Raw genomic sequence first — 60,622 nt, forward strand, 5'->3', positions numbered from 1 at the left:
AAACTGCCTGATACAGTATAATGTTTATGGACATACTTACATTTTTAGGACTTGATTATAGATTTGCTTTGCTTATAACATTATACTTTGTTGTCCCAGGAATCAGTACACCAATAATCAGATCCTCTAATAAATAGATCACATAAAAATTTGTTGTTAAAAAATAAAAATAAAAACATGTTTAAAATGAACGTACTTACATTCTGGTAATGATTATAGAGTTGCTACGCTTTCTAAATCTTTAATAACGACAGGTACAGGAATCACCATGGAAAGTTTGAAATCGAAAGGACAATTTTAACATGCCTAAATTAACGACGGATGGACCGACCCTAATTATAGAAAACCTTCGCTTTTAAAAAGCTTTCTTTGACCAAATGCATGGTTTCTATGGAAAATGTTTTGGTGTTGTTTATAAAATTAATATTTTCTTATAAATTTTTAATAACATTTTTAGTATAGAACAAGTTTTTGTTTGTAAAACTAAGAATTTTCAATATAACATTTAAAAAATCAAAATATTAAAACAATGAAATTAAAACTGTTTTTTCTTCTGTTTTGCTTTGTAAATGCTGAGATAACTCCAGGTGAAAGATAAAACTAAATTTAAATTCAATTGTTATTTAACTTTTTTGTTACAAAGCTTAAAGTTTCTGTTGCAATTTTCAAAAGCAAAACTTTTCAATAATTGGGGTCGGTCCGTCCGACCGTAGCGGTTTGCTATTTTTGTTAATTTTGAAATGTTAGATTTTCCTACCGATTTCAAACTTTGCACGATGATTCCTTTAACAGTTAGGTACGATTTAGAAAGCGTAGCAAATCGTTACCAGAAAGTATGTGCGTTCATTTAAAACATGATGATTTTTAGCTTTTTTAGACCACTACTTTTTTATCATATAATTATCCTATCATTTGATATTTGGAATACTTACATATTCCTAGAACAACATAAGTACAAAGTTATAAGCGAAACTTCTCTATAATCAAGTACTAAAAATGTTAGTATGACCTCAAACAATATCCTGTCTTTAAACAGTTTTGTAACAAATTTGTTTAGACTTTCTACTTTTATATTCAGTTCTGATACTACACATTTGTTAATGTTCGTTTGTCCTACCATTCAAAAGCATCGCTTTTATTGATGTTACAATCTTTGTTAAACTTTTTTTTTGTTAAAATATTTTTTTTTTATAAAAAGGAGTTATGACAAGTTTTAAATCCTGGCCTGGCGTAGTTAACATTGGAAAATTAAAGGTATTTTCTATGTTTTTTTTTATATTTTTATTAGCGAAGCTACTCTTTAATTCACTTCGTATGTCCGTCAGTCCGTTACGCTAAGGAGGAAACGTGATTTTCTCGGCTCCTATTCAAGATAGACAGCTGAAATTTTTAGTGAAGATTCCTATGAAATATGCCCATCTATTCTATAAATTGGTTTGTTGATTTGTCTGTTATTTGGGGTGCTAGATCGATTCCTAGATTTTCAAGTTTTCGTGATTTTCTCAATTATTATCCAAGATAGAAGGCTGAAACTGTCAGGGATTGAATATGCTTATGTTCTACATATTTTCATCAAGTTTCATTAAGATTATTATTATTATTTGATTCTTTATTTGCCTTTATCATTTACATACAAAGATTACATTAAAAGTACAACAATATTAATTTAAAACTCATTTAAAATATTCAAGTTGGGTAAAAATTGTTTATGTACACATATATAAAAGAATATCATTTCAAAATTACATTGGTTAAATAAAAAAGATTTTTTTACAATCTGTGACATTCCCTTCGTTCAGTCATATTTTAATTCCTCAGATTATAATGGATCACATTTAAGGTGTGATTGGCAGACTGAATAAAGAAAGGAGGGGCAGGGACAGTTTTATTAAGAGCAGAATGCTCTAAAACTGTTAAGTACAAGGGTCGCCAGAGGATGAATTAAGGATAATTTTCGACTGGTCCCTTACCTTATTATTGCCCCTATAACTCAAGTCACAGATCCTGGGCAGGGACAGTTTTATTAAGAGCAGAATGCTCTAACATTGTTAGGTACAAGGGTCGCCAGAGGATAATTTTCGACTGGTCCCTTACCTTGGTATTGCCCCTATAACTCAAGTCACAGATCCTGTGGTATTCCCCTAGCCCAGTCATCAATAAAGCCTCCAAAAAAAAAAATAGTGTATCACATATAAGATGTGTTTAGCAGACTGAATTAAGATGAGAGGGGCAGGGACAGGTATTCTGATAATAGACAGCTCTGACCCTGTTAGGTTTAAGAGTCGCCAGAGGATCATTATCGACTGGTCCCTTACCTAGGTATTTACCCTGTATAGCATACTTGAGCTGACTAACCGACAGAGTAGAAATAAATTTTATCCAGGGTCAAATTGTATTGTTGTTAATTTTTCATATCCTAGCTTATAACTTTTATTTTTAAGCAAAAATTTCCTTTGAAAGGAAATGAATTCAAGTAGATTTGAATTTAATGGAAGCTTTTTTTTCAGTCTTGACTGAAAGATGAAAAATAACACAAGAATAATTTCGATATTCAATACAGTTATGAGGTTACTGGTGAGCGTTTTTGGAACTCCTACTAACAGCCAGCTTGACTCAAAATTATGTTCAATATTTTGTAGAAGGTTTGTGAAGTAGTTGGCAGTAATACTAGTGGTGACAGGACAGTCCAGATAAAAGTGCTGGGCAGTTTCTTTGGGTGCGGGTAGATTCCTGTCCAGTCTACAAAGTGTACATTCTGGAGACTCTGGCCTAAAATTAGCGATATTGGCATTAAAATAGTGAAAATTGTTTATTGATTTAAATGAGAAATCTCTTATGTTTATAGGAATAAAGGACAAATTCCAAACTTTTTGCCATTTACGCTCTCTCTCTATGTCAAATTCTCTGATTTTCGCCCAGTTATACCTATTTAAATAAGTCTTACACTTTTCTATCCTCTGTTCATCATTTGATAAGAAGTAACGAAAATGTTTTGACTTTACTTTTGGCTTTAAAAACAGGGAACTAATTTTAGTTTGGGGTTTTGAAAGTTTACACCTATATATAGCAATATTGTGCTGAACAAATCCCCTAAGTCTCAGATATTCCATGTAATTAAAATTGACCTTTGATTTGATGTTAAAGTTTCTATAATCTAGACATACATTATCAGTATTTAAAAGGTCTCCAAAGCAAATTAACTTAATATCATTTTCATAACGTAACCATGTTGTTTCTGTAAAAATAGCCCTGCTTACCATTTGTTTATCACTATTACAAAAATAATCATTTTTAAAAATTCTCATGTCTTTTATATTGTCATGTTTTAGCCAAAATGAATTTGAAAATATTGTATATGATTCAATAATTCTTGATAAAATGGGATTAATATTCTTATCTAATTTTTCATAAAAATAAAATGGATCATTTGCTTGGCATCTTGTATTTTTTAATTCTGAAGACCAAGTATCAACTATGGATAAAGATTTTTTATACATTAAAATATCTAGAGATCGTAAAAAATCTGTTACTTTTGGTATTCCTAAACCTCCATTTTCGGCACTTGAAAAGATTTTGGATTTAGCTATTGGTCTACTTTGACATAAGAAAGAAATAATAAGATTTTCAATTTGAGAAATTATTTCTTCAGATGGATAGACAACTGCCCCTACATAATTCAGTAAAGGTAACATGAATCCCTTTATAATAGCAATTTTACCAGGTGTAGTAAGGTAGAAAAGTGCCCAAAAATTTCTAATTTTTGACATTTTAGTAACAATTTTGTTCCAATTATATTGCATATTTAAAAGTTTTGAATCAAAATGTAAACCTAAAATATCAAATTCATCAACCACGTCAATTCTAATTACATCCAACTCCCGAAAAAAATCATTTGATGGCTTCCTACCTATTATACAAATTTTAGTTTTGTTAACATTTGTTCTTAAATTAGAAACTTGAGCAAAGAAAGTAAGAATTTGAAAAATAGTTTTCAAAGCAATGGCAGTTGGATTAAATGCAACATTGCAATCATCAGCAAATGCTGATTCAGGGTCAGGCTGTTTGTCAGTGTCAGTCAATTTAAAAGGTATAGCTCTTGGTATTACAATTTCATTGTTAATTGATAACATAAGTAATAATGGGGTTAAGGCAATTTTAAAAATGTTAGGACTTGGCCTATCACCTTGCATATAACCAACTTTCATGGGAAAGTTAGGTGTTATTCCAGTGTCAGTAAGAATGTGGGCAAATCTATCATTCATGCATGTTAAAATCATGTTTATCATATTAGGGCCAAAATTCATAAATTCTAATACATCTTTTAAATATTCATGTCCAATACAGTCAAAGGCTGAGTGAAAGTCAATTAAAGCAATTGCTAGAGACGAGTTAGAAGCTAAAGTTTTAGAAATTAGTTCATAAATTTGAATCAAATTTTCCTGAATAGTGTATTTAGAAGAATAGGCTTTTTGAGATCTGATATTTATTTTGTCAATTACTTTTTTTAACCTATTGTCAATAACCCCAGAGAAAATTTTGTACACAGTAGACAAACAAAAAATTGTCCTCCAAGATTTAATTTTTGAAAGGTCAGAATTTTTTTTGGCTATAAGTCTAATTTTACCACATCTTAGCATGCCTTTTAACTGTTTTTTATTAATCATTTCTTTAAAGCCTCGTAGTAAAGGTAAGCTTAAAATGTCCCAAAACTTAACCAACATTCTATAAGGAATACCATCTGGTCCTACACTAGAATTTAAATTGGCTGACTTAAGTGACTCTTTTATTTCATTAATAGAAATGTCTGCCTCTAATTTTTCTCTATCTGTGTTATTTAATTTATGTTCTAATATTTTTGGGTGATTTACATTATTGCCTAAAAAATCAACGAGAGAAGAGTTGGAAATAAAGGTTGTACCAAATTTATTTTTAAAGTGATTTGTTAAAAACTCATTTCTTTCTTTCTCGCATGTAAAAGATTCACCTAAGTCATTCTTAATTTGTGAGATAGAGTCAGCTTTTTTTGAGTTTTTTAGCAAACTACTAAATGCTTTTGAAGCCTTTTCTGCATATAAAATGTGGAAATACCCAGAAGTCTCTAACCTACGATAATTTTCTTCATCCTCCATTTTACATAGACTGTTTTCAATATCAATGATTTTCTTAAGTACAGTTTCATCTTTGACATTTCCACACTTCAACGCATTTAATGACTTAGACAAATCTTTTTGTATTTTTCTACTGCTCTTAAGAAAGTTTGATTGAAAGCTTATTATAGAATTTTTAATGCAATTTAACAATACTTCAAGGAAAGCATCATGACTAATATTTAAAGGCATTTCATACAAGTCATTTAAAGGGGGAAGTAAATCAAAGAGATAATTTATAGCCCTATCTTTTTGTTCAATCCAGAACAATACTAGTCTATCATTTTTAAAGTCTGTCAATTTTAGGTCATTCTTTAATCTAAATGCTAAACTTATCTGAGAAATGATGTCTCGTAGATGAAACTTGTTAGGAACTTCACAGTGTTGTAGAGCTATCTCGTAGACTTTGATTCTGACGTACTCACTCAATCCATCAATATCTAATAAAGAAGAATTTATTGTACATACACGTTTAGAAATATTTTCATATGTGTTGAAAAAAACTTGCTTGTGGTCAAAGATATACGCTTTAAATGGCTCATAATTGCATGAGTTAAAAATTGTTGAAAGCTGTGGACTGATAAGAACATGATCAATTCTACTTCTGTTTGTTTTAGTATTTGAAAAAGGAACATAACTAAATTCTAATTTAGTCGGATGAAGCAATCTAAATAAGTCCACACAAAAATTTTCTTCTATCCACAAAGAAAGTTCTTTACAATGTTCAAAATTTGGCAATGAATTTGTATTTATCAAGTCTAAGTGTTCGAGACCTTGTTCTGGTTGAATAGTTGTAGGTATTGCATTTAAATCCCCTGCAATTATGTAAAATGTATTTCCAATGCTCATTATTTTCTCCCTTAATTGTTTAAAGAAATTTTTGTTGTTATTTTGAATTGGCCCATAGCACGATATCAATGAAATTCTACATTCATTAATTTTTAAATCTAGAATCAAAATATTTTCATCAGTGGAACAAAAGCTTTTAATTATTTCATATTTTAGTGTTTGTTTGATTAAAATCGCTACACCCCTATCTGCCTTTGAACTATTGCAATAAGATATATAACTGCCAGCCATATTAAAACGTGCTTCTTTACTAAAAATACTTTCTTTATTATTTAATCTAATATCCTGAATGAACAGTATATCAGGTTTAGTTTTAATCATTGCGTTAATCTTAAGTTTAAACTTGTTTAATGATGCTTTACCTACATTGTAAGTGCTTATGTTGATTGAATTGCAATTAAGAGAACTAAAATTAATATCCTTAAGTAAAGAAACATCTTGTGTTGAATTAACATTTTGAATATAAATCTTTTCAACGAAACTTAAATTATTCATTAAACATAAATTTATAAATCTTAATAAAAGATGAGCAAGTAACTAAATAAAAATTAACTGAATTTAATCTGTTGTAGATAAGACTAAACCTTGTATAATTGTTAGAAGATGTTTCAAAATAGAGGTTTGAATACATATTAATTAGTAGGGGGGTAGAGAAAAAGAGGGGATAAATTGTTTGAAAAACAGTAATCTTTATTTTATTAGAACTTCTGTTCAATCTAACTAGAACTATGCAAACCATAGCAAAAACAAAAACATTCAATTGAAATAAAGGTATTTTTAAAGCTTGAAGTATTCAGAATAGCATGGCTGTTGCTTAAATTGTGAAACAAGTTTAGAATCTGCTGGTACTTTAATCATTAAGATTTGTATATTGATTGCGGTCTTAGATCGATTCCTAGATTTTTCGGATTTAAAGATTGCGTGATTTTAAAGGGTTCGTGATTTCCCTATCAATTAAGTTTAAAGATTATTGTATGACACTGCTCTATAGTATATTTTTTTCCCGATATCCATTATTAATTTTTGAGCTTCGCTACTTATTGATGTTGTTGCTATATTTTTTAACAATTTGTTTTGAATAATTTTTTTTTAATGCAACCAAAAGTTGTGTTATTTTTGAAAATAAAAATATTCTTTTTTCTATAAATATTTCTAACTTTCTGCCTTAAATAAGCTTATGTTTTTGCTCCTAGCTGGTGTAATTCAATATTGAAATTTTTTATATGAGGACTGTAAAAATTTCAACTTCATAAAATGTCATTTTAAGATGCATATAACTTTTTTTTGTTATTGAAGCTGGAAGTTTCAAATTTGGATATTTAAAAAGGTTTTAGATTTTCCATTAAATTTTCTTTATGATATATTTTTTTCTAAATACTTTTAGTAGGGAGGCTACTCTATAATTCCAGATGTCTGTCTATCCGTAAGACACAAAGTGGGGGAAACGTGATATCTAGGCTCCTATGTAAGATAGAAGGCTGAAACTTATTGTCATAATTCCCATTATAAATGTGAATAATTAACTACAAAGCATCCATGGTTGTAGGACTGCTTTTAAGCAGGTTTTTTGCTATTTTGCTATTTTTTTCACTAGCGGCTGCGCCCCTAGCATCTAGGGGTTCTGTATTTGAAGGGCAGAAAAATAGCCTAAAACCATACCCAGGCTTACTTATAAAAAATAGAATACCGTAAAACCACCTATGGACCAATAAGAAGTTTCACTGTAAAGGAGAACCATATCGGTTCAGCGGTTAGCAAGATCTTTCGCTACAGACAAAAATGCTTACTACTTTATATAATAGGATTGAAAATTTTTGTTATTTTTTTCACCAATTAATGTATTGTTAACTTTAACCAATAAGATATATAAGTTGGAAAGAATTTAAACGTTAGAGGGAGATTTAAAATCTGCATCAAATTTTAAAGATTTTTTTTATAAAATTCGTTTTTTTGTATAATTCTTTATCTAAAAGCGGAAATACGTTTGTGATTGGTGGATGGAAAACTATCTGCGCTCTGATTTGAGAAGCTTAAGTGTCGTACATCATTCAACCAATTAGAGCACAGGTAGTTTCCAATCTACCTATCCTATTGGTCAAAATTAATTAACTTAAATTGTATTTCCGGTTTTAGATAAAGAATTATACAAAAAACGAATTTTATAAAAAATCCCTTAAATTTGATGCAGATTTTAAATCTTCCTCTAACATTAAAATTCCTTCCAACTTATATATCTTATTAACCAATGCTCTTTAAACCTATTTTTCCGTATTTTTTTGCACATCGCTACTTATGGATAAAGTCATCCTTGTTCTTTTTAAGACTTATATCAACATTGGATTAACAGGACCTGATGGTAACAGTGTCTGTGGAAATATTTGTGCTGCAGGTGCAGGAGAAAGCCTAAAATGTCACGTGTGACGTCATAAAAATACGTCTAAAAAGGAAGGATGAGAGGAGAAGTAGGAAGGGAAACCCCCAAAAAAGAGATGGATTTTTATGGCGTCACACGTGACATTTTAGGCTTTCTCCAGGTTTATCATTAGAGGGTAAAACAATAGAGAGGGAAGGGGTTAAATAACTGTATGTCCCCACTCCGTCGACTCTGTGCCGAATTTCAATTGTGTCTTTGAAAAATTTCCAATAGCATCGTAAATATTGACACAGCCAAGTCGCTTCAAAAGAGTTGAAAGCAATTTGCTAGCAGACAAAAATGCAGGGGAAGAAATCACTCAAAAATCATCCACGCGACGTTAAAAAAATGAGAGAGAAGAGAGGGAGAAATGGGAAAGAAATCCCCCAAAAAGAGATGGATAATTCCTCGTTTTTATGACGTCATGTAACTGATTTTTGAGTGACTTTCTCCCTTTACACAAAAAAGGTCCCTAAAACAGAGGCCAGGTAGCGGTCTGGGTTATACATCTATACTTAATACATTTATTGGTTTATCTAAATCTAAATTATTTATTATTAAAAATTTAGTTGATATTTTTATAGTTAAACACACTGTTTTGATACTATTAAGATGATTTATTTAGATGTTATTTGTGGAGGTTATTATATGGATTCTACCGTTTGTACTAAAATACACAGGTAATTTTATAGAAATATTTTGAACTGTGAATTTTTAAAAAAATTATATGGATTAAAGGAAGCCTACAGGAAATACACCGCTCTAGCTGCTACAAGACTGCCACAGTTAGACCAAATACCCAGCTTATACCAATAACGAAATTAATTCGGAAAAAAATTACGAAACCAATACGTCTTTTTCAGCTGTTTCTGGTGGGCAACACATCGTAAAATTAAAGACCTCTCTATTTGCCCTCTAAATAATATTTTAGATTTATTTCGCTTGTTGGTTATACCTTACTCCTACCAAATATCCCAAATTTGAAGCCTTCAGCTTCAATAACAAAAATGACATTTTAGAACCCAGTATTAGTGTCGGACTGATTATGACGTAACAAAAAAAATTAGCCAATGAGAGGCTACTATGAATTTTACCATTGGTCAATAATGTCCTCTCATTGGCTATTTTTTTTTGTTACGTCATAATCAGTCCGACACTAATACTGGGTTCGACATTTTATGGAGTTCTAAAAAAAGTGAAATCGTCCCTAGAAAATAATTGCACCCCCTCCCCCGCCCTAAAAAAGAATTTTTAACTTAAATCATAATAGGGGAGGAAGTTTAACAGCTGCCCCCCCCCCACCCTTCCAACAATGCCTTAAGTGCCCCTGGAGGCTTCTATTGCTTGTATAAAACAGTATCCAGTTATCTGTTATAGAGATGACAAGAACACAGTTGTTGAAGATGAGTATGGCGTTGGCATCACATATTTTATCAAACACAGGTACATGGGTAAAAGTTGTTTATTGCATCGTATTATAGACAGCTTTCCGCGGATATTAAAATAATAAATTATATGATTAAAACCAGTTTAGTTAGCTTTAGGTGGCCAAAGGCCTGGGTTAACAAGAGTGGCATTAATTTTATGATTTCTATTTTATTATTCGTAACAAATTGTTTGTAATATTTTTTTAATACAAAAAGTCCTTGCCACTTATTTTTTAAATTTTATTTTTTAGATTATTGACATAAAAAATAACAGCTTTTCTGATAAATATCCGGTGGATTAGAACCGGTTATCATCCATACGAAAAAACTATGTCTAGCATCGTTTTATATCCAGTTTTCTACGAATATAGTACAATCAAAGCTGTTTATAATACGATGCGAGAAATAACTATTGTTATATTTTTAGTTTTAACCAACCAATCCCTGTGGTAGGCAGCAACATTGAGGCTACAACAACTTCAGCAAGTAACAATACTGAAGCATTTGAACCTGAAGTATCTGAAAATACATCAGAATCTACACCAGGAATGCAAAGATAAAAAAAATAAAACTAGCAAATCAAAAAAAACAAGGATGATAACATCCATTTATGCGAAGCTCTAAAATCAGAAGGATGGACAAACGAACATTAACTGTAAAGTGTCAGAACCTAAAATGCAGAAAATCAATTTAACAAAATTGCACAAAAACTTGTGGAAAATTACAGGAAACAGCGAAAAGATATATTTCATTTTTTAGGATTAATTATAGAGATGCTTGGCTTATAATATTGTACTTTTTTGTCCTTGGAATCATTATTACAAACATCAGATGGGCAGGTTAATTATATCATACAAAAAACATGTTTTAAATGGACAATTCTAACATGTTTGATCAACGAAAAGAGGTAACCGGTACGGACGGACAGACCGACCCTAATTATAAAAGCTTTGGTTTTAAAAATCTTTTGTCATAATGATATAAATTCTTTAATGCTAAAAATTGAGATGAATATGATATATTTACTTAATTTTATTTTAATAAAAAAAACTATTTAATAATAACTAGACAAATTTTGAGAATCGGACCATAAAATTGCAAAAATATGTAAAAAAAAAATAGAAAGCTAAATGTCCTTTCATCTATAGACACAAAAATCTCGTGGAATAACGGGAAATCAGAGAGAGACAGACAGATGGACGGATGGACGGATTTTTGGTTCTATAGAGTAGCTTTGCTTCTAAAAAATACTTTTTTTATCTTTACACCCTATTTAGCTGAAAGTGATACCAATACCAATGGCAACACCGGTGACAATACCGGTACCAATGCTAATGGTTAAATATGGCTTTGAAACCGATTAATATCCGCTGGACTCAGCCATACAAAAATCATGTCTAGCATCGTATTACAGATTATTTTCAACTAATACAAAAATAGAAATCATAAAATTAATAACTGTTTTGTTAGCCCTAGCCTTCGGCCCCTCGGGTCTAACAAAACTGACTGTAATCTTATATCTATAATTTAATGCGATTCGATAAATACATTTAAAATCTAAATACATTTTTCTTTTAAAAAAATATTAATTTTTGTATTTAATAGCAAAGCAACTCTATAATTCAAAATGTTTGTCCGTCTGTTCGTCAGTAAGTGAGACAAATTTTGGATGAAACGTAATATTCTCGTAATAGCCAATCGGACGACGTAAACCTGAGGTGGATTCTTGAAAAAAAATTAGGGTCTTTGCTCGCTTTTTAGGCAAAATTATTTTTGTGAAAAATCCTCCAAAATCGCATAAAAAATCTACAAAAATTAAATAAAATTATAAAAGGGATATTAACATAAGATTTTTTTTCATTTTTGTAGATTTTTTTGTGATTTTGGAGGATTTTTTTGCCTTAATTTTTAAAAAAAGAATCCACCTCTCTGGCTGATACTTCCACTTTCCTTGACATGGATTCTGAATCCAGACAGTAGAATCTCTCTTTACCGAGGAGTAGAGTGGACTCCTGGAGTTTGAATTTGATAGGACGGGGCTCTAGACGGCAAGAATATAGTCTACAAGAAATGTATGCAATAAAAGATCTTATTTTGCTGCATCTCTGAACCAAATCTTGATGAAATGATTTGCCTGATGTATATGCATAGCCAAACAAACCTACCTTTGATTGCACAGCTTTGTTTGGTAGTCTTAACTGCACATGGTAATGGGCCAAAACATTCCCCCTACTCTAACTATTTATGTCGCATACCTGACATAACAGCAGTAGGAACCTTGGGCCGAGATTCGAACCTTTCACCTTCCTGACAACAAGCAGATACGCTACGTGTTACGCAACATTCACAGGGACTCGATGGGACTGCCATTAACCCTAATCGTAGCTGTGTTGAGTGCCCTAGGAAAATGGGGATAGTTGTCACAGCTTTTGGCCTACCTATTGTATTGACGTCATAGTAGAGGGAAAGAGAAAGGGCAGGGAAAAAGAAACCCCCGAGAAAAGAGATGCGGTATAGGGTATATCCTGACGTCAATAGAATAGGTAGGCCAAAACCAGTGCATTTATCCCCATTTTGCTAGAGCACTTTAGACAGCGAAACCCTAATCTGTTCATTCCCCTTCTTAACTTATATTCTTTTCCTTTTTTCTTTTCTATTTCTTTTCCTCTTTCTGAACTAAAGATGTTGTGGGTCGACCTAGATATTACCAATCTTCCCATCTTAAGTAACATTAAAAGCCTCTAGTCAAAATTGTAACCTGTTCTAAAATGTCATATTATTTATTTATTTTTCTACTTTACACGTCCAAGGGTGTTTACCATCTTAAAACTTGAAAAGAAAATGGGGTTTATATTACCCCCCTCAAACCCTTGAAACCCATCATTCAACCCCCTCAAAATAAAAAGCTTGGACGTCCCTATTTCTATTTTCACAGACTATATTTATCAATCTCCCATTGTCCCCTCCCTAAATTCAACAACCCCCACGCAAAATGAAGGCAAAGGAAAAACAATCAAAAACTAAAAAAAGTCTTTTGCAAAAGTAACAGGACGTCTGTCTGTCTGAATTATGACTAACTGTTACAGAACTCATCATACAAAGCTTAAAATTGATAAGACGAGTTAACATGACTTAAAAAACGATTATAGCTAAAACCCAACCTGTATCAATGCTAAACCTACCTGACGGATGGATGGTCTTTAATGCTGGCTAGACAATTAATTACATGGAATTTTACTGGTCCTCAAAGTTTTACAAAGACGCATTATACTTTGTTGTCCCAAAAACTTTGGATAATTTTATAAAATTGATTGGTAAAAACTAAACAAACATTTTATATCTATGATTTAATATAAAGGGGTAGTCATGTTTATCATAATTGATGATGCATATTATTTTATTGTTCATTGTCCCTCTCCCTGAGTAAAGGTTCAGAGGGCATCAGAAAATTTGCCAAATTTATTTCCTTTTTTTCAACATGTTTACATTCTTACCATGGAGTAAGAATTGTAAGAGAGGTTGAAAGGTGTTCCCTTATCCAACATGTTTTTATTTGTGACATGGAGAAAAAACAAAGTATTTCCTTTTCAACATGTTTATGTAATTGCCATGGAGTTAGAATAGTAAGAGAAGTAAACATCTTGTATTAATTTTTCTCATTGAGTAAAAATTGTAAGAGTAGTTGAAAGGCATTCCCTTGTCTAGAATGTTTGTTTATATTTGTGCAATGGAATAAGTTTTTATGAGGAATATATGGAGTTTTCCTTTTCCAAAATGTTTACATTTCTACCATAGAACAAGAAATGTAAGAGGAGTTGAAAGGCCTTCCCTTGTTTATATTTGTGACATGGAGAAAGTATTTAGAGGAATGAAGTGTTTCCTTTTTCTCCACAATTCTACCATAGAGTAAGAATTATAAGAGTAATTAAAGTTGCACCTTGTGTATAATGTCATATTTGCGCCATAGAGTAAATATTTAAAGAGGAATAATATATTTCTTAAAAAAAACATTATAATATTTCTGCAATGGAGTGGAATTGTAAGAGGAGTAAATAAATTTAGAGAAGAATTAAACAAATTAAACATTTCTGCATTGAGTAGGCAATATAAGTTGGGTAACATTTTTTTAAAAATAGTTAACTTAAACTACAATATCACCTTCAATTGATACATAAGTTAAGAAAATTTTTGTCTATTATTTAAAGATATTAAAAATTTTTAGCCTCTTAATAATTTTCTCCATGCCAGTTATGTAAAAAGCAATGAACCACAATGACACTAGAAATTTGTTTAAGTATTCTGACAAACAAAATTACGCTATCTGCAAATAAAAAGTTAAGAAAAGATTGGACACTGATAGTTTGTTCAATCCAATTAAGATTTGATAAAAGTCCTCAAAGTTTTCAACAAATAAAAGTTTGTGATTATAACATTGTTTACTAGTTTCATTTACAGCCCATTGTCCTCTCCCTCTGTGTGTCTGAATTTCCTAAAAATGTACAAAAACCCGATGCTAATCTTGGTCATAATAATGTAGGTGTGTCTGAATTTATAAAATTTATACATAAAGTCTCGATCATCGATGGACAATCTCTTTATAGACCTAATAGTAACAAAGTATACGAACATTCAGACTACATTATTGGTAGAAAAGTGTACATATTATGGTGAAATGCTTCCTTATAATTAGGGTAGGTCCATTCCTCCGTAACGGTTAGCTATTTTCGTTATTAAGACATGTTAGAATTATCCTGTCGAATTAAACCTTTGCATTATGATTTCTATAACAGTTAGGTACAATTAAGAAAGCGTAGCAACTCTATAATCGTTACTAGAAAGTTCGTAAGTTCATTTAAAAACTTATTTTGACAACAATTTTTTATGATATAATTGTTAAAATTAATATTCTGCTAATTTTAGAGCTTACATGTTTTTTTAAAATCTAAACAAATTAATACGACAGCTATAAACAGTAAATTTCTTAGGATAAAGAAATTTCTTTTTAAATTGGACAGATTATTTTGTCTAAATTACCATCTAGGGAAATAAATCTATTAAATTTCATAACTTTAAATTATGTGAAATTAGCAATAGGAACATATTACCATATAAGCATATTTCATTATTTCATCCATCTATCTATCTATCTATCTATCTATCTATCTATCTATCTATCTATCTATCTATCTATCTATCTATCTATCTATCTATCTATCTATCTATCTATCTATCTATCTATCTATCTATCTATCTATCTATCTATCTATCTATCTATCTATCTATCTATCTATCTATCTATCTATCTATCTATCTATCTATCTATCTATCTATCTATCTATCTATCTATCTATCTATCTATCTATCTATCTATCTATCTATCTATCTATCTATCTATCTATCTATCTATCTATCTATCTATCTATCTATCTATCTATCTATCTATCTATCTATCTATCTATCTATCTATCTATCTATCTATCTATCTATCTATCTATCTATCTATCTATCTATCTATCTATCTATCTATCTATCTATCTATCTATCTATCTATCTATCTATCTATCTATCTATCTATCTATCTATCTATCTATCTATCTATCTATCTATCTATCTATCTATCTATCTATCTATCTATCTATCTACCCTATTATATAAAGAAGTAAGGTATTTTTTGTCTGAACCTTACACAGGTCCCATGATGGTTTTAGACTATTTTTCTGCCTATCTATGTCGTCATCTATTGATCTCAGGGAGGAAGGGGATATTGGGCTGTAAATTACATTGGTATCCAAACTTTATAACAACCCTATCTTATTCGTTGACTCAAAAACTTTCGGTTCTTTTACCGAACTTGTAATTGGTTATTTCAAAACTAGTAATATCCAAACCAATAATTTTATTCTACAGAGAAGTTTATCTGGTTTATCATAAATGGTTATGTATATCAATTTATCCACCATTGTCTTATCCCTTAAGTTCCCTGATTGATTTAGATTTAATTATGTGAAACAATAAGCTGATATAAATTATATACTTTGACTAGCGGCTACACTCCTAGTGGCCTCTAGGGACATTTTAGTTGAGGAGGGGAAAGTCTATCCCACCCCATCCCAAAAATTTTGTTCGTGAGAAAAATTTAAAATTTTTTAAGGGAGTCATTTTTTAGGGTGATTTCTCTTGGTATAGAGGTAGTATCCTCCCCCAAAATACTTATAAACCTTCCCAGTACCTGAGATGAGGTGCCTCACTGTAAAGGAGAACCATATCGGTTAGCATTTAGCGAGACCCTTACAAACAGACATACATCATTTACTTTTATATGAGCATTGTTTTTTGTTTTGTTTTGAGCCATCCAAATTGTGTAACTACACTTATTATTTTTTATCTTTTTTAGCCAACAGATCTATAGTATAGATGTATATACAGACAACTACCTCCCTTCATTTTTCAAAGACCTCTTTCGTCTGCTTCTAAATTATTTTCTGCTACTTGGCTGTGTTAATATAAGCGACACCATTGGTTGATTTTCAATGACCCAATAGAAAGGTTGCGCAAGGTGGTTGCGATGGGGATATACAGTTTTTTAACCATTTCTCCCTCTAGTGTTTTACTCTAATTATTATGTGATAGTGGTACATCTCCATAAAGACCAAGTTAAGACTTTTCAAGTCAAATGTTCTCTCTGTTTTGCTGTATGGGGCCGAAACTTGGTTCCTAAACACAGCAGTGGTCTCCAAGCTACAGACATATGTCAACAAATCTTAGGAGAATCCACAAGATCTTTTGGCCAAACAAGATCACAAATGCTGAGCTTTTAGAGCGCAGTGATATGTCAGACATCAAACTGACAATCAAACAGAGAAAATGGAGATGGTTGGGGCATACTCTAAGGAAAGGGCATGATGATTTAACCAATCAAGCCTTGACTTGGAACCCCTTCACGGGAAAGAGGAAACCAGGTATACCAAAAACAACCTGAAGGAGGGAATTCCTGGATGAACTGAGATATGAGAATCTATCATCTTTCAATGATGCCTCTACTGAGGCCCAATTCAAAGATAAATGGAGAACCATTGTGCGTGGCCTATGCTCCTGAAGAAGAGATAAATGGCGATGATGATGATGAATGTAATAGTGGTAACCAAAGTTTTATTAAGAGGTTCTTCAATGCATATTTTGGATCAAAAGCCTTTGAAAAACGTTGGGTACTTTTATCAAATAAAGACCCCCATCTTTTCAACCAATAGTTTTAATCCATATTATTGGGAATGTACAGTACAGTACAGTACATAATTCCTCGTCCACTGACTTATCCATTAGGGTTCCTGACAAATTTCTACAATGAAAAAACTTGAAATAAAATAATTTATTTTGTCTGTCCAGTCTGTAATGCTATGAAGGAAAATGTTGTTTACCTTTACACAGCTGCTATTTGAGGTAAAGGGCTGAATTTGTTTGTGATGATTCCCTTTAGAGATTATAATCAAGCTTTTTATAAGACCTTTAAAAATGACGTCATACTGGTCTACCATTGGTCAATTAAAATGTATACTGGCCTGTATATTGGTAATTTAGCCTGTGAATTGGCCTATCATTGTGTGACGTAATTTTTCTAAAGACACTCGTAAGAGCTTCAATTATATTTCATTAAAGCATAATTAGTCAGTCGATCTTTCGCTTATGCTATGAAAGGCATGAAATGTAGTTTTCTTGGATGGTATTAGAAATATGGACAACTTATTTTTGTGCTTATTCATGCGCTGTGCTACTTATGAATGTTTAAATCCTTGTTTTATTTTTGTTTTTAAGATTTTCTTAAATACTGTTTTGACCATAAAATTTTTTTTAATTGTCATATTTCTATATCATTTAAAAGAAATTATAATTGTAAAGTTTATTTATGAAAAATACATTGCATTAGAAACATTTAAAGCACAATTTTAATATAAAAAATTATAAATCACAAAAGTTTTCAATATAAGGAAGACAAAATTATTACAGTTTGTATGTATTTGGTAGAATACAAAGTATGAATATCAACTTAAAATTATTGCAAAAAAATCCGCAAGTTTTCTTTTTTATAAATCCGCCATTTTATAGGAATTTACAGCATTTTTTATTTAAATGGCACGATTTGACAATTTAGAATCATTTTTGTTGCAAAAATGCAATTAAAAAGTTTTAAAAGTTCGGCTGAAATATGCATGTTTAAAATGCCTTAATTTTAGCCAGGCATATTCCAGAAAGATCATAAAGTAAGGCAGGAAGGAGCGAAGCCACTCTGTTTAAGCCTCAGGAACGTCCTCATCCTCGGCGGGGATACCGCCATAGCGTCCAAACTCCTCGATGCCGTTGTCAACACAGTTCAACTTGACTCCCTAGATAATAATAATAATGGATATATGATACGTGGATATTGTGACAGGGGAATTTGGTCAGATTTTGGTAAATGCATTCCTACTTAAGGAACGTGATTTGGTAAAAGGGAGTGGAAGGAGGGTATCGTTATTTCAGTCAGCTGGGATCACTTTCTTAGAGCACATAAAGATCTGGTGCAACATCCAAGTAATTGATTGATGGGCCATCTAATGTTCTAAATTTATTAATATCTACCTTGAATAGAAGCCATGCTCCCATGGGATCCTCAGGGTTGCACCAGGCAGGAATTTCCTCTTCCTCTCCTTCGCCTCCAGCACCACCAGCGCCTCCAGCTCCTGCGGGAGGTGCAGCGGCCGCAGTTCCTAAATATTTAGTTTAAAAGTGATATTTTAGAACATTTTGCCTTTGATAAGTGGCACATTTTTAGTAAAATTTATTCATTTAATTTATATAAATTTCATCCATCCAAACTTTATAAACTAGTTCTGCCATTGGTTAGCTTAAAACTCACACCATGAAAATTAATAGAACATAACATTCGAATGACGTCCATGGGTAGGGGTAAATGGGTGTTTACCTCCCTCAAACGTTGGAACCCCTATTTTGTCCCTCTAGAAATTTTATGAATTACATTAGATTACCGCTCTTAAACTTTTGAAACCACTTATTTTACTACCCCTCCTCGGGAGAGGTCTTCCTGTGGCACGTCTAGCTTTTTATGTCTATCTTTCTATCTGTCCTACCCCTCCTGGGGAGAGCTCTTCTACAGGCACGTCCAGCCCTGTCTGTCTATCTACCTGTCTTTAATCTGTCTGGGTGTCTGTCTGCCTGTCCTACCTGTTCTACCCCTCCTGGGGAGGGCTCTTCCTCTAGCACGTCCTGCTCTGGCAGCTCTGAATCCTGGAAAGCAAAATTTTATATTAAATTTAATCCTTTTATAAAGATAACAGGATGTCTCTGTGTCTGTCTGTACCAAAGGATCTTTCTAATCGCTGAAACGATTTGGTTCATCTTTGAAGCTGCTCAAATGTACTTGGAAATTTTATAACTATTTTGTTGGAGGGTAACACCACCCTTCTAAGAGAAATCACCCCTAAAAAATGACCTTCCCTCTAAAAACCCCTCTTCTTTAAAAACTAAAATTGAAAATAGGATGTAGTCGACTTCCCCCCCCCCCCTTCTACCTCAAGTGCCCATTTTAATAAAAATCTTTTTCTGTTTTAAATTTAATCCTTCTTTTTTTCTAGTTTTACTTACAAAAAGTATTTTTTCTTAAAATATCATCAACAACAAAAAAAAATGATGGAGTTGAATCTGAACTAGCCTGTTATCTCATTTTCTAGCTCTAGTTCTTTCTCAATCTCAATCCTTTAGAGTAAAAAATGTTCAAAATCAATTAAAAAAATAAAATTTTGTCAAAAATTGCTGAATTAATGTAATATGTTTGTCTAAAATAAGAAAGGTAAAGAAATCTTTAACATATTCGGGCTTCATGCTACTTAGGGCAATCAATATTTTTGATTGTAAGACCTTCGTCAGAAGTTCTTATATGTAAAGAGTTACATTTTATTAGTTAGAAAACTTCTAAATGTGTGAAATGTTTGAGATCTTAAGGTACAGACAATGTATATTAAAAGAGTGTACAACCCCAATTATGGCAAACAAAATAAATCCTTCCATAGATTAAATTATTTAGAAAGGTATTGGTGCTTCTAGTTTGTACGCACCAATCAAGTTTTAATAGAAGTACCCAAAGTTTTTAAATTATCTTATGAGATACATTTTTTTATATTATTTTGGGGAACATAAAAATATACACTACAATCCAATCACCACCAGACTATAACTAAATCATTGGTAGAAAAATGTAGCCTAAAACCATTCTACTTTAGACTTACTTGAAGCTTCTCAGAAGTGGAAAATTTAATCGGTTTTATGGTTCTTAACGGGCAAAAACAAGTACTTTATATAATAAGATTAATTTACAGGGAACAAAAGGGATAAGACATTGGACGATAAATAGATGTATATCATCAATGAAGAAACAAAAAATTGTTCCTTCTTTAGATTAAAATTAGTGGTTTGAACAATCAACTTAATGAACCAATCAATTAAAATTCAATACACGCCCCAAAAGTTGTTAAGCTAACTAATAAGAAAACGTTATTATAAAACTTTGGGGACTAGTGTAATTAACAGCCGAATGTCCCCTTCCTCCCTGTGTGTATACCTGGCTGACGGCCACGTCTGGCAGGTGAAGCTTCACTGGTTGGCAGCAGGACGGCAAGGATGACCAGCATAGCCAGGCTCAATACAATGGTGACCTTCATCTACAAAAAGAGTATTTTTGATCAGGGATCTTAAAGGTAAAAGACAATGGCCGATAAATTGATGTACATCATCAATGATCATAAACAATATTGTCCCTTTTGTAGATTACAATTAGTGGTAGTAAAGTTTAAGTACTCATTTTAATGAATCAATCAATCAAAATTTACTAAAGCCCCAAAGGTTATTAAGCAAATTAATAATAAAAACACCATTATAAGACTTTGGGGACTAGTGTAATAACAGCCCAATGTCCTCTCCCTGACTAATAGCAAGCGAATTAATAATAGTAGATTAAAATTATCTAAGGGAATGATCAAATAATTTTTATATAACAATTTAGGCCCATCAATTGCAGAACGAGTTTGGGTGAAGAATCATCAATAGCCTACAGGTTATGAGAATAAGAGCAAAGCAGTCGTTTACAAATTGTTAAAGTCTCTAATATGACGAGGTAAAAGATAGATCTGTTAATTTTCAACCACGATAAAAGGACACAATATCTAAACTTTATTATAATTAAACCAGAGCGGCTTCTTCCCTAGCCGCTGAAGCTGTGATTTAAAAGGGATCAGCCATTTTTAATTCAATATGCAACAGAACAAAATTTAGTATTTCATGTTATAACAGTGAAAAATAGTTTTAAGTCCAAAATAAAAACAAATATGTTAAAATTTTCAAGCGAGACACACAAGACATAAATAAAATCCTACTTTTGATGTGTTTTGGTGGTTTTGGTTGTGAGTGAGGAGTAGACAAGTGAACTGGAGAAACTATTCCGCCAGACTGTGAAGCTATCTTAGAAACCACGGATATTTATACCCGGGAAGAGAAAGCTCAACAAACCCTTTCACGCGCATTTTTCTCCCCTTTACTTCCTACTTTTCTCCTTGGGGCCGCTCCTTCCCTTGCCCACACACACTTTCTTTCGTCTCCAGGATGAGCAAAGCGGAGAAACCATAGGTCACGTGACCTCTGTGTGTGTGTGGCGTGTGTGTAGGCGGAAGAAATGCGCGGAAAATTTTGGCTTTGCAGACAGACGATGTTTTCTTGCATAGCCGTTAAAGTCTCTAAAATCTTTGGGCGCGACTTTTTCATAACAGTACGAACCCTCCCCCCCCCCCATCCCGATTAACTTTTCTCTATTACTTTTTTCTCTCTTGCAGATTTGTACTTTGGTTCTTAAAAGTGTTGAATTTTGCATTTTAGGACTTTAACATGAAATTTGCATTAAAGCATTAAAATTAAATACAAATGATGAAAATAAAATAGATATATGTAGTATAAATAATCAAAGAAAAAGGGATAAAAATAGATAGAAAAAGTGAAAGAATAGAAAAAATGTCTAATATGGTAATTTTGCCGTTAGAGTTAGTGCCGCCATTTAAAAAATTTTACTTCCCTTTTCTGTTCAAACCTCCTTTTTTGCTTTATTTTATCTTTTTTTAAGATAGACCAAATTTATATTAATCATATTCCTTATATAAAAGTAACAGGATCTATGTCTGTCTGTACCGAAGGATCTCACTAACTGCTGGACTGGTATGGTTCTTCTTTACAGTTACAACCCCAAGTGCCCCTAAAGGACTATAGGGTCATAGCCGTCAGTATCAAATAAACAGATAAAATATTTGGTAAAGATTACAAAGTTGCTAAATTGTTAATTGCCAAATTGTTTCATTATTCATCATGTAAAGTTTGAATTCAAAAGGGCGATTCTAACTAAGTTATGGACTGACTCTAAATATAGAAAAGACTTGCTTTAAAAAGTGTTGCTTTTTTGCTTCATGAATTTTTTACCCAAATATGCTTTCACCAAATGTGTCAAATTATTATAAAGATGTTCAGCATTTTTGGCACCAATTTTAGTTTACACCTTTTTAAAATGCGAAGCTTTTCAACTACTAGGGTAGGTCCGTCCGTCAGTCATGGATAGCTCTTATTTTTGGCATGTTAGAATTTAAATTTGACCTGATGATTTCCTGTAACAAATAAGTTGGATTTAGTAGGCGTAGGAACTCTATAATCATTACAAGAAAGTAAGTATGTCCACTATTAATACATTTCTTTAGGCCTTTCAGTGTGTTTGACTACAATTGAAATAAACATTTGAAAAGTTTGAAAGTCTAAACAAAATTGAAAAGTTAGTTGCAAAATTACTTAAATACGGAATACTGTAAAAGGACACCTGTTATAGGAATCATCATGCAAAGTTTGAAATCGATAGGACAATTCTAACATGTCTTAATTAATAAAAGAGTTATCAGTTATGGACGTACGGACCGACCCTAATTATAGAAAAGCTTTAAAAAATACTTTTAAATTCATAGCTATGCAACTATGGACGTATATGTTATTGTAAATGGATAGATCTATATATATGAATAGCATATTATTAAGCTATTATATTCAATAAACTCACATACATAGCCAAAATATGAATGAAAAAAAGGTATTCAGCCTTCAGAAAATTTCTTTAAAATTTCTTTAAAATTTTATTTTACTGTAATCTTTACTGATTCTTATAACAGTTAGGTACAATTCAGAATGCGAAGAATCCCTATAATCATTACCAAAAAAGTTTAAAACAAGTTGATTTAAAACTTTTTTGACAACAATCTTCTATATGATCTAATTTAATTTTTGGTGTTTTAGATTAATGATTTCTAGAGTGATAAGGAATTAGAGTGTTATAAGCCTATATATTACACTAATAATCTTTCTAATGGATTGATTTTCTAATATTCCTCTGTCTATTATTTTTTGTTTTTATTTTGATAAACGTGACGTCATAGAAATGAGGGAGATGAGAGGAGAAGTGGGAAAGAAAACCCCCCCAAAAGAGATGGATAATCCCTCAATTTATGACGTCACACGGATTATTTTTTGAGACGCTTTTAAGGGAATCATCAAAAAGGTCTCAGGATGGTTTAAGAAATTTTATGTTCAATCTGTGATTAGAGGATTGTTTTGTTCTATTTTACAGCCCTTCCCCCTCTAGATTAGCTTAAATTATGCAAATAAAGAGTCTATTAAAGCGGTAACCTATTCAAAACCCTAATCCTTATACTAAAGTAACAGGATGTTTGTCTGTCTGTTTGTCTGTGTGTCTGAACCGATTTTATTTTACGTTTCTTGATTTTAGAAAGAGAGTTCAACGCAAACATAAACGTCAAACGCAACATAGACATATTTTAGATATAAAAAAAACATTTAAAGTGCCACTAGAGGCCTCTAGGGGCGTAGCCGCTAGTTAAGTATAAAGTGTCATAACTTAATAAGCGATACCTTAAATTGTAAGTCTAAACAAAATTGTACACAAAATTGTTGCAAAATAGCGTGTAAAAGATGCCTCGCTTAAAATAGTGTACCTTGTTGTTTTAGGAATAATTATTCCTAAAATAAGATGAAAAGGATGAATATATCATACAAAATTTTGCTGTCAAGAAGTTTTAAATTAGCATACTTTGAAAGGACGTACGGACTGTCAGATAAAGATTACAGAGTTGCTATGCTTCCTAAATCTTACCTTACTATCATGGGAATCGGCATATAACGTTTGAAATAGAAAGGACAATATGTCTAATGAAAAAGCTAACCGTGTCGGACGTACGTACATATGGACGAACGGACCTAATTATAGAAAAGCTTCGCTTTAAAAAACTTATCAACTGAATATTGTGTTTCTTACACCTAAAAAAGTTATTCATGTTTTTAAGTTATTTTGGGGTTTTGAAATCAGAAAGTTCTGACATAATCAAGAAACTAAAAATGTTTTTTACTTTATACCATGCTATACATGATTTTTCAGTATGGCTGAGAATCGGTTCTAATCCAGCGCCTATTGATCGGTTTCTAAGCCATACTGGAAAAATCATTATTATTTTATGCTTATCAATATCCATACACTAAAGTAATGTTTGTCTGTTTGTCTGTGTGTTGGTACCGAAAGATCTCGCTAACAGCTGAACCGATCGGATTATCCTTAATAGGGTAGCTTCTCATAGGTCCCAGGAAGGTTTATAACTATTTTCTTAGAGGGTGGGACACCCCCAGCCCCCCCCCCCCAAAAAAAAATGAAAAATACCCCCCCCCAAAAAAAAGAAAAAAAAATAGTAGCCGCTAGTCTTTTTTTATAAGTATTGCTACTTTTTGAAGTAATCGTTCTTGTTAATACAGAAAAAAGATTTTTAAAATTTATTATGAATCTATAAATCAGAGGCGTGTAGAAGGGGGGGGGGGAGATGCACCCCTGAGGTGTTCTCCCACTACACCCCCCTTAAATAGTTTAGGGGGATTTAACAGTGTACCTAAAGTAGGATTTTGTGAATTGTTACTGTTTTCTTGAGTGTAGCGGGACAAATTGTCTCAAAAATAAGCCATGTGACGTCATATAAATGAGTGATTATCCATCTCTTTTTAGGGTTTTTCTTTCCCACTTCTCCTCTCATCTCCTTATTTTTATGACGTCACGTGGCTGATTTTTGAGACACTTTGTCCCGCTACTGCGCTTCGTGCACAACTCTAGTAAAACTCTGGGCACGCCACAGCTATAAAACTCTGTGCACGCCACAGCTATAAAACTCTGGGCACGCCACAGCTATAAAACTCTGGGCACGCCACAGCTATAAAACTCTGGGCACGCCACAGCTATAAAACTCTGGGCACGCCACAGCTATAAAACTCTGTGCACGCCACAGCTATAAAACTCTGTGCACGCCACAGCTATAAAACTCTGTGCACGCCACAGCTATAAAACTCTGTGCACGCCACAGCTATAAAACTCTGTGCACGCCACAGCTATAAAACTCTGTGCACGTTATAAATTAAATTTAAAAAGCTTACGTATTATTTGAATAATGACACAAAATTAAAACTTAATACTATTCATAAATTAGGAACAATATTAGATGGATGGATATATTAAACATTTTAAAATTAGTCTTCAAAGTTTTACAAACAATGTCTCTCTTTTGCTATCTTAGCAACTTTGGGGACATTTACTATATCTTGTTTGAGTGTCTTAACTTTTGCACCAATAATTTTAATTAAATTTATTTGCTTCGCTGCTAATTATAGATATTACTCTAGTCTAAATAGCTTCAAACCATCCCAAGACATTAGTAAAGCTTCCCTAAAAAGTACTAACATTCGAACTAGTCATTTAAGAGATCCTAAGTTTCAGACAAAAGATAATCTATAATTTAGTATTTGTTTTAAACATTTACTTATCCAAATATCCCTAGAAAATTATTATGTATTAAGTCTTTAAAACTAAAACTAGGCATTTTTCGAGGAATCTTCATTCATAAAAATCCACCTATGTAATGCTTTTAAAAATATAAATCATTTTTGAGAAATAAGGATGACAACATCCAAAAAAACGTAGCTCTACACATCGTAAAGTCAAATAAAGGAACAAAAAAACAACACCGCTCTTAAGTCTTTAAAGAATCGACAATTGAATTCAACAGGCAAAGTTTGAAATCAATATGAATATTCTAACATGTTTGATTTAATAATCAGGGCCTTCCGTCACAAACAGACGGACCTACCCCAATTATAAAAAAGCTTTTCTTAAAAAATAACCCTTTCAAAAAATAACACTTCAGTTCTTTATAAATTTTAATAGTTTTCTTACTTGATAACAATTGCAACAAGCTTCAGTAGGTTGGTTAACTATTTCCAGTATGGCTTCGAAACCGAATAATATCCTCTGGATTAGAACCGGTACTCAGCCATACTGAGAAACCATGTATGAAAAAGTATCGTATTATAGACAGTTTTCCACAAATATTTAATTAAAATTATAAAATTAAAACCAGTTTTCTTAGTCCCGATAAATAACTACTGATATATCTTACTATTAATCTTACTGTCTGATAAGTTAGAAGCAAAATAGTTTTTCCATAAGGTACCCTTTTTCCTAACATAAACTTACTTTTGCCTAGATAAACAACATCTAATAATTAAAACAAAAAAAAAACTTGTAAAATTGCTTTTTAGTATGGCTTCAAAACCGATTAATGTCCGCTGGGTTCGAACTGGTTCTTAGCCATACTAAAAAAATCATGTATAACAGCTTTCCACGAATATTAAAATCAAAATCATACATTTTCGTTGGGCTGGGTCTTCACATGTTAGGTCCAACAAAACTGGAATAATCTTATTATTATTTTTATTTTACTATTCGCTGAAAAATAAAATAAAATGCTATAATAGTTATTTCTTTCATCGTATTATAAACGGCTTTCCGCGGATATAGAATGTACAATTATAAGATTAAAACCAGTTTTTTTAGCCCCGAGGTGCCGAAGGCACGGGCTAAAAAACTGGTTTTAATCTTATGATTGTACATTTTTATATTCGAAGAAAGCTAGATATAATACGATGCTAGACATAGTTTTTTCGTATGGATGAGAACAGGTTCCCATCCACCGGATTCGAATGAATACGAGAAATAATTTTAAAATAACCTTCTGAAAACAAATCTTGCTTAAAAGGTAATTATTTTTTTTTCAACAATACCATAAATTTGTACAATTTGAAATTTCTTGAAGCAAAAACTAGCTATTTAAATAACGGCTTTCTGTCATAACAGAATGAATGCAGAGGAAAAAAAACTCAAAATAAAAATTGAACTTGAATTTTGGCAAAAATTATCTGTTTTTTTTTTTATAAAAGGACAATAACACTTTATTTAATTTAAATAGCTTTACATTTGTTAGCTTAAAAACTTGGGTACTCCTTTTAATCATGATTTGTGGGTTCCAACTAGCAGTATCTCATTCTCAACTATCAATTTCAATCTAAAAAAGGGGTTATTTTGTTAATCACGACATGGAGTGTTTATCAATATTTTCTAAGGAAAAGCAATTACATGAAGCTTTTTATAGTGCCTATAAAAATGACGTCATACATTGGTCAATTAAAATGTATACTGGCCTGCCATTGATAATTTAGTTTGTTATTGGCAAATTATTGGTCATTTGTATCGTATGGCGTTATTTTTTTTATAGGCACTCTGAAGAGCTTCATAACACTTATTATGTAGCTGACTATAGTGCCCTAGCAAAATGGGGATAGATGTCACTGTCATTGGCCTACCTATTCTACGTCAGGAAATACCCTATACCCTATCACTTTTCTTTCCCCCTTCTCTTTCTCTTTTCCTCTACTATGACGTCAATAGAATAGGTAGGCCAAAAGCTGTGACATCTATTCCCATTTTCCTAGGGCACTAAACACAGCTAACATATTATCCTACATGAGTGTACCTTTTATATAAAGTTTCCCATGGAAACACGGAGTCAGCATCAAAATTTACCTGGAAAACAACGAGTTTAAACACACAAAAAATCGTCGGAAAAAAGTCTTTTTTCATAAATTTTTCCTTTATCATGTTTTTATTTTTATTGAAAGCAAATTGACAGTGTTAAAGAAGGTATTTATGCAAAAATTACTGACAGATCAAAGGTGCAAATTAGCAAATTTACTATAATGATACACAAATTACCCCTTTTAATTAGTGGATGACACGTTTGGACACCAAATATTTTAAACAATCAATCAAAATTCAATAAAAGTCCCCCAAAAAGTTTAAAACGTTAGTTAAAGTCTTTGGGGGCTAGTGTATTAAACAGCCCAATGTCCCCTCCCTCCTTGACAAGTTTAGCATTTTAAGAAGCAAAGCTACCCTATAAGTGTTTGTGTCTGTCTGTCGGTCAGTCAGTATGGTTTGGATAAGGAATAAATGTATAAGTATAGATATATAATCCAGACAACTACCTGGATCCAGTGGCGAGGACCTTTTTCGTCTGCTAGCTAGTTGTGTTCTGCTCTTTTGTTGCGACTTGGCTGTATCAATATTTCCGACGCTATTGGAGGATATTCAAAGACCCAATTGAAATTCGACATAGAGTCCACGGGTTGGGGACATACAGTTATTTAATCCCTCCAATATTTCTCCAAAATTTTGGTTGTAGTGCGTGCACAATAGGTGTGCGCCTACACATAGGCGCGGGCATACATCACGTGTACGGACAGGGAAAGCTTTCCTGAAAACACGATTACCGGATTTTTATTTTAGTTTTAAGGATGTTAAAGCTTTTTTAAGGGCCGTGTACCCAACGTCCAAAACCACAATGGGAAGCGTGTAGTTAAAGTTTTTGGGGTAAAAGACCTCCCAACCCATCAAAAAAAAAATTATTCCGGAGGTAATATTGACATTGCGGGGTAAATGAACCCTCTCTCTCTTTTTTTTTTGGGGGGGGGGGAGGTGAATGTAAGGTATCCATGGTGGTAAAAAGTATACTTTAGGGAATGGGCAATATGAGATAAAAAAATTGGTGTGATGTAATTATTTTCTAAATTTGTTTCGAATCCAGCAAATATTGTGTATGTGGCCAGATGATATATACCTAAATACACTTTATCTGTCTTTTATAATACAAGCCAAAAAATGTTTTTTATAAATTTTATATTTTGTCATTTTTACAAATTTTGTATTTCTGAATAAATCTCACTTCTAGATCACGTGGTGTTAGGGTAACAAGGAATTTGCTTTAGAATTTGTACTAGCGGCTACTCCCCTAGCATCTTGGGGTCATAGACGTCCAAGGGGGGGGGGGGTAAAGTGGGGATACCCCCCCCCCCCAAACGAATTTGGGGGTGCCGTAGACACCCCCTAAAAATTTTTCATTTTACCCCCCCCCCCCGTTCAAAATTTAACCCTTACTCTGGGGGGGGGGGGTGAGGGGGAAATACCCCCCCCCCAAAATAAAAAATCTCCAAAAAAAAAAATTTTAATATTGAAATTGAAAGTCGGCACAGGGTCCACGGGGTGGAGGCATATAGTTATTTAACCCCTTCCCCCTCTATTGTTTTATCAACCCGTTTTCTTATTGTTTGGGTTTTAAAAACTGTTTGGTTATCGACCACATTTATGGCACACGGAAAAATTATGAGGAAATAAGTTACTTTAAGGTATGGGGACCCTATAAAGAGGATGGATAACAATAGTAATATAGTAATAGGCCCAAGGCATCAGCCTGTAGCAGAGCAAAATGTGTGTTAATTGTTGCCAAAAAGTTAAATTTAAATTTAAATTTACAAAGTAATAATCATTAGAATTTATAATTACAAAGTAATAATCATTAGAATTTATATTTACAAAGTAATAATTATCAAGATTTATAAAGTTATAAACATTAAAATTTACAAAGTAATAGTAATAATCATTGGAATTTACAAAGTAATAATCATTGGAATTTACAAAGTACTAATCATTTGAATTATAATTAAAAAGTAATAAGATAATTATAATTATTATGTGTAATTATTGATAGATTATAAAGAGTAAGATAATATAATTGATAATTATAGTATGAATAATAAATACATTTTGAGGGGTGGTGTAATAATAATAGTAGTTGTTATTTTTTTTTTCAACTAAAACAAAACTGGTTGGACGTAAAAAAAAAGAACTTCACATGAAATGTTGCAAATTTAATTTGCAAAAGAAAAGTATTTCAGAGTGATCTTGATTGGAGGACTCCTTTACCTCCGAAATGGCCGTTAAAACCTCGCAAACAGCAAAATGGCCGAAAATCGCGATTTCGGCGGCGAATAACGGCCAAACGGTCCGCCGGAGGTGAATGATGCATAAGTAAAGAAATGTCCGCCTTAAAAAGTTCTACAAAAGTGAAGAAAAGGTCATTGTCGCTAAAACGACTCCGTCACCCTCTAAAGGGGCAAAAACCGAGATTTTTCGGAAAATCGTCAAAAATCGCGCCTTCGGCGGCGCGTAACGGCCAAACGGTTCGCCCGAGGCGGATAATGCATAAGTAATGAAATACCCGCCTCAAAAAGTTAGACAAACTTGCTTTTGTATGTCAATCCCGAAAAACGACTGCTTGCACGATTTTTTTCCAAAAAACCGAAAATTGCTACGTTTAACGGTCAATAACGGTCAAAACGGTCATTGGCCGGTCCAAATTTTTTTTCAGTTTCTAACACATCTCAATGGACTTGTTTTATGGGCCTGATGTTCAGACCCTGCTAAAATGACTCTTTCCTGTCCAAAATGGACCCAGAAGGATTTTGTGAAAAACACCAAATTGCAAAAGTTTGGGGGCCCATATCCCCCCCTTCGGGGGGGATGGGGGTGTCCAAAATAAAAGTTTCGGGATGCCATGACGGAGATTTAGTGCCATGAAAAAACCATTTGTCTCTATCTATCACGGTCTTGGCGGTATTAACGTTGCCCCATCGAAGGTTTTGAAAAATGGCTATTTTTTCACATGAGTCACTATTTGATGGAAAATTGCCGCGGTCACTTTTGAGGTGTTTTTTCGGCGCTTGCGCGCCCGCCACGCGCGGACCCTTGGTCCGATCGGCCCAAACTTTTTTTTGCTATCTGCGTATGGTAAATACGCAACTTTTGGCACCTTTCCCATTTTCCTAGGTCATCCCCTTACCCCCTAAATATTTGAGGCATTACCTCCAACCGGTAACCACGGGATTGAACCCACACGGGATTGAACCCAACGGGATTGAACCCAACGGGATTGAACCCACGGAATTGAACCCACACGGGATTGAACCCAACGGGATTGAACCCAACGGGATTGAACCCAACGGGATTGAACCCACACGGGATTGAACCCACGGGACTGAACCCACGGAATTGAACCGGCACGGGATTGAACCCAATGGGATTGAACCCACAAAGGTGTAGGTTTCCCCCAATTTTTTTTTCTTCAATTTTTTGGGGGGTTTAAGTCTCCTCTTCCAATTTTTTTCTCTTAAATTTTTGGGCGGTGTAAGTCTTCCCCCAAATTATTTATTTTTTCTTTTTTAATTTTTTGGGGGTTGAAAGTCTCCCCCTCCATTTTTTTTTGTTCAATTTTTTGGCGGGTTTAAGTCTCTGCACCCAATTTTTTTTTTTTGGGGGGGGGGTGTAAGTATCCCCCTCCAAATTTTTTATTTTTTTTCAATTTTTTGAGGGGTTTAAACTCCCAAATTATTTTTTTCTTGATTTTTTGGGGGTTGAGAGCCTCCCCCACCAAATTTTTTTTTTCTCCAAAATTTATATTTTATTTACTTAAATTTTTTTGGGGGTGTAAGTCTCCACTAGGATCTTTTTTTTTTTAAATTTTGTACAAATCGTACACCTATATGATATTTAACTCTTCATTAATACTAAATATTTGTAAATTATTTTATTTTCAATTTACAGCATCTCATTGCATCAGATCATATTTCAATAAATAATAAGTACCTAGGAAAGATTTGCTATCAATTTATCTATTTTCTTGATACTTGGATTTTATCCTGGTGCAATAAAAATAGCCATTGCCATATCAATTTTCCATTTGATACATAGTTGCCAGATATTTTTCAGATCAAAGTGTACAAATAATGTGTACATTGGACCTCCAATGTGTACATTTTGGGGGGGAAGGGGGAAAAGGGAGGGGGAATGGGGAGAAGGGGATGGGGTACGAGGGGGATTTGCTATGCTATCCTAATAGGAATTACACTAGTGGCATCTAGGAGCTCTTAAGGGAGAAGGGGGAGTCAACCTCACACTTTCAGTTGTAATTTTACAAGTTACTACAAAAAATATAAATATACAGTTAAACTTCAATGTTTATAACCAGAAAATCGAGGAAGGAAGCCAATTTTTGGGGGTAAAAAGTCCATTTTTGGAAGGAAAATTTCAATTTTTGTGTGTACACGTGTACATATTTAAAAAAATGTTGAAAATGCGTACATCCTCATCGGTTTTGCCCAATGTGTACATTTGTCAAAAATTTGGTCAAAAAACGCACAAAATGCGTACATCTGGCACCGTTGATTTGATATTCAAAATTGTGGAAGGGTGAAATGGCAAGTTACCTAATGCTAGAGTAATACTAGAATTATTAGCATACCTATATTCTTCATGAATGTGCATGAATCTTCTTCTCAGTTGTTGTAAGGTTTCCTGCAAGTGCTCATTCCCCATAAACAAATCAATAACTTGCTGCCTTGGTGGATACCTAACGGTGCCAACGAAGCCAAGGTTGCAAGGATAGTAGGCGGAACTTGCATTAATGGTGTCTCATCTTGGTTAAAAATGCTGCAAACAGGGCCAAATGCAGCAAGTTGGAAGCATTGATGACTACCTGTCCATGGTGCTTCTGCCAGTGAATTTTTTCAGTTGACTCTCATAGGGGCATGGGGAGATAACTTTATTTTTTTATTAAAATCTTTATAGAAATATGAAGTTATCTCTGGGGAACAGGACAATCCCCCTCCTTAACCACAGTCCTCTGGTGTTTACTGCCTGAGTCTTAAGTCCTGTCTATAAAACATGGAAAGGACTTATGACTGAAGAAGTAACCCCAGATTATATTTTAAATTGTGATATAATACAAAAGTTGCGTAATATATGTATATATATATACATGTCAAATTTTTTCATAACAATTCTATTTTTCAGATACAAAAGAAAATGACAGAGAGAGGTGGAGAAATATTTGTTCTTGATGGGATGGAGTTCATAGAGAGAAAAGATAGGAGGGGTCCAGATGGTTCAAGAACTTGGCGTTGCAGAGACTATAGAAAATATCGGTGCAATGCAAGCATCAAAACCAAAAATGGCCAGGTTTTGAATGGCAAGGGTTGCAAGGACCATACTCACAGTGGGGATCCTATCCTCACTCAAGTTAGGAAAGTCCAGTCAGAGTTGCGCACCAGAGCTGCAGGTACCATGGACTCAACAAGAATGGTCCTGACCTCCAACCTCTTGGGTCTCTCCACTGATGTGCTACAGAGACTGCCAAAACGTTCGTCTTTGGAAGACAATGTAAGATCAAAGAGAAGGGCTAAAAATCCAATTGATCCAAATCCCCAGGGCTTGGATTTTGAAATTCCTGAACAGCTCAGAGAGATTGTCTTATATGATAGCGGATCCGAGGACCTTTCCAGGTTCCTGATTCTTGGCAAACAAGACCTGATGGCCAAGTTGGAAACTTCAGCTTTGTGGCTAGGGGATGGGACATTTGATGTCTGCCCTGCTGTTTTTTACCAACTTTACACTGTGCATTGCCAGGTTGGCAACAGTTTCCCTCCCTGCGTTTACATACTGATGCCAAACAAGCATCAGGACTCATATATCAGGGCGCTGACCAAACTGAAGGAAATTATTCCAGCAGCAAGTCCTGACAGGGTCCTGGTGGATTTTGAGACTGCTCCAATCAATGCCTTTAGGCAAGTCTTTGACACAGCTGTATTAAAGGGATGTCTCTTCCATCAGGGTCAGAACCTGAATAAGAAGGTGGCAGAACTTGGCTTGAAGACTCCATATCAGACTAATGTTGAATTCAACATGGCTGTGAAGTCCCTTCTTGCTCTGGCTTTTGTACCTGAGAATGATGTCCTGGTGTTATTCCAAGAGTTTGGGGGAAAGTTTCAGACCCTTATTGATGAAAATCCTGAATTGGAGAGGGCCAATGAACTCCTTTCTTATTTAGATCTCTACTATATCAGGGGCCGTGAGAGGCCAGGTAGGGAAAGAGCCCTGCCTAAATACCCTATTAACATGTGGAATCACTTCACTGACCCTGGAAGTGATATTCCAAGAACCACCAATGCTGTGGAAGGCTACCACAATGGGCTCAATTCCCTTTTCCTGAGCAAGCACCCCACACTCTGGAAACTTCTTTCAGGGTTGCAGCTTGACATGGCTCTACACCTGAAGACCTTGGCAGATGCTGATGTAGAAAACAACCCTCCAAGGAGGCACAAATATAAGATCTTGACTGAGAGACTAGCTGCCAAAGTTGCCACCTATGCCACATCCCCTGACAAGCTAGTTTACTTGAGAGCAGTTGCTAATCTGTTCAGTTCTTGAATTTGAACACCTATTTTTTTTTAACAAAAAACTAAATACAAAAAAAATAAAAAAATAAAAAAAATAAAATCATCTATTTTTTTAAAACAAAAAACTAAAAACAAAACAAAAAAACTAAAAAAAAAAAAAACTAAAAAAAAAATGGCTTGCAATGATACTTGACCTCCACGTGGTGCAAGCTGGATTTAACTAACTAAGTATTAAAAATAAATAAATAAACAAATAAATAAATAAAAAAATAAATTTTGATACACCCTAATTATTTTTATATATATACCCTAGTGAATTTTGGAGAAAAAAAAAATTTGGTGGGGGAGGCTCTCAACCCCCAAAAAATCAAGAAAAAAATAATTTGGGAGGGGAGTTTAAACCCCTCAAAAAATTGGATACTTACACCCCCCCCCAAAAAAAAAAATTGGGTGCAGAGACTTAAACCCGCCAAAAAATTGAACAAAAAAAAATGGAGGGGGAGACTTTCAACCCCCAAAAAATTAAAAAAGAAAAAATAAATAATTTGGGGGAACACTTACACCACCCAAAAATTTAAGAAAAAAAAATTGGAAGAGGAGACTTAAACCCCCCAAAAAATTGAAGAAAAAAAAATTGGGGGAAACCTACACCTTTGTGGGTTCAATCCCATTGGGTTCAATCCCGTGCGGGTTCAATTCCGTGGGTTCAGTCCCGTGGGTTCAATCCCGTGTGGGTTCAATCCCGTTGGGTTCAATACCATTGGGTTCAATCCCGTGCGGGTTCAATTCCGTGGGTTCAATCCCGTTGGGTTCAATCCCGTTTGGGTTCAATCCCGATGGAACCCCTCCAACCCCCCCCCGTAAACCGGTATATAAAATTTTTCTCATGATCAGGGTATATGGAAAAATTGAAAATTTTTCGACAATTGTAATAAATTACAATTGTCTCCAATTTCCTTAATTTTTAAATCTGGATTACAAATAAACAGTTTTCAAACGTTTCAACCAATAATTTCAATATACAAAAGAGGTAATTTTGTTATCAAACAGCAACCAAAAACAACAAAACGCAAAACGTTACATAGTTATAGACTTAGTCAGGGAACCAAAGCATTTTAGAGCACACTTTTGAGCTTATTTAAATTTTATAGTAGATCCATCAATGTGTTTGATGGGTTTGAAGAAATTTGACAAGCTTACAAACTTACATCACGAAAACTATGCGAAATTCCGTATCAATGTTTTTTTTATTGTATGTCACAATCTAGAAATTTAAGGCTTAACAATTAAAGTTGAGCAGTAAAGATGGGTTGAATAAACAAGAACTGTCAAAACTTAACATCGAAATCTTTAACTTTTTATAATTATTAGTGATGTACACATTAATTTAACACTCATTTTCATTAGGGATTTTTAAAATTGTCTTAAGAGTTGACTTTGTTAAAAATGGTATCCAATGCCAATGTAACTGAAATGTAAAATATACATAGGGCCAATTGACAGAGGTTGGCATCCGTACCCTTAGCCACAGGGATAAGTCTGCAGCTGTGAAGCTAATTAGGTGGCTTTTAAGCCACTTAGCTTACAGTAAAACTTCAAGTGTATTGGCTTATAGGGTGGATTAATTAGGGGCAGGGCTGAAGGGGCTTTGCTGTTGTTGTGCCTTGCTATTTGATATTGAAATTTTTTTGCAGCTTTTGCAAAGAAAATCCAAACTTGAATTGACAAATTCTGATTTTTTCCCATACATGTTCATTACCTTGATATAATTTTTAATAAGAAAACAAGGATGACAACATCCATAACCAGCAAAGCACAAAAAATCAAAGATGAGAATACAGAAAAGGATATTTAAAAGTTATTTGTTAAAATCAAGAATCACCAAACATTTTTTCACATCACAAAACCTTTCTCATATATCTTTATATTTTAACAAACTATCAAATAATATGATAAATAAATTTTATGGAGATACGGAAAGTGCCATGTCTGATGTCATAAAAATGAACCTAAATCCATCTTTTGTTAGGCGTCTCCTTTTCCACTTCTCCTATTATTCATCCTTTTTAGATGTATTTTTATGATGTCACACATGAATCTTTCCGTATTTTATTGTTAATAAAAGACATTTTGCATTTTTTATAAAACAAAAATTGCCAAAGTTACAAATAGATTTACAAAATTATATGGAAAAACAGGAAGACGAAACAACTATGAGTGTAAAAAAGCCACACTTAAAAAAATGCAAGATAATAAGATTTTACGCTTTTTTATGATAAGCATGCCAATATTTTATACAGTTAAAAAAATGTAAATAACATCTGAGAAATTTCATTTAAAAAGTTAATTTAATTAGCCTAATTGTTTTTAATAAAAAAAGGGAGGAAAAATATCGGTTTATTATTAGTAGTGATGCTATTCTAGAACTAAGTTTGTCCGTATGTCTATCTGGCTGTCCGATTCCTATTCAAGAAAGCTAAAACTGTCCTAGTTGTCCTAGGAATCAATATTCCAATACAAAAATCAGATAAATAGCGTATTTATATCATAAAAAATTGTTGTCAAAAAAATTGCTACGCTTTCTATTTTGTACCTTTCTGTTACAAGAATCATCATGCAGTTTGATACTGGTGAAACAATTGTAACTTGCCCAAGAGCTATCTGTTACAGATGCATTTACGGATTCATAAATATAATTTATTTATTATTTAATATTTACTACAGTTAAAGTGTCATGGCTTAAAGATTCCTCAAGACAAAACATTAATTTAGAAAAAATCTTAAAAACAAGAAATATAATATCCAATAGTTGCTTAGGTTTTTTTTTATAAATATTGTTAAAATCTTAATGAAAGTTGAATAATACAGTAAGGTTTTTCTGTCTGAAGCTAAAATGGAAATGGCTAATCTGATAAGGTTTGGGTTTCTGGGATGCCTTAGGGTTGTTTTAGGCTACTTTTCTTACGCTTCCCCCTGACACCTGTAGTTGAGGGGCGAAGCAGCTAGTATTACATCCTTAAGATAAAGTAACAGGATGTCTGTTTGTTTGTATGCCTGTCTGTTTTTCTGTACAAAAGAATCTCGCTAACCGCTGAACCGATCAGGTCATCCTTTGCAGGGTAGCTTCTTATAGGTCCCGGAAAGGTTTATAACTATTCCCAAGAGAAATCACAAAAAATCAAAAATTAAAAAATATTCTCGCTTTTCCTAGAGACTTGAACGAAACATGGTCAATTATTTCTCAATATAGATATTTGAAATGAAAGATGAAAAAAACATTTAAAGTGCCACTAGAGGCCTCTAGGGGCTTAGCTGCTAGTATAATATATATCAGCTACCAAGTTAAAGAAGAGATAACGGTTGAATTAAAAACTATGCATAAGACCTCAAGTAGACGGACAGAACGAAAACTTTATAGTAGCTTTACTACTACAAATATTCTAATTTAAATTCAGCACAAGAATTTGCGATTATTTCCAAGGATCTAAAGGGATAAAACAATGGTCGATAAATTGATATACATCTTCACTTCAATGATGATACACCAATTACCCTTAAAGTACATTACAATTAATGGTTGAAACGTTTAAACACCCAACTTTGTAAACTAACCAATCAGATTCAATAAAAGTCCCCAAAGCCGCTAAGCCAACGAATATGAATACAAAAGTTTGGGTACTAGAGCAATAAACAGGCCCTTTTCTCCTCCCTCCATGGTTTGTTTCCCGTGGAGAAATTAGGTGTACCTGTCACAATTTCACTCACGCACGTTCGCACACACACACACACACACAGATACACACATACATATATATATACACAACAACACAAACACACACATACACAGATACACACAAAAAACACAAACACACACAGATAAACACACGCACAAATACACACAAACACACAGAGATAAACACACTCAAATATCAGGGAGGAAGGGAGGGGACAATGGATCGAATATTCATATTTTAGGAGTCTCAGACTTTGGGGACTGGCTTAAAGGGAATGTGCATGAATTTAGCAGTTTCTGACTGACTTTGGGGACTAAAATATGAATGACGTCACGAGAAATCATGCAACATGACGGGGCATTCTTATGCTAACTAGCGCAATAATAAAAATGTAAACAATAAACAAACAGACAGAAAATTTTTACTTTAATTGTTTTAAAATCATAATGAAAAAATAATTATGGATTATTTGTTTGCAGTTATGATTACTAATAAACATACAATAAAAAGTAGTAAGTTTTGTTTATTCGATCATAGCTTAAGAATTTGGTTACCGATCCGATTAAGTTCTACATTTTAGGGAAGATGCATAAAGGTCCTGAAATCCTTTTAGACTGTTTTTATGATTAAAATCTTAAGATGGTTTTATGCTATTTTTCTACGCTAAATTCTAAAACTAATATTCTTTAGTAAATGAATTGCTACCAAGTTCTTTATCTTGATAATCAGAGGCTATTAGTAAAGTAGAATTTGGGGGATGGTGCATTTTGAATTAAAATTGATTAAAAAATTAATAAATTTCCAATAAAAGTTGCACTATCAGAAATACTCGTTTTATCTGGAATTATCTGGTTTTTCAACCTTAAAGTGTCACAACTATAAAATTGAATTAATTGCCCATTGTCCCCTCCCTTCCTCCCTGCTCAAATATACACAAACAAACACAGATACACACACACACTCACACAGAGACACACACACACAAAAATACAAACAGATACACACACACACAAATATACACAAAAAACACAAACACATACAGATACATAGAAGCACAAATACACACAAACACACACACATAAACACACATACAAATATACACAAAATAACACAAACACACACAGTTACACACACGCACAATTACACACAAACACACACAGATAAACACACACACAAATATACACAAAGTAACACAAACAAACACAGATACACACACGCACAAATACACACACACACAGATAAAACACACACACACAAATATACACAAAATAACACAAACACACACAGATACACACACGCATAATTACACACAAACACACACAAATATACACAAAATAACACAAACAAACATAGATACACACACACAGACACACATATACACAGACACACACACATATATACACACACAAATACAAACAGATACACATACACACAAAAAAAACACAAACGCACACAGATACACACACGCACAAATACACACAAACACACACATACAAAGATACACACAAATATACACAAAATAACACAAACACACACAGATACACACACGCATAATTACACACAAACACACACAAATATACACAAAATAACACAAACAAACATAGATACACACACACAGACACACATATACACAGACACACACACATATATACACACACAAATACAAACAGATACACATACACACAAAAAAACACAAACGCACACAGATACACACACGCACAAATACACACAAACACACACATACAAAGATACACACACACATATACACAGACACACACACATATATACACACACAAATACAAACAGATACACACACACACAAATATACACAAAACAACTAAAACACACATACACACACACATACACGCACACACACATACATATAAATATACACAACAACACAGACACACATATATACACACAACAACTCAAACACACACAGATTAACACACACAGATTAACACACACACACAAATATACACAAAAAAACACAAACACACACTCACAAGTTCACACAAAACAACACAAACACACACATACACGTACACACACACATACACACACACACACGCACACACACAAAACAACACAAACACACACACAAAGATACACACACCCACAGCAACTCACACAAACCATCTCTCACATAAACACACACAGACACACATAAAACCAACACACACACACATATAAACACACACACGAGCACACATAATGATATAAAATTTTGTTTTAATCTGTCCGTTTGTTGGTCATTCCTAGGAGGAATATATTTCTCACGGCTTATGTTTCTCAGAAGATTTTCCACAGACCAATGAGCAACAATATCGGTTCAGCGGTTAGCGAGATCCTTTGGTACACACAGGCAGACAGACTGACATCCTGTTAGATTCATATGCTAATTAAATATTTTAACTTTCTTTGTCCGTCCGTCTGTCTGTCATTTACATTACAAATCGTTGTAGAAATTAATATTTACCTGTCTACTAATTCTTCTTTAATTTACTGTGAATATTCCCCTGATCTATGAACTTCTTGCTAAAACAAAAAAATTTATATTTATTTTTTTTTCTCAAATTATGAATGTTGTCATCCTTGTTTATTTTTGTACATTTTTATGATGATTTTATTCTAATAGATTCATAAAAAAGCAACATATTAATTATATTTCCATACGATTAAAAAATCACTCATCTTTCAGACATTTAAATTTGTTACAAGGACGTATAAGTCCATAGGCGATAAAACATAGCTTTAGATAAATATAAGAAAGGATATATAGAATATGAGGATATTGTAATAGGGAATTTTTATCTTCAATTTATGTTGTTAATATAGTCCTCAGATATTAGTCAAAACGTTATTCTATGGTCAGAGGAGGGGATGAGGGTATCGTTATATTAGCCAGCTGGGAGAAACATTTTATCACGATATGAGATAATCTCTCACAATATCCATTAATATAACGTAAAAAAATACTAATTATTTTTGGCTAATTTTATTTCAAATTGACCATATATAATACAAAGTGAACGATGTCTGTCTGAACCGATCGAGTTCTCCTTTACAGGGTAGCTTCTCATAGGTCCCGGGAAGGTTTATAAATATTTTCCTGGGGGGTGGGACTCCCCCCCCCCCAAAAAAAAGGAAAAATACCCCCCCTCAAAAAAAAAAAAATAATTTTCTTTTAAATCTAAACTTTGAAAAAATAGGTTGATCAAACCTCTTGGGGAAAAAAAGCCCCTAGAGGATAGGGGCGAAGCCGCTAGTGTAATATAAGACAGAATGACAGTAATACAACCTAGGGATCTAAAGGGATAAGATAGAAGCCATTAAATTGATGTACATCCCCAACATTGATACACAAAATTACCCCTTCTGTAGATTTTAAATAGTGGTTTAAACTTTTGGACACTCAACTTATTATTAAATCAACCGATAAAATTCAGCAAAAGGCCGGCAATTTTTTTAAGCCAAAGAATCAGAAAACGTCATTATAAAACTTTGGGGACTCGTATAATAAAGAGCCCAATGTCCTCTCCCTCCCTAAATACATACAACATTTTATCCGCAAAGAATTGCTTCGCTACAAAAATAATATTTTGGGAGATTTTCCAAGACAAAACGTCAATCTTTTTTATGAATATGATTAATATACATATTGACCAGATTGAGGGAGGGACATTGAACTATTAAGATTTAATGGTACCCTAAGTTTCATAAACAAGTCTTAACATGTTAGATTATTCTCTATTGGTTGGTTCAAATAAGAAGTGTTCTAATTTTCCAACCAAAATGTTAATCTACAAAAGAGATAATTTTGTTTATCAACATTTAGGAATGTACATAGATTTAACATCATCTGTCCTATCCCCCAAGATCGCTGATAATTATACACTTATTAATATAATACAGGGAAAGAGATATTGTACCTGAAGAGTATTTTGCATCCAATTTTTTTATAATTGAACATATAACATTTCTTTACACCCCTTTATTTTTGTACTAGAGGCCTCTAGTGGCACCCTATATGTTTGGGTTTAAAAAAATAATACGTTACCTATCTATGTTGCGTTCAAATCTCTATACGTAAAAAGAAATTCGAGAGAAGCTACCCTGTTAAGGTTCAGCGGTTATCGAGATCCTTCGGAACAAACAAACAGACAAATGCACATCCTGTTACTTTATTATAAGGATAGAAGGACAGTATTTTTTTTTTTATAAAAAGTATATATTATGTTAATTGCAATTTCAGAATATTATTATTCAAAAAAGCATGACAACATCCATAAAAGCGATTCCTTAAAACGGTAAGACAAACAAACATTAACACTTGTAGGATGTCAGAACTGAATAAGCAGAATATTAATGCATAAGTCCAAACAAATTGTAAGAAATTGTGTTACAAAACTTCTTAAATACAGGATACAGTTTAAACACATACTAACATTTTTAAGACTTGATTATAAAGATGCTTCGCTTATAACATTATACCTTATTGTAATAGGAATCATTATTCCAAAAATCATATGATATATAATTGTCATAGAAATCATCATGCAAAATTTTAAATCGATAGTACAATTCTAATTGCCCCGGACGCACGGACCGACCTATTTTCTAGAAAAGCTTTGCTTTTGAAAATGAACATATGCTATAATGTATATTATCTTTTGACTATCAGAAAAGTTTAAAACAAAATAAATTTTCTTAGGAAGCCTTATTCTTATCCCAGAAACTTCCAAATTTCTTTTATTTTAATTTAAGTAAAATGAGAGTATAACATATTGGAATTTCCAAAATTAGCTCATACATCAAACAAATTGGCACAGGCTTAAATTTTTTAGTAGCTAAGCTACTCTATAATCCGTTCATCCTTCAATAACGCTCTGGGGAAATTAGTTTTTCTCGGCTGCATGACATTTTTGTAGAATACATTAATACTTTTCGTGATTTTCTTTTAATTAATGCATGTTCTCTCTCCTTTATTTTCTTTTATTTTCTGATTGTTTGTGTGATTTTGCAAGATCTCATAAGTGACCAGACCTATTTTTACAAAATTTTCATAACAATGTCTGGCATGAAGATGTTTTAGGCTATTTCATATAAAAGGCAGTAACATTTTAGCCAGCTGCGAGCATCACTTTATCAGCGTACATGAAAATCTGGTGCAACATCCAGGTAATTATATCTCGATTGATAATTCATATTTTCAAAAAGAAACAAAAAGTATTGCTGGGGCTCGAACCCGGATCCCCTTTTTTCTGCCGAAGCCAGACCCTTCATTACCTTTTATAGAACAATACAATTTCAATATACGGGAGTCCATACAAACTTTAAATTATTTACAATATCTAACAAATAATAAAATCCTCATATAAAAGTAAATGGATGTGTGTGTGTGGAATGAGTTCTTCATTTTAGGGAAGCTACACAATGTAACGAAGCCCAATCTGTCCTACTTTTAATTCCTGTGACGTCATTAAAATGAGGGAAATGAGAGGAGAAGTGGTAAAGAAAACCGCTAAAAAAGAGATGGATAATCCCTCATTTTTATGACGTCACAGGAATCAAAAGTAGGACAGATTGGGCTTCGTCCACATAGGTGCTAGGGTGGTCTTATACTGTTTATATTTAATTCTTTGGGTGGGTATAGCCTTTTTTTTCTACCATTTCTCTCTCCCTTGGAGTTATTTAGAATACCGTAGAAGCTAGAAATCAAAGAGTTTTAAATTTACAGACAGTTCTATCAATTCTTATGTTGATATGATAACAGCAAACAGTTTATTTAAATTTGTGTGGAAACACCCAAAATTTTTCAATACTCATACACTAGTTGTTGCCATACGGACAGACCAAGTGAACCAGTACGGCCTCGAAACCGATTAATATCCGCTGGATTAGAACCGGTTCTCAGTCATGCTGAAAAATCATGTATAAAATCGTATATCTGAAAATTTTCCACCAATAATAAAATAGAAATCAAAAAATAATTAAATAAAATTGTTGCCCGGGCTCTCGGCAGCTCAGGACTAACAAAACTGATTTTAATCTTATGAGTTTTCATTTTATTATCCGTGGAAAGCTGTCTGTAATACGATGCGATAAATAACTATATTTTTTGTTGAGGAAAATGTGGGTTTTAAAATGAGAACATCCGTTTTCCAAATTATAGGCTTTGATTCATAGTTTTATAAGAAAATGAGATTCCAAGTACATGGTTATCACAGAATCATGGAGGAAATGATATGTAAATAAGTTGTAAAATCGACTGTAAAATTAGCCTTCTCTTTCACCCCCCCCCCCCCATCCCCATCTACACACTCAAAAACAAGGCTAACAAAATCCAAAAGTAGCGAAGAAAAAACAATTATTGAATGGATGAACGGACAAAGTGAGGCATAGATCAGATTTTCAGAGATAAAACAAGAAAGAAAATATGCAAAACTAAAAGAAAATCAACTTTCCTTCAAAAAGAATGTCTATGTCTTGACCGACAGACAGACGGTCAAATCAACGCGTAGATTAGATGAGAATATGTCATAGATTTTATCTTTTTTAAAGCAAAAAAAAAATATTTTTATTTGGGTCATTTTTTACTAGGGGCGATTTCTCTTGAGATTGTGGAGGTACCCAGTCTCAGAATAGTTAAAATCATCCCATAAGCTATAAAAAGCTTCACTGCAAAGGAGAACTATATCGGTCCGTTACATTTATACAAGGATATACTTTTAACTTAACCCCTGACATTATCCATAAAGAACCGTGTATGTAAAATTGGCAGGGATTTTTGTATCAATGTTTAAAAATTCTTGAGGACTGAAAGTAAATTAGTAGCACATACATTTTATATTTGTACCTTCGGTATAAATCAAGATTAAACTTCTATAAAAGTAACAGGGTGTCTGCATGTTGTACCAAAGGATCTTACTAACCGCCGGACCAATATGGGTATCCTTTAAAGCAGTGTTGAGAACCGGAGCGGAAGCCGTGGAGCCGCCATATTTTGCTGGAGCTGGAGCCGTAATTTTCGTTAAGAAACAGCTCCGGCTCCGGACTAGATAAATAAAGCTCGATTTTTTATGAATTATAATTTTTGTAACTCTGTTTTGTCATGTGCAAATGCCCTTTTTAAGTTTTTCAAGTCCATTTTTATCAAAAATTTAATTTTTAAAACCTTCAAAAGTCAAAAATAGACGTGGAGAATAAAATATGTCGAGTTTTTCTTGATTTTAGGTCGGAGCCGGAGCCGCACCAAAATCAAACGGCTCCGCAACGCTGCTTTAAAGTGCAGCTTCTACAACTCTACCCCCCCCTCAAAAAAAAAAAACCAAAAGTAAAGGGTTAACCCTCCCCCTTATCCAATGTACCCCTAAAGCCCTCTAGCTCATAACCACTAATCCTGAAAAAAAGAAATAGCAGCAAAAAATTTTTGTGAAACTAATAAAAAAAAGTTCAGACTTTTACAGAAAAAGGAATCTAAGTGAAAAAAAATGGTTTTTCAAGCATAAAAGATTAAAAAATGATTACTCAGAATTTACTTCATATGGCAAATAAAAAGTTTTTGACCCGTTACTTTAAATCAACTAAAACTTGTTTATAAACTTATCCCATAGGCTAAGCTAAATCATAGCATCCAACTGATAACAAAAAGAGAGGGGTAGGTTTCTGGTAAAATCCGTAAAGGTTATGTGTTATAAGAAAAAAAACAGTTGTAGAACGATGAAAATTTATGTTAACTTAAAAAAAAAAAATTTGTCTATAGTTCTTTTCAATAGAAATACACATATTTTGTGAATATTATCGTTCTACTACTATTTTTAAGCCTTAAAACACACACCTTTACGGATTCTACCAGAAACAAACCCCTCTCTTTCTCAAGATGTGTTACCCTTTGCGCTATATTTGCCAATGTAAATCCTATTTTACAATTTTTCGTAGAGAGAGAGGATATTGGTCAGTAGATTTTACTGTTTCCAAATAATTTATAAAAATTTTGATGGATTAAAAACTTTGGGGACTTTGGATGTAAGAAATTTTCATCATCCAAGGATTTTTACATCATTTATCGTCCATTGTCTTATCCCTTGGAAAGGAATTTCGAATCCAAAAAATTCCCATAGTATTTATCTTTTTCAATAAAGGAATTTTGTATAGTAAAACTATGAATTTTAAAATTTATTTATTATTCATTTTCTTATCCCTTTACCCCTGGTATTTACAGACATGGGGGCCCTCTGATCTTTGAACTTCTAGTTTCCATATTTGTAATATGATACTGAAGGGCCCTCCCTCAAAGCAAACTATCTATCTATCGTATTTTCTCTCTCTCTTTCTTTCTTTTTTAAAGGAGAAGCTTTTCTATAATTAGGACCAGTCCGTCCGTACGTCTGTTCGACCATCCGTCTGGAACGGATAGCTTTTTTCGTTAATTTTGGCATGTTAGAATTGTCTTATCGATCGATTTATGTTAGGTACGATTTAGAAAGCGTAACAACTCTACAATCGTTCCCAGAATGTCCCTACGTCCAATTTAAACATGTTGATTTTTAACTTTTTTAACAACAAATTTTTATGTGATTGTATCATCCGATTGATCTGTGAACATTATCCTGTATTAATGAAGTTTTTCAACAAATTAGCTCACACTTTTGTTTTGACTTTTATACATTATTAATTTGATTATTCAGTTTTGACACTCTACAAGTGTTAATGTTCGTTTGTCCTACCGTTTCAGAGCTTCGCTTTTATGGATGCTATCATCCTTGTCTTTTTTTTCTCCGACAAATCTGCTTTCATTTATCATATTTTTTGCTAGCGGCTGCGTCTTCTTGTGTTTTTGTATTCATAGAAGATGGGATTATACAATTAGTCTAGAACCACCAAGAAACTTATTCTAAAAATGAAATAGTCTAAAACCATGCCGTGATCTTTGTGAAGAGAAGCTAAAATGGAAAACCCCATCGTTTCTTGGTTGACTTAAAATTAAAAAAAAACCTCAATATTTTTATAAAATCTTACTTTCGCTATTTTTCAATCTTTCTTTATTCTCTACTAGCTACGCCCCTAAAGGCCTCTAGTGGCACTTTAAATGTTTAATTTTGACAAAAAATACTATACCTTGCAATGTTTTAAAGGAGTCTCTATCAATATTCTACGATACTTTGCAATGTTACGTAGGAGTCTCTATTCGAGAGAAAAAAATTTCGATTTATTGTGATTTCTCTTGGGAGGGTGGTGGTACCCTCCCCTAAAATAGTTATAAACCTTCCTGGGAACTATGAAAAGGTACCCTGTTAAGGAGAACCTGATCAGTTCAGCGGTTAGCGAGATCCTTCGGTACAAACACAGAGACACACAAACATCCTGTTACTTTCGTATAAGGATTTCTCTTTCTTTTCCCTCTATCTATCTATATGACAGTCAGATATTAAGAAATATGAAATATGAAGACTTAGACCTCCCTCTTCTTTAATATAATGCACAAGCGTGCCTATCATACAGTTTGACCGAGTAATCAGTCGAGTTTAAAAAAAATTCAACCCGCAGCTGCCGAACTCTGTTTTTAAAACACTTATTTTGCTTTTTTGAATTTCGTCATCATTTTTTGAATATTTAATTTGGCTAGCCGTCCATTCTAGTATTTTCTTTGGCGGTTATGTAACTTTTTAAAAAGGCATAGTTACTCTATTATGCGGGTATATCCGTTCTTCATTAAACAACTAGCGGCTTCGCACCTACCCTCTAAGTCTAGAGCCTTTGTCCCAAGAGGTAATTTAAAATAGTGGTGGTGCAGCACCAATGTTTTTAATACATGGATCAGCAAAAAATAGAAGGGGGAATATTTTTTGGAGAAAATAGCCTAAAACCACCACAGGACCAGCAGGTATATTCCCTGAAGTGTAGAGCCCATTCGGTTCAACGGTTACCGAGATCTTAAGCTTCAGACGGACAGACGGACATCGTTGTACTTTGAATTATAGATTACTACATACTATTCTTTTACCTTAAGGGATAAGACAATAGAAAATAAATTTTTATACTCCCCTAATTTTTAAAAACTTGTGAAAAGATTATTATATGATTCTAAAAAACAATTCTAAGTGAAAATATCCCCACATCCCTTATTCCCCCCTCCCTTCTTACCCACTTCCCCTTAGTTACATAAAAACAGTTTTACGCCAACTCTACGTCAATAAAATATTTGATTTTCGGCAATTTCAATTGGAATTAATTTGCTGAATGACAGCCTTTGATTAAAAACCAAATCACAGCAGCTTCAGCTATTATTGGATTGGTTTGGACACCGCAAGCCTGTACCACCCAATCAAAGTTTTAATAAAAGTCCTCAAAGTTTTTCTTAATGTTCAAACTTTTGCTTGATGGTGCTGTGCTGCTTATAGAAATATTATCCTTGTTTTAATGTTGGTCAGGGATCTTAAGGGATAAGACAATGGCCGATAAATTGATTTACATCCCTAATGATGATACACAAAATTTCCTCTTCTGTAGGTAAAATTAGTGGTTGAAATATAATAGGACTTTGGGGACTTGGGTAATAAACATCCCATTGTCCCCTCTCTCTCTGTTTGAATGTTGGTACTATTTTGACCTTACATCATATTTGAATTTTTAACAAGGATGACAACATCCATAAAAGCGAAGCTCTGAAACTGTAGGACAAACGAACATTGACACTTGTACAGTGTCAGAACTGATTAATCAGTATATAAAAGTGTAAGAGTCGAAACAAAATTAAAAATAAATTTGTTGAAAAACTGCTTGATACAGGATTATGTTTATGGACATACTTACTTTTTTAGAACTTGATTATAGAGTTGCTTTGCTTATAAGATTATACTTTGTTGAAACAGGAATCAATATACCAAAAATCAGATCAATCGGATAATTAGATCACATAAAAATTAGTTGTTGAAATTTTTTTAAAAATGTTTAAAATGGACATACGGACATTCTGGTAATGTTTATAGAGTTGCTACGCTTTCTAAATTGTACCTAACTTCTACAAGGATCACAATATAAAGTTTGAAATCGATAGGACAATTCTAACATGCCTAAATCAACGAAAAAAGCTATCCGTTACGGACAGACGGACCGACCCTAATTATAGAAAAGCTTTGCTTATAACAAGGATGACAACATTCATAAAAGCGAAGCACTGAAACGGTAGGACAAACGGACGTTAACACTTGTATAGTTTCTGAACTGAATAATCAGAATATAAAAGTATAAGAGTCAAAGCAAAATTGTGAGTAAATTTGTTAAAAAACTGCTTGATACATTTTTATTACATTATACTTTGTTGTCCCAGGAATCAATATACCAAAAATCAGATCAATCGGATAATTAGATCACATAAAAATTTGATGTTAAAAAAGTAAAAAAATCATCATGTTTAAAATGGACGTACGGACATTTTGGTAATGATTATAGAGTTGCTACGCTTTCTAAATCGTACCTAACTGCTAAAGGAATCACCATGCAAAATTTGAAATCGATAGGACAATTCTAACATGCCTAAATTAACGAAAAAAGCTATCCGTTACGGACGGACGGACGGACGTACGTACGGACGGACGGACGGATGGACCGACCCTAATTATAGAAAAGCTTCGCTTTTAAAAATTTATGCATACAAAGATAATTTATAAAAAAATAAACATTATGAAAATTATATGATGAATCATAAACAAGTAGGGAGTGGTCAATGACGATTAAAATAAAATTCTTTTTTTTTAAAGCTAATAAAGTTCGATAATTTTGGACCAGCAGTTTCAGAGGAGATTCTTAGGTTGAGACAAAAAATTAATACTGATTTATATTGTACTAGTGGCTACGCCCATAGAGGCCTCCAGTGGCACTTTAAATGTTTTTTAGTAGCGAAGCTACTCTATAATTCACTTTGTCCGTCCGTCCGTCAGTCAGTCCGTCCGTCCGTCCGTAACGCTATGGGGGAAATGGGATTTACTCAGCTCCTATAAAAGATAGAATGCTGAAATTTTTTGACAACATTCCCATCATTAAGGAGCACAATTGACTATAAAACATCATTGGCGTTCGGACCGATTTTTAGCAGGTTTTAGGCTATTTTTATATTTTTCACATTTTTCTTCATATCTTCAGTGTTTATGGTCCGATTTTCAAAATTTTTTCAGTTATAGATATCAAAATTAAATTTCCCGTCGTTTAAAGAAACAACCTTGAAGGCCAGACTGCCTTTTTAGCAGGTTTTAGGCTATTTTTATATTTTTCACATTTTTCTCCATATCTTCAGTGTTTATGGTCCGATTTTCAAAATTTTTTCAGTTATAGATATCAAAATTAAATTTCCCTTCTTTAAAAGAAAACAATCATGACGGCCAGACTGCCTTTTCAGCAGGTTTTAGGCTGTTTTTTTTATATATTTAACATTTTTCTCCATATCTTCAGTGTTTATAGTCCGATTTTCAAAATTTTTCAGTTATAGATATCAAAATTAAATTTCCCGTCTTTTAAACAAAGTAACCATGACGGCCAGACTGCCTTTTTGGCAGGTTTTAGGCTATTTTTATATATTTAACACTTTTTTTTCCATATCTTCAGTGTATATGGTCCGATTTCCCCAGTTATTTAAGTTAAGGATTTAAAAATTAAATTTTTTGTCGTTTTAATAAGACAACCATGACGGCCAGACTGCCTTTTATCAGGTTTTTGGCTATTTTTATATGTTTTACATATTTCCCCATATCTTTGTTTATTTTGATGCAATTTTCAAACTTTTATGGGATATCAGTATCTAAATAATTTTTCCCATTGTTAATGTTATGAGCATCTTTAATATAATTAACTTTGACCATCGTCATCATGCAAAAAAAAACAAGGTTTCATGTTTATTTTATCCAATAAATCTATTCTTGATTTTAGTAAAAACCTTTTAAATCTACCTGTACGTATTCCCATCGACGATTTTTTGTGCTTCGCTACTTATGGATGTTGTCATCCTTGTTTTAATAATACGTTACCTATCTATGTTGCTTTCAAGTCACTGCGAATATCTATTTTTTCTCTCTCGATTTTTGGTGATTTCTCTCGGGATTGTGGTGGTACCCTCCCCCAAAATAGTTATAAACCTTTCCGGGACCTATTAGAAGCTATCCTGTAAAGAAGAACTTTATCGGTTCAGTGGTTAGCGAGATCCTTCGGCACAGACAAACAGACACACAGACAGAAAAAACATCCTGTTACTTATAAGGAATAATTGCTTCACACCTAGCCTCTAGATGAAGGATGGAAAAAAAGTCTAAATCCACCACAAGAGCTTTCCTGAAAACGCAACCCATTCTGGCAAATTTTAGTTGCAAAGAGTTTCTTATGTGGGCACGGTACCCTTCCCCCTAAATAGTTAAAAACCTTCCTGTACGACCTATAAGAAGCTACACTGTTAAGGAGAATCATATCGGTTTGGATGACTTAATAAATAAAAAAAGAATATTGGAAATTTAGTTTTTCTTTTCTTACCCACAGAAAATTAAAAAAGATAATAATAATTTTTTTTTAAATTACAGTGAAAAAAAAATAACGCTGATTTTAGGCAGTACGACCGTCTTTGGATGTTTTATTCTTCAAAATGCTAAATAATGTTGACAAAAAAATCAGAGGTCTAACTTAAATAGCAGCTTTGATAATCGTATTTCTCCTACCAGTGGTAATACTGACGGACGTACGGACTACGGACAAAGTAATTTATAGAGTAACTTTTCTCTCTCTTATACAGAAATGAAAAAAAATATTCGTTAAGTAGTAAAATATAAATATGTTTAATAAATAGAAATCGTATTGTAATCAAAATTTGATTTGCCTTTCAATTTCAGACTTGAAAAATCAAGTTTGATTTAAGTAGAATAGGAACCCTACGGTGGAACTTAACTGAAAATTGTTATCTAACCATTTGTGAAAGCGAAGCTGTTCTATAATAAGGTTCTGTCCTTTGCAGGGTGATTCCTGTAGTAGTTAGCTACTATTTAGAAAGCGTAGCAACTCTATAATTGTTACCAGAATGTCCATATGTCCATTATAAACTTTTACAACAAAAAATTTCAACAAAAAAATTTTGATATGATATAATTATCCAATTAATCTGATTTTTGGAATACTGATTCCTAGGACAACATAGTAAAATGTTATAAGCGAAGCTTCTCTATAATCAAGTCCTAAAAATGTAAGTATGTCCTTACACAATCCTGTATTTAAACAGTTTTTTTTTACAAATTTAATTATAATTTTGTTTCGACTTTTAAACATCTATATTCTGATTATATAGTTCTGTCACTCTACAACTGATAATGTTCGTTTGTCCTACCGATTCATAGCTTGGCTTTTATGGATGTTGTCATCTTTGTTTAATAGCGTAGCATCTCTTTAAGAGTCCCTTATTACGCTTTCTTTGATTTACTTCACGTGACCTTCACCCCTAGCATCTATTTGAAGAGAAAAACAAGGATGACAACATCCATAAAAGTGAATCTCTGAAATGGAAGGACTAACGTACATTAACACTTGTAGAGTGTTAGAACTGAATAAACTGAATATTAATGGATAAGTTTATATGTACAAAAAAAATTATGTAGGAAATTTGTTGCAAAACAGATTAAATACATGATACTGTTTAAGGACATACTGACGTTTTTAGGACTTGATTATAGAGATGCTTTGCACAATACATTGTACTTTGTTCACTTGCTGTCATAGGAACCAGTTTAAAAAAATGAATAGGTTTAAAATGGACATATGGATATTCTGGTATCGATTATAGAGTTGCTACGCTATCTATATAGTACCTAACTACTACAGGAATCCCCATGCCAAGTTTAAAATCGACAGGACAATTCTAATATGCTAAAATTAACGAACCGACTCTAATTAAAGAAAAGCTTCACTTTTAATAATCTAAAATCAAGAGCAATATAAAGCTTCCTAAATGTAAAACTCGGTTCCTTAGTTAGCTAGATATTAATGAACATACACTTTTTCTCACTTTCTTACTGTACGGCAATTTACTGTTTTCTATTTTTGTTCTATTGTTGCGCTACTTGTAGACATAATTGATCTTGTTTTAGGTTTATGTAATATGACGAGTCTAGGTTTTTTTTAAGCTTAGACGTGTGTACGTCTAAATATAGAACAGGGATATTCTACCTGAAAAAAATATTTGCCTTTAACCTATAGGCGCTGCATTAGGAGTTAACAAAAGCTTTGTTAAATCAGCAAACAGGAAAGCTTCTCGTCAGTAGCGAGATGGTTTTAGGCTAGTTTATTTTAGGATCAAAGCTAAAGTTTTAGTATATTTTCCTACTTCCCTCTTAACACTTTATATATTAAGCAACTAGATGTATGGTGCACAGCCGCTAGTGATTTGTTATCTCCAGAAAATTATCCAGCAAATATTAGAACAGTTATTTGCATCGTATTATAAACAGCTTTTCGCGGATATAGAATGTACAGTTATAAGATTAAAACCAGTTTTTTTAGCCACAAGGTGCCGAAGGCACGGAGCAAAAAAACTGGTTTTAATCTTATTATTGTACATTTTTATATTCGTAGAAAGCTGTATTATATAATACGATACTAGACATAGTTTTTTCGTATGGATGAGAACCGGTTCCTATCCACCGGGTTCGAATGAATACGAGAATAGTTATTTCTTTCATCTTATTATAAACCGCTTTCCGCGGATATAGAATGTACAATTATAAGATTAAACCCAGTTTTTTTAGCCCCAAGGTGCCGAAGGCACGGGCTAAAAAAATGGTTTTAATCTTATGATTGTACATTTTTATATTCGTAGAAAGCTGGATATAATACGATACTAGACATAGTTTTTTCGTATGGATGAGAACCGGTTCCTATCCACCGGATTCGAATGAATACGAGAAAACAATTTATCTTTAGAGAATATATCCCTGTTCAAAGATAAAGCTAAAATGAAAATCATAATCCTTTTTGTGTCTTTGTACTTTGTCAGTACATATCCTATTATATTAAGTAGTAAGCTTTTTTTGTCTGCAGCTAACCGCTGAACCGAAATAGTTCTAATTTACAGTGAAGCTTCTTATAGGTCCTGCGTTAAGTATTGGTACGGTTTTAGGATATTTTTCTTCCCTTTCATATATCTTCCAATATAGAGCCCCAAGATGCTAGGGGCATAGTCGCTAGTATTTAATAGTTATTATTTAGTTTATCTATAATACAAAGTAGAATAATGTTTGTCCATTTACCTATCCGTCTGAAGCTTCAGGTTTAAGTAACCGCTGAACCGATTTGGCTCTATTCTTTAGAGAATATAGCTACTTGTAATGTGGTGTATCCACTTATAAAGTAACAGAATATATGTCTGTGTGTCTGTCTGCATGTAATCGCTGAACCTTTATCGTTCTCCTTGACGGTATTCATATCGAGGGAAAATTTATTGGGAGTGTACCTCCACCCTGCAAAGAGAAATTGCCTTCAGAAAGAAATACCTTCGACCTCTCCCCCCCCCCCCTCCCCCACCCAAAAACAACAAACAAACATATAATCTAAATTTGAATATAGATGGTCAAATGCTCTGCACCCCGTTCCCGATATCATGGAGGCCTCTAGGGGCGTAGCCGATAGTTTATATATATATAAACTTTAGTATAAATTAAGATATGGATATGACATTTAAAGAAAACCTGCAGACCTTTTGAATTTTGCGGCCCAGTCTCTTAAACTTACAATAAGTTGTAAAATGAAAATGATCCCAAATGATCTTATTGTTAAAACAATCTATGCATTAAAACAGATCTTGAAATGAATATTGAATGTCTTCATTAAGTCAAATTGTTAATTAGCATGTCATACTTTTTTATTCACTTTCTTTTTTCTTGTGTTTTCATGTTTTGATTAGTGGGGAGAGCTACAAATTTTAAATTGATAGATTGAGTAAAATGTAGTATTTTTTTTACAAATATACTCAGTAACTTATAATAAAATTATTCTAATCATATGTAGATTACCTAAAAGTATCTACCGACTAAAAACAACAGGTCAAAACAGTGGCGTACACAGGGTTTTGCAGGGGGGAGTGTGCGATTTTGACACCCTCCTTCCATTGAACAGTAAATTGACACTCAAAGTGCGCAAATTTTTTTCACACCTTCCTTAAATCTTAGCGGTTTGTCTTTTTAAAATTGAAACATTGTATTAGGGAGGAGGGGGTGCATCAGGTGGGTGGAGATCCTTGTAAAGCGGGTGTATCAAACCCACAAACCTCCCTAAATTTTTTAGGGTTTAGGATACACCTTCTACACTCCAATCACAAGAAAAGCTGTATCTAAAAAATTGGAAAATTATTTTTTTTGTAGAACATGTTGTTAATGATGAATACATTATTGAAAGTGATTCAACAACTCAACAACTTAGCCACTACAATACTTATATCATGGGTGTCACATAGGTATTTGTTTTACATGACCTGCGGGTTTTAACATTTTAGATATCATTATTTTGAAATCAGGGAATTTAGCAATTGTAGTCTACTTTAAATTACTTTTTTTTTGGGGGGGGGGGGGTAAAGTGGGGTGTGTTGTATTATAAGGTAATTTAAATTTTGATGGGCGTAAACATTTTTTGATTGGTATAAAAAAGTTTGAAGGGGTAAACCCCCATTAAAATAATTTTTTGAGAATACATTGCCCCCGTATAATGTCCTTGCTCTCATTCGTTGGGTTAAAAACTTGAGGTGCCTTAAATAAATATTTATTGGTTGATTCTAACTTACAATGTTTGATATTTTCACTTATTACTTAATCTATAGAAGGGGTATAATATTTTATTTTCATGATTGGGAATGTATGTCTTCGTTCAAAAGCAGGCAATTCAAATTTTTAAATTGTTTTTACTATCTCCCCTTGTAAATCACAGGGGGGTAAGAGTTTTGTTTAACCTCCATTCTCGTATGCCTATTACAAAAATTCTGTGCAACTAATGACTACCCCCCCTTTGAAGATCTAAGGGGGGATTCTTTCCACCCCCACCTATCCAAGGGTCAGAATTAACGTATGCAAAATGTAAAATTCTATCTATATTTTTTTATAAAAAAAAAATATGGCACCCTTATTTACATAACCATGTAATTAACACTCCTCTGGGCGCTGTGCTAACCTTTTGACTTTATATGCAAAAATCTGAGCAAAATTCACAGTAAGCAGGACTTGAAATTTTGTTTTAATTACCCTGTGGAGCTAATTATTAGCAGTGCATATCATCTTCCTGCAATGTCCACACAATCCAGTCAATTTTAACATTAACTTTTCCGTAATTTCAATCCTTATTTAAAAGTAACAGGATGTCTTTTGTCTGTATCGAAGGACCGATAAGGTTTTCCTTTGTAGCTAGCTTATCATAGGTAGAGGGAAGGTTTAACAACATATTGTGAAAAGTTACACTACTTTCCTAGTAGAAAACTACCCTAGGAAAATATATACCCCCTACTTCCTCCCCCCCCCCCCAAAAAAAAAGATTACTTTTCTTTTAGAAAAAGAATTGAAAGACTAAGACTAAAACAAGCAACACGATCTTTTTAAAATGTTGAATGTACGTTAATATTTATAGCTATTAGGTTGATTTGTATGCAAAAAATAAGTTTTTTTTAGATAAAACATTTAGCTGTTGTAAATGACCAACTGCTGTAATGTATTGACGTAAAATTCATCTAGAAAATATTTTGCCTTTTAGTCTTCAGACAATGACAACAACTTGATTTTCACTTTTTTAAAAGCGAGCTTTTCTATAGTTAGGGTAGGTCCGTACGTCCGTAATTAGCTATTTTTGTTGATCTAGGCATGTTAGAATTGTCCTATCGATTTCAAACTTTGCATTGTGATCCTTAGATATGATTTAGAAAGTCTAGCAACTCTTTAATCATTGCCAGAATGTCCGTACGTCCATTTTAAAAATGCTGATTTTTAACTATTTTAACATTAAATTTTTATGTGAAAAAAATTATTCGATTGGCCTAATTTTTGGAATACTGATTCCTAGGACAACAAAGTACAATGTTATAAGCGAAGCATCTCTATATTTAAGTCCAAAAAATGTAAGTATGTCCTTAAACATTATCCTGTATTTCAGCAGTTTTTCATTAAATTTACTTAATATTTTGTTTTGACTTTTATACTTTATATTCTGATTATTCAGTTTTGACATTCTACAAGAGTTAATGTTTGCTTGTCCTACTGTTTCAGAGCTTCACTTTTATGGATGTTGTCATCCTTGTTTTATTAAAATCGTGGAGAGAGGTGACATTTGACAATTATTGTAGCACCCACAGTTTTATATACATTCTCTCATTCCTTGGGTTAAAAAGTTTAGTAATTTTTTTTATCTTGAGAAAGGCTAATTCTGTCAGTCGTTATGGCGTTGAACAACAATTTATAGACCAGTGTCTTACCTCTCAAGATAAAACCTGGGGCAATAATTAATCATTTTTATAAAATCATTATTTATTTTATTTTTTTTTTGAAAAAAAAACATTTATGTCTTAAAGCAGACATATAAATCAAATTATCATTTTCTTTTAATTGTTGCCGATTTAAAATTTTATAAGGTATAACAATATCATTAAAAGTACGAGATAGGTAAAGTACAAAAATATCATGATTTATTATATTTTTAAGGTGTTACATACATAATTATTATTGGCAGAATAATCTTTTATTTTGAAGCTTTAACCCCCCCTTCCCCCATCCCCAATTAAAAAAATTACAGTCCCCACAGAAAAAATGGGATTGATTTTATTGGTTGAAAAGTTTAGATACTAATAGTTTGGAATCAACCAATCAAGATTTGATGAAAGTTACCAAAGTTTTTTAGCTTACCACAATAACATAAAGTGGATATAAAACTTTGGGTACCAGTGTAATTTACAGTCCAATGTCTCCACCCTTCCTTATAAGTCATCCTTATATTACTTGAAATAAAGTCGACAAAAAAAACATCGATAGAAAAACGATATGTTGAATTTAGGTCAGCAATAAAGCCTTTTATTTAATGCCATATAAACTATTTAAATTGCATTTAAACATAATGGCAACGGTTTTGATCACTATATTTGCAGAATGATGGATTTTGCAAAATGATTATAAAATACTTAAATCATAGGTATAAAAATAAGGATGACAACATCCATAAAAACAAAACTCTGTTACTATAAGACAAACGAACATTAACACTTGTATAAAGAGTGTGAGAACTGAATAAGTGAAATGTTCAATAAATTATAAGTACATTTGTTGCAGAACTGCCCAAATACAGGATAATGTTTAAGGACATACATACATTTTTAAACTTAATTATGGAGATGCTTTACTTATAACATTGTACTTAAAAATCAACAGTTTTTAAATGAACGTACAGCCATTCTGGTAACGATTATAAAGTTGCTACTCTTTTTTCATCTTAATTCAACAATTACAGGAATCACCGTGCCAAGTTTTAAATCGATAGGACAATTCTAACTTCCTTAAATTAAGGATTAGAGTTTCTGTTACGGACAGTCGAACGGACGAACCGACCCTAATTATAGAAAAGCTTCGTTTTTTAAAAATAATAGTTATCTAAGCCAAAGATTGATTGATTTTCTTAACTTTTTGTCTAAACAAATCTTAAGGAGTGCAAAAGTAGCAGGGAACCAAGGAATAGTTATTTCTCGCAACGTATTATAAACAGCTTTCCGCGGATATAGAATGTACAACTATAAGATTAAAACCAGTTTTTTTAGCCCCGAGGTACATTAAAATCTAAATAATAACAAAAGATCCTTATATAAAAGTAACATGATCTTTGTTTGTCTGTATCAAAGGATCTAGCTTACCGTTGAACCGATATGGTTATTTTTATAAGTGAAGCTTCTCATAGGTCCTAGGAAGGTTAATAACTATTCTTGGGATGGGTATCTCCATAATTAAATTCGCTATCTTTTAAAGATTATTATTAAAAAATGGAGGGTCTTCCCCCCCCCCCCCCCTTTTACATCTTCCTTCAAGTGCCCCTATAGGCCTCTAGGGAGGTACTTATAAAGCACTGAAAACTCCTGCTCGATTATTTTTGTGAAACCTTACCTAAACTAACCTGACAAAAAAGAAAAAACAAACAAACAAAAACAGCCCCCACTTATTTTCATTTTTTATCAAAATAAGGGTCAATCATTGTTTTCGTCTAGACACTTTGAGGCAAACCGCTCAAAATTTAATTACATCCGCCATTTGGCCGCTAAGATATAAACGGCTGTAAAACCCTGCCATCTATCTATCTATGTATTAAGAAACAAATGGCATATTATTACAGCTAATGTTATTTGGACTAAAACTGAAAGAACTGCCATACTTAACTTTTTAACCCCCTTCATTCTGCCAAACATTCCTTCAAAACTGCAAAATTGACTTGAGACTTTAATAATATCAGGAAGGGAGTTGACATTAGAAACAATAGTTTTATATAATACGATTTCTCATTTATTAATAAGGCTAAGTTTATTATTAAAATTATTACTATTAAATATGTACACTATTTCTAATATAAGTAGGGCCATATTTTGTTAACGTGATGCTAATGGTCAATTAGGCCTGTAATTCTGCAGTGCAATAAAACGAGACGAGCAAAGGATATACTTAGGTGTTAATAATAAACTAAAAAAAGCTTTTACAAATCTGGAAAAAAATGTCATTTTTATAAACAATATTTATGTTTTTAATCTTTAAAATCGGTCAATAACAAAAAAGTTTTAATAGTTTTGTATAAACTCCTCCTTCATAGGAGTTGTTTTTAAGGCAAGATTGAATGAAATATTGTTTTATGGTCAGGGAACCAGGTAAAGGTTAATTATATTACTACATAAACCTAGTAAGAACAAGAGTCCGATTTGACATCGATTTTATTGAAATGAACTTGTAGCTATTGATAATAAGTCAAGTACGTCCAACAGTCAAACGTCACTTTTATTCGTCGATCTTTTTCTGGATGTCCTAACTATTGCGCCAATACCACTTCCCTTGTATATGAGACCAATTGATTGAAAAAATAAGACATTGCTAGTTTGAAACAATCAATCAAGATTTAATAAAAAGTATTCAGAGTTTTAAAGCAAATAGATGAGATGAATTTGAAAACTATGAGATTTTTGGGTCTTTAGTGAAAAAAACAAGATTTTTACTTATATCACTTTTAACAATTAGGATTGTTAAAAATTTATTTTAACAATCATGAGAAAGTAATATACTTTAGATACATATTGTAATGGGTTTCAAACCCAGGAAAGAAGGGGACAATGGGCTGTTTAATACGCTGGTCTCCTTTTGATAACTTTGGGGACTTTTTATGATACTTGATTGGTTGATTTATTAAGTTGAGTGTCAAAACGTTTCAAGCAATAATTGTATAATTTACAGAAGAGGGAAT

The 60,622-nt window shown here is 32.9% G+C and overlaps 3 protein-coding genes across 3 annotated transcripts; 2 read left to right on the plus strand and 1 right to left on the minus strand.

Annotated features, from left to right (window-relative positions):
• Positions 1 to 449: 449 nt before the first annotated feature.
• LOC145305535 (uncharacterized) lies at positions 450 to 11,319 on the plus strand. The gene is made up of 7 exons (XM_080147176.1): positions 450 to 587; positions 1,199 to 1,254; positions 8,319 to 8,385; positions 9,035 to 9,089; positions 9,787 to 9,852; positions 10,264 to 10,380; positions 11,112 to 11,319. Exons 1-7 carry the CDS (start codon positions 530 to 532, stop codon positions 11,176 to 11,178), a joined length of 486 nt encoding a protein of 161 aa, XP_080003302.1. The 5' UTR covers positions 450 to 529; the 3' UTR covers positions 11,179 to 11,319.
• A 6,396-nt stretch (positions 11,320 to 17,715) lies between these two features.
• LOC145306177 (uncharacterized) lies at positions 17,716 to 21,441 on the minus strand. The gene is made up of 5 exons (XM_080148181.1): positions 21,257 to 21,441; positions 20,446 to 20,545; positions 19,053 to 19,115; positions 18,450 to 18,577; positions 17,716 to 18,214 (listed from the first exon to the last, which is right to left on the minus strand). The coding sequence occupies exons 2-5, from the start codon at positions 20,543 to 20,545 to the stop codon at positions 18,122 to 18,124; spliced, it is 384 nt and encodes a 127-aa protein (XP_080004307.1). The 5' UTR covers positions 21,257 to 21,441; the 3' UTR covers positions 17,716 to 18,121.
• An 11,601-nt stretch (positions 21,442 to 33,042) lies between these two features.
• Positions 33,043 to 34,443, plus strand: LOC145306439 (uncharacterized). The gene has a single exon (XM_080148534.1). It carries the CDS (start codon positions 33,043 to 33,045, stop codon positions 34,441 to 34,443), a length of 1,401 nt encoding a protein of 466 aa, XP_080004660.1.
• Positions 34,444 to 60,622: the final 26,179 nt, after the last annotated feature.

The sequence above is a fragment of the Acartia tonsa genome, chromosome 14 (genome assembly GCF_053477335.1).
Source record: "Acartia tonsa isolate MP-2025a chromosome 14, ASM5347733v1, whole genome shotgun sequence".
Taxonomy (NCBI): Eukaryota; Metazoa; Arthropoda; class Copepoda; order Calanoida; family Acartiidae; genus Acartia; species Acartia tonsa.

Coding starts and splice junctions, on each gene's coding strand:
- LOC145305535 (XM_080147176.1), top strand. CDS start 530: ATGAAATTAAAACTGTTTTTTCTTCTGTTTTGCTTTGTAAATGCTGAG. Junction 9,090..9,786: donor GTTTGTACTAAAATACACAG/GTAATTTTATAG, acceptor TATCTGTTATAG/AGATGACAAGAACACAGTTG. Junction 9,853..10,263: donor ACATATTTTATCAAACACAG/GTACATGGGTAA, acceptor TTATATTTTTAG/TTTTAACCAACCAATCCCTG.
- LOC145306177 (XM_080148181.1), bottom strand. CDS start 20,545: ATGAAGGTCACCATTGTATTGAGCCTGGCTATGCTGGTCATCCTTGCC. Junction 18,578..19,052: donor CCCCAGGAGGGGTAGAACAG/GTAGGACAGGCA, acceptor CTAAATATTTAG/GAACTGCGGCCGCTGCACCT. Junction 18,215..18,449: donor GAGCATGGCTTCTATTCAAG/GTAGATATTAAT, acceptor ATTATTATCTAG/GGAGTCAAGTTGAACTGTGT.
- LOC145306439 (XM_080148534.1), top strand. CDS start 33,043: ATGACAGAGAGAGGTGGAGAAATATTTGTTCTTGATGGGATGGAGTTC.